Source organism: Rhinatrema bivittatum, chromosome 3 (assembly GCF_901001135.1).
Source record: "Rhinatrema bivittatum chromosome 3, aRhiBiv1.1, whole genome shotgun sequence".
Classification (NCBI taxonomy): Eukaryota; Metazoa; Chordata; class Amphibia; order Gymnophiona; family Rhinatrematidae; genus Rhinatrema; species Rhinatrema bivittatum.
The window spans coordinates 349,142,736-349,214,824 of record NC_042617.1 but is presented as its reverse complement, the minus strand read 5'-3'; the positions used below and the strand labels follow the sequence as shown (position 1 = coordinate 349,214,824).

The following is a 72,089-nucleotide window of genomic DNA, read 5'->3' as shown; positions in this document are numbered from 1 at the left end:
TAGAGGCCAAAGAGCCCCTTAGTAGCAGAGCTTTTGGTAGGACCATTCCCAAGCTCTACCCCCTTGTAGCACTTTAAAAAGTGTTTCTAAAAAAAATCATCTCCCCATCATATACCCCCCCACCGTTGGGTATCCTAACCTATTAACTCCATTATACATGGCAAGGGAGTGAATGGAGTAAGCCAGTCCGCCAATGTCATTTTGAAAATGGTGGTTAGAGGGTAGGAATGAGTGGGCATCATTCCTTCCCCAGGAAGAATACCCCAACTATTGAGTAAGCTTAGGAGGGCTGGAGGTACATATGGGGGAATTGGAGCCAGGTATTGGGGATTAGGATGGATAGGGACCAGTGGCCTACTTGAGAGGGTTTTTAATTTGCAGGGGGCTCTCCCTTCAGGGGCAAAATAAAATAACTATATCCTTCGAGCTGTAGTGTTGTTTTATTTCCCAAAAATGTCCCACAAAGACTTTTTTGCATGTCTGTTTTCACAAATTCCTCCCCCCCCCTTCCCCTTTCCTCCCTATGGGGTAGATTTTAATAAATTACGCCTGAGCGTACTTTTGTTTGCTCACCAGGCGCGAACAAGAGTATGCCAGATTTTAATAGATACGCGCTTAGCTGCGCGTATCTTTTAAAATCCGGGGTCGGCGCGCACAAGGCTGCGCAAAATCAGCAGCCTGCTGCGCCGAGCCTCGCAGCCTGCCTCCGTTCCCTCCGAGGCCACCTCAGAGGGAACTTTCCTTCCACGCCCCCCCCACCTTCCCTCCCTTCCCCTACCTCACCCCCCCCCCTGCCATATGTAACCCCCCCCTACCTTTATTGGCAAAGTTACGCCTGCCCAAGGCAGGCGTAACTTGCATACGCCGAGTTGGCCGCCGGCACGCAATTCCTCGGCCCGGAAGCAGTTTCAGAGGCCTCGGTCACGCCCCCGAAACACCCCCGGGCCGTAACCACACCTGCGGCCCTGCCCCCGGATGACGCACCACCGCGCCACGCCCCCCGACATGGTCCCGACACGCCCCCCCTAGTAACATAGGCGCGCGCAGGGGGAGGTTGGGGCAGGTTTTCGGGGGGTACGCGCGTATCTTATGCGCATACCCCTTTGAAAATCTGCCCCTATATGAATTGCTTTGCATGATTGTGAATCAATGTAGCCCAAAATGTGAGATTTAAATAAACTTTTGTGTATAGTAGATGACATGGAAACATTTAGGGATAGATTTTAAAAGATTGCGCGCACACGTCCATGTGCACGTGCTACCCGACATGAGCACATGAACAGGCGATTTAATAACATGTGTGCGCTGGCGTGCATATGTTATAAAATGCCAGCTTGGCGCATGCAAGGGGGGGGGGAGGATTTTCGCTGTTATGCGCAGCGATAAATTGGGGCCTTCCCCGACTTCCCAACCCCCTAGTCTGATCTCCCTTCCCCTTCCCATATCCTGCCCTCCCCCTATCCCTATCCTAAACCCCCCCAAAATGCGTTGTCTTACCTTTTGTGCCTGCTTTGAGCAAGCTGCGCGTGCCTGCACCCTGCCGGCACACAATCCCCCAGCACAGCATCAAATGGCCGCTGTGCCGGGCGCTTCTAGCCCCGTTCCGGCCCTGGACCGCCCCTTTCACCAACCCCGGGACTTACGTAAGTTTACACGTGTGGCCAGGCCTTTGAAAACTGGCCCGGCACGCGTAAACCTTTTAATATCTACCCCTTACTGTGGAAAAGTGGACTTTTGTTAATTTTCATCTCAGAAGGGGTTTTTGTGAAAAATGTTATGCTTCTAACATTTTTGCACATTGCTTGACATTTTGCAAAATTTTTTAAAGCTGTTTTGCCAAAGAAAAAAAAATAATAATTACATTTTATTAAGTAGGCTTCTTACTGTAGCTTAGTAAGGAGTTTATTTTCTAAACGTTTATCGCGTGCGTTAGGGATGCGAAAAGGCCCTAATACATGCAATAAACCCCTATAGCATGCAAAAAAGGATGCAAATAAACTGGAGGGGAGGAGTCGGGGAGGGGAGGGGGAGGAGTTGGCCGCGGCACTGCTGCCTGCAGTAATGTGAGGGACATTACCACCGGCAGTAGCGCGGCGAATTGCACCACCTTTTACAGTGGCACTATTTGTGCGAATGGCTGCGGCCTTTCGCAGGCCCGCCCCCGCCCCGCCCCCTTTTCATGGGATTCATCATTTTGCGAAGAATGATGAATCCAGCCCCTAAGAGCTTTCTTTTGCTGAATTTTCTGTATGCATTTGAAAATTCTGCTTAATAATGTCTCTGATTTTTAGTATGTGTTTTAATTGCCTGAAATTTTTTTGAAAGCTTATGTAATCTTTATGAGACATTTTGTTCATTATTTGATTTTTTATTTAATCTTTTATAGAAAAGTACAGCTTTTATTAAAATAGACTAACCATAGCTAATGTTTATCTAGTTACTCTCATCCTGAAAGTGCTTTTTAATTAAAATAAATATATAATGAGCTCTACAACCAAGAAGTTAGGAGTAATAGATTCCTGAAAACTTAGATCTCTATAATTTGAATAATTAATTGTATGTTCCAAATTTAAAATATAATACTACTTTCACATTTGAATACCTATACCTTTTGACTATTAAAATGTAAGTAAATGTAACTAGGGAAGGTCCATATTCAAAGCCATTTAGACGGATAATTCAAAAGTTATCTGTTTAAATGGAAAAATTGGTGTACTACTTATCAACTAAAATATAGCTAGATAAATAGTTATCCAGCTATAGTTTTGCTGGATAAAAAGGTACGTTCTGGGGACTTTCCAGGGAGGAGCAGGCCTAAAGTTATCTGGCCTTGTGAAAAATTGTGATCAGCATTAAATCAACAATACAATCAAAATAAGTTAAACACAGTACAAACAGATTTCTTCCCAAATTCTACAAATACTTCCATAAACACTGAGTTAGCACCAAAAACTGATTAAATCAACAAGGTTTTTAAGTGTTTCTGTTATTTCAGAAGATCTTTTTCTTCAACTCACACAAAAGATATCTGTATAACTACAACTAGCGCTCTTTACTAAAATAAATAAAATCAAATTGCGGGCTTCATGGAACTCTTGGCCTGATTGCCCCCACCCCTAGTATCACCCACCCACTGACCCAGACCCCTCTCCCAGCCCCTTCATAGGATTTAAAATAAAAAGTAAATCGCAGCACCAGGCCCAGTCGATCCCCTTCCCTTCCTCCCTCCTTCCTAATTATAGAAGAAAACCTCATCTACTGCACCTGCAATCCACCCCCTCCATGCTGGCACCTGAAGCCCTTCCAGTCACCCACCCAATACCTTAATTGGGGCCATTTCTTATTCCGGGATAGTAAAGCGATGCAATCCCGGCCGCTTACAGCATTACTCTTACAGCAACACTGGAAGTGTACTCTACAGCGTAAATGTACACTTCCAACATTATTACCAGACTAATGATGAAAGCAGAATATAAATCAAAATAAATAAATGTGTTCCTTGGCACAAAATTAACACTGAAAGCTGCAGCTAGCCTCATTAGTGATGTCAGCCTTCTTACATTTCAGAATGGTTAGACAGCTGACATCTTTGGTGATCTTTGGAGATCTGCTGTAACGTCCTCAGGAATGGTGGACCCTTGGTTTTGTGGCACTGTAGGCACAGCCTAGTGAACAAGACCGTTATGCCCACACTGAGAGCTGTTACATGAGCCCTGTGGCGGGACCAGCTGGAACTTTATTTACCAGCTGCCGCCCCTGCAGGTTGGGAGGCACCTTGGGTTCTGGTGGCCAACAGGTCTTAGGTAGGTTCCTAGAGTGATCCAATGAGCAAGAGTCCAAAACCATTTGAAGCTTAGAGTGAATAGCAGAAGTAAGAAGACAAGCTAGAGGTCAGGGCAGATAGCAGACAGTGGATATGAGCAGATAAGTCAGAGGTTGTGGCGGGCAGCAGACCAATCAAGTTCAGTCCAAAGCAGAGGTCAGGTCCAGACAGGAAACGATGATAGTCAAAATCTAGAAACAAACTCAGAATCCAGCAAGTCAGTGCAAAGGAAGACAAAACAGAAAAAGGCAATGACAGGGCTGCGTGGAACAAGGAGGACCAGGAAAGGCAAGGCGGGTACTCAGGAGCAAGGCAGGAAGCAGGAATAAGGTTGGAATGAAGGAAGACAGGAACACTAGTGCAAGCAGGAACACAGGAACAAGGCAACACATACAGATGAGAAAGGCACATCAGGAGACCTGTTGCTGAGATGTCGGTGAAGTGTCCAGGCCAGCCTAAAATAAGAAGAGACAGCTGATGTCATCAAGGGGGGGGGGGGGTGCCGCAGCTAGGTTCCTCTCATGAGACCTTTAAAAGAGACTATGTCGGGTGGCGTGCACCTAAGGAGCAGCTTGGGAGAAAGGGCATGATGGCAGATGCTAGCAATTGCTGGCATTGTTAGGGGTGAGTGAGGTGGCTCACAGGATAGTCCCATAAGCTGTGAAGTGTAACATCTGCACACAGTAATCCAAACTCTTGTACTGAGCAAACAACTACAGTTATGACTTCTATGTGGGGTTGTCTAAGGTATTCCTCCGTGTCTTACAGTTGGTACAGAATGGAGTGGCATGTGTTTTGACTAGGGTGGGATATGATGACTATATTATGCCCGCACTTGAATAGCTGCATTCGTTACCTGTTTTAGATAGAATTAGTTTTAAGATCTTGAATTTATGTCATGCATCTGTTAATAGTGATGGCTACCCACTGCCCAATTTAATTCAGCAATATCAATATGCCAGAGATTTATGTTCTACTGAAGAAAAATTATTGAGCATGCCTAACTTTAAAGATTTTTCATGTGCAGGAGATAGATAACAGAGCATTCTCAGTTGTGGAACTTCCATCTGGAATGCTTTGAACAGTCAATTGAGAGAAGAGGAATAATATTGTCTTTTTAGGAAAAAGTTGAATGCTGATATTTTTAAGTTAATTTATATGAAATGAGCATTGTTTTATGATTGTTACTGTTTGTTTATTGCTAATTGTATATGTCGATTGTACTCTGCACTGATCATATATTTGGAGGTAGTGGATTATTAATAGATAAAAAAATATTAAAATAAATATGCGGGACTGCACAAAAGCTTTGCTGGAATCCAAGTAAATCACATGAAATGTTCTTCCTTGATCCAGTTCTCTAGTCACCCAATCTAAAAAATGAATCTGATTTGTCAGACAGGTCCTTTGCCTAGTGAGTCCATGCTGCCTCGGGTCCAGCAACCCACCGGGTCATAGATAGTTAACTTTCTTTCTTTCTGCAGAGTCTCCATTAATTTTCCCACCACTGAGATGAGGCTAACCGGCCTGTAGATTTCAGTCTTCTCTCTGCTGCCACTCTTGTGAAGCAGTATCACAACTGTTCTTCTCCAGTCATGTGGCACCACTCCCGTTTCCATGCATCTATTTAACAGTTTTTCAGTGGACCCACAAGCATGTCTCTGAGCTCCTTCAGTATTCTGAGATGTCCCTCATCCAGTTCCATGATCTTGTCCACTTTAAGGTTTCCTAGCTCTTCCCATACATTCTTTTTTGTAAATGGGGTTGCATCTACCCTACTCCCATCCAAGGCCTTGTCAACCAGCAATGGTCCTTTTCCAGGGTTTTCTTTAGTGAACACTGACCTGAAGTATTTGTTTAAAATTTCTGCTATTTCTTTGACTTTCTCCACACTTTGCTCCTTGTCATTTTTCATTTTTACTATGAGATATAGGACTTCCTGTTTTCTCTGAAATATCTGAAAAAATGTTTTATTTCCTTACTTTACCTGTTTAGCATTCTTTTATTCTACTTTACCTTTTGCTTTCCTGATTTCTTTCCTCATTTACCTCAGCTTCACCAGGAATTCTTCCCTGTGTTCCTCTGTTTTCGATCCTTTATACTTGAATGCTGTTCTTTTTGCCTTTATTTTTTCAGCCACTTCCTTAGAGAACCAGTTTGGTTTCTTTATCTTCTTACTTTTGTTTACTTTTCTAATATATACATTTGTTGCTTTTGTAATAGCGCCTTTAGATTTAGACACTATTGTTCCACCTCACCCATTTTCTCCCTGCTTTCTAGTTCTTCCTCCAGGTATATCTCCATTTTGACAAATTCTATAATTTTGGTTCTTCGTGTCACTTCTCTCTGTCCTGGCTGTGATATCGAACCATACTCTCTGATGATTGCTGGTGCTCAGGTGAGCAGCTGCCCAGATATTAGAAACATTATCCCCATTTGTGAGCACTAGGTTGCGTGTCACACTCTCTCTCTTGGATTCCATTACCATTTGCTTGAGCAGAGCCCCTTGAAGAACATCCACTCTTTCTCTACTTCTTGCTGATTCTGCAGTAGGAATACTCCAATCCACATCTGGCAGATTAAAATCTCCAATAAACAGCACTTATCCTTTCTTTCCCACCTTTTGGATGTATTTGATCAGATCTCTTTCCTGTTCTTCTGTTTGAGTCAGAGACCTGTAGACCACTTCTTTTTTAAGACAGCTCATATTGCTTATTCCTTACTCCATGTCCCCTGCATTTCAATTCTTGGATATTGTTTTTGACATAAAGAGCTACTCCTCCTCCTTGTTACGCTTGCCATCCATGGCAGACCCTCAGTGCGGCCCCCTCACCTTCTTACATGGACTCCAGCTACTGGTTCCTCCTCGCTAGCAGCGGTGGGCCGCCAGCTCCGACCTCGGCCACCCCCGGTGCCTCTGGCTCTGTCATGGTCCCCAGTGTTGCCAGTCAAGATACCAGTGTTCATCGGGCCTCTCTGCGTGGTCTGCGGAGAGACACCATCACCAGCGCTGCGGCCCTCCCTAGGCTCACGCATTGCTAATCCTTTGAAGGGCCCGCGGCGGGAACTTGGCCGTGGCCCCGGATGATGACGTCAGACACTCCAGTGTATTTAAGCTCAGGCCTCGCTCCATAGCATTGCCTTTGCAACAGGTCTCCTCATACTCCGAGAACTCATTGCTGATAGAGAATCCTCTCTATTCCGTGTTCCTGACCTTCGTTGTTCCTGGTTCCTGTCTTCATCATTCCTGCATTGTCTATGTGTTGGACTGACTACGGATATCGACTTTGCTTTGTTTGACTATGCTTCAGCCTATCTCCAGACCCGGACCTCCGCTACGCCTGACTACTCTTCTGCCTATCTCCAGACCCAGACCTCCACTATGCCTGACTACTCTTCTTATCTCCAGACCCGGAGATAGGCAGTGCCATCTATATTTGTGTACATTCTGTGCTTTTAACTTACATTCATGATGTTATGTTCACTTCTGGCATGCCGTTTATCTGTCAGATGGCATATCTGAATTGCTTTGTGTTATATAAATATTAAAGGGACCAATTACCTATCTCCATTTCAGAACGAGGCTGTGGGTAGTTCTATATTGTCCAGATGGACCTAACTCTACAGGTAGTTTTCCACCACATCCTCAATTCCCTGCTCATACTATTATTTTTTTTAAATAAACCAAAAATAGACTTATCACTTGCTTTTTTTTTCATATTTCTTTCAAATATGCACATCCCTATTATCTACCAGTAGGCAAAAACTAGTTAACATCAAAAACAACCAGAGAACTGGGGGAAGATGCAGAACTGCATCAGGAAATTGTTGGGAGAGGGTCACAGCCAGGGTGGTAGAAAGAAATTTGGGGAATCTGAAACATTAAAAATAAGAACAAAACAAGTGTCATGCTGGGTCAGACTGATAGTGGCCACTGGCCAGTAGAGATGTGCAGTCCCAATATTTTCATTTTGGTTCATTTATTTCATTTTGGATTCAGGTTGTTTAAAGGGGTTTTTTGGTTTGGTGCATTTGTCGAGCCAAACCCCCCATTAAACAAGAAGAGAAACCCTGAAACAAAAAAAATAAACTGCTAATAAGACAAACCTGTCTAAGTCATTAAAGGCTAAAAAACATCCGTGCCCAGACTAGGCCTGGCATTGAGGCCTGGTTCCAGTGCTGAGGTCTAAGCTAGGTGTTGGGATCCAAGTCTGATACCTTGTTCCAAATCTGGGGCACGCAGCTGAGGTTGGGTACAAGTGCCAAAGTTTAGGCCTAAGCTGAGCCCGGTTCCTAGGCTTGATGCCAAGCCTGACCCTGAGTTCTGGACCTGATGCTGCAGCTTAGGCACTTGAAAAGTGCCCTAGTGCTGGATAAATGATGGCATTTACCCAGAGGACAATGCTTGAAGATGTACAGCCATACATTTCTACTGCCAAACATCAAAATGGAAAAACTGTAATAATAATTATCCCAAAGATAGCAGGAAAAACTTGAATCAATATTAATAGAAAAAATTCCGCTATATAATAAAGGCTCTTATTCTATATAAAGAGTGACCATCATATAGCGCCCTTGCAACTGGTGGCTTATGCTGAGTAAGCTTTTATGAGTGCTGGGGCTTTATAATCATAGGTCACTTCTTGTATATTCATAGAAAAAATTCTATGATAATAATATATTCCCCCTTGCTTTGGTTATTGGGGGCTATATAAAGGTGCACTTATCTTGCAACGAGATGTCAAAATTGCAGCTGTACTGAAATCTTCTGCACTTGTTCCATGGAATCACGGATCAATAGTGCTGTGAAATTGAATTCTTCCTTTGTGTCTACCGACACAATGTTGTGTCTACCGACAATGTTTCAAAGTGCACTTCGAAACATTGCAGTGTCGGTAGACACAAAGGAAGAATTCAAAAAGAAATAGTATAATCACATCATGAAAATCCCATTACATGATTAACAAGTAATTTTTATAAGATGAAATATTAACAATTTTAACATTAACATTTAACATTTAACATTTAACATTTCGAACATCATTCAAGCTTATATATAAATATATATATAAATATATATTGAAATATTCCATTACTGTAATTAATTTCTCAGACTAAGGATAAAAAATGAGACTTTCAGTTGAGTACTTTGGTATTAAATACATGGAGATAATATTTGTAAATAATCCAATGAAATGAAAACGCTTAACACAGATCACCTGCTGGTATACACTACATATATGCTTCAATAGCCTACTCACTTAAAGGAATAACACTAGTAGATGGTTCTACAATTATGGAAGACATTCCATTAACAGGCAATGGCAAAGAAACCTTAGTCTGCTGTGCAGCGATAAATTGCTGCATTTGCTCTATCTGATAGAAAACATAAGTGTGTTCTCCTTTTTTAAGTTCACACTTACAAGGATAGCATAGCAAAAACATATAACCTAAAGCGGTAACTTGAGATCTTAACGCTAAAAATTCTCTATGCTTCGTTCTTGTGACTAATGCTAAGTCAGGATATATTTTGACCACTTGCCCATAAAAATTAGTTGGAAACTTCTGAAAATATCGCTTCATTACTTTGTTAATATCCTGAGTCATTATAAAAGATACAACCAATGTATTTCTATAGATAACTTCTTGGTTAGAATCCTCTAGAAAATCAGTGAGATTTGTAGGAATTGGAGATTTTTTAATTAAAAAATAACAAGTATTTATGGAGGTGATTTCTTCTTCTTGATACAATAATATTTCTCTGAAATATCTCTTTAAGGAAATATAAGGAAGTTCCCCCTATATTTGTGGAAAATTTATTATCCTAATATTTAAATGACGTATATGATTTTCTAGAGCTTCTAGCTTACACAAACTGGCTATTTGGTCTTTAATCACACATACATTAACTTTTTGTAGTGAATGAATATTTTCCTCATTTTCTTTAACTTTCTGGGACATCAAATTACTTTGAAATTGAACAGCAGCCAGTTTTGTTTGAAAATCTAATGATACTGTATCCATCTTTTGTTCAAGTCTAGACATCGCTAAACTTAAACCCGAAACCGCTTCCCATATTGTCTCCAATGTTACCTTCTCCGGCCTGATTAAACTTTGGTGTTGACCCTCCAAATTCTGGGAACCTGGGCCCTCTTGCTTCAATGCCAATCCCGTCACCGTGGTTGACGTCTGAGCTTCTCCATTTTGCACACTATGTTGGGCTGGTGGGAGCCTGCTATCCGGGCTCAGGGATACTTCGTCTTGGGAGACAGACACTTCTCCACCTTGTATCGCTCCAACAGATTCCTTAGCTTCCTGACTTTCCAGCTGTGTCAGGAATCTATTTATTTCCAATTTAGTCAGAGAAGAAACTGTGGGTATTGAGGGAAATACCCTTAACTTCCCTTTCCTTTTTGGTGGCATAATTCTTATAGATTAGATCCTGAACTCTATGTTGCTTATAGAACTCAATTTCAGCATGAGTGAAGAGAAAAAAATAAAAAGAGTATTTATTCCAACAATTCAAACAATTTGAACTAAGTCAAACAAAGTCACGCGTGCCCCTTGGGGCGCGCGGCTTCGGTGACGCGGCATGGCGGCGGTGCACCATGGGGGCACGTTTTTATGTGTTCTTCTGGTGCCTCCTCCCCAGCTTCCGGTCTGGTCTCCTTCACTGACACAGTCTCTTTAGCAGGAAATACCTTGTCCTTGTAGCCAGAGGTAGGAAAACAAACTCACTTCACCAGTCTCAGGGAAGGTCCGTGGGGGCGCGTTTTTATGTGTTCTTCCGGCGCCTCCCCCCGGCTTCTGGTCCAGTCTCCTTCACTGACACAGTCTCTTTAGCAGGAAAATACCTTGTACTTGTAGCCAGAGGTAGGAAAATGAACTCACTTCATCAGTCTCCAGTATTTATTTATTTATTTATTTATTTATTTGTTGAGTTTTATATACCGTCATTCGGTGAAGCCATCATAACGGTTTACAAAGTTTAAATTGTAACTCTCTTAACAATTGTGCAAAAGTATAACAGGGTGCATCTTAAACAGAGGGTAAACATTTCTAGTCCAGAAGGTATCATTATGAAGGAGGAGGAGGGTTTGTTTGGTTCTGGTTGGAGACAAGTTATTTTGAGGTTTTTGGATGAGAGTTTGATTGGGAGTTAGGATGTTCAGAAGTATGAATGTCAATGTAGAATTTGCGAAACAGCCATGTTTTTAGGTCTTTCTTGAAAGTTTTGAGATTGGGTTGGGTTCTCAGATCTTTTGGTAGGGAGTTATAAATTTTAGGGGAGGCGATAGAAAAGACTCTTTCTCTGGTTGTTGTCAAATGCGCATCTCAGATGGGGGGTATATTTAAGCATTCCTGAGTTGTTTGAACATAGGTTTCTTTGAGGATTCTGGGGGGTTATGTTTAAGCCATTTAGTCCTTGATGATCATTGTTAGGGATGTGCATCCGTTTTCCACGGATTTGTAATCCGCAACTTATTTTTTGCTATCTGTTAAATACGTGGGGAGGCAAACGCATCGCGACCCCCCACGTGTAAAACAGATATCCGTTTTATTCGGCCTCCTAAATAAACATTTAAACCCCCCACCCTCCTGACCCCCCCAAGACTTACCAAAGCTCCCTGTGGTCCAGCGGGGAGTCAGGAAGCCATCCCTGCACTCGTTTGCGGTTTCCTCACGGCGCCGATAGCCTGTGTCACAGGGACTGCTGGTGCCATTGGTCAGCCCCTGTCACATGGTCACCGGCGCCATCTTGTGCTCCTACCACGTGACAGGTAGGTCATGTGGCAGGAGGTCACTCCGGGACCCTCGTTGGACCCAACCGGAACTTTTGGCCAGCTTGGGGGGGCCTCCTGACCCCCACAAGACTTGCCATGTGATGCCGGCGTCACTCCGCTCCGGCGTCACGTGCTCCTCTGCGCCTCCGCTCCCGGACCCCCGCTGGACTTTTGGCAAGTCTTGTGGGGGTCAGGAGGCCCCCCCAAGCTGGCCAAAAGTTCCGGTTGGGTCCAACGGGGGTCCGGGAGCGGAGACGCGGAGGAGCACGTGATGCCGGCGTCACTCCGCTCCGGCGTCACGTGCTCCTCCGCTCCGGCGTCACGTGCTCCTCCGCGCCTCCGCTCCCGGACCCTCGCTGGACTTTTGGCAAGTCTTGTGGGGGTCAGGAGGCCCCCCCAAGCTGGCCAAAAGTTCCGGTTGGGTCCAACGAGGGTCCCGGAGCGACCTCCTGCCACATGACCTACCTGTCACGTGGTAGGAGCACAAGATGGCGCCAGTGACCATGTGACAGGGGCTGACCAATGGCACCGGCAGCCCCTGTGACACAGGCTATCGGCGCCATGAGGAAATCGCAAACGAATGCAGGGATGGCTTCCTGACTCCCCGCTGGACCACCAGGGAGTTTTGGTAAGTCTTTGGGGGGGGGGGGGGTTACATTTTAATTTAGGGAACCGGGAAACGTATTGATGGATCGGCAACTTATGGAATTTTCCATACTTCCGCATGAAACGGAATCGGCCATCCACGAATACGTATCCCGAATGCGACGAAAACTTTTGGCCTGCACATCCCTAATCATTGTTTAGAATTTTATGTATGATGGTTATTGATTTGTGTTTGATGCGTGCTTTAATTGGGAACCAATGAAGTTAAATCAATATGGGCGTAATGTGTTCATTTGTCTTTGTTCCTGTCAGAACTCTGGCTGCTGAGTTCTGCAGAATCTGCAGAATCTGCAGTAGCCCCATGCTAAACCTGTAGTCTTTAGAAAAGTGACTTATTAACATCATTCTGCATCATTTGACTGAGTGACCTATAACTCTCTGAAAGAGAAGTATTGTACATTACTTGGTGGTCATTGCAAAGTTTAACTGGAGGAATATTGTACTTGTTGAATGTCTCATTGGTCTTTATGTCCTACACTTGAGAATTGAAAGTGAATCAATTCTAAAAAAAACAGAGCATCTCTGAGGCTACTTAAAGTAGTGTGGAACAAAATAAGTAATTTGTTGCTCTTAATTGATACTGTGAAATTAGAGAAACTAGAGAAAAATTAATAACAAACAAAAGAAAGCAGCAAAGGGTAAATGTGAGAGTGAAGGTTTTATGGTAAACAATACATAGAGACACTCTTACACATCTGCTCAATTTATTTCAAGTCCCACCTTTGTAGTTCTCTTATCGCATATCACACATTTGTCTCACAAATCTCACGTCTTAGAGTCACAGTCATAATTAGGGTTTTATAGTCTCAAATCTCAGCTCACATCTCTCAGCTCTTATTCACTATGCTATTAGAAGGAGTAACTATAATTATCCTTTGATTTTCATTAGCTAGTGTATAATTATAATAAGCCGGTGAGACATACACCTAGATTACACTTAGCTGGCACAAGATTTTCCGATGGAGGAAGATGGTCTCTCTTTTTAATTTGATTAAAGGTAGTATAGCAGGAGGAGACCTGTTGAAAGTCTTCCTAGAACCTGGATGAACAACAAGGTCAAGGGATAGAGGGTTCCTGTCTTCACTATCAAGCTGCAGATGCTAGCTTCATTCTCTATCCACCAAAGCTTCTCATCATCTTTGGATAACAAACGTGTCACTTTCAAAGAATACTTGTTAACTCTGTACACAATCTGCTTAGGAGTGGGAATCTGAGATAATTTATACACAGAGGCATTCAAAGAGCCTCAAAAAGAAAGAAGAGTTTATTTAAAATAGACACAGAGACAGAATAGAAAAAAAAAAGATGTATTTAGTATAGAAACACACCAGAAGTGTAGTAAAATTCTTTAGAAACTTTACCTTCAGAGAGCTTGAGTTTCTAGATGTTTCTCTATGTATCTGAAAAATAGAATACATAAAGAATAGATTCTTAAAACAAAAATAAGACTATAGTAATAATTAAAGCAAAAGGATAGAAGGGTAACAACATTTTTTCTTAGGTTATTCTGGAATTCATACAGGGAGCCAATTCTAAAGTAATATACAAAGTAATATATGATATAAAATCATGATTCTTGATACAAAGTGCTAACAGAGGGGGTCCTTTATCAAATCACATTAGGGCCTTATTGCAGGTGTTAGGGTCTTAACACCCACAATAGCACCATAATGTATGAGATAAATGCATCACGAGATGCAAATTCTAAAAATTAAGTCAAAAGGGAGGAGTTTGGGTGGAGTTTATGAAAATTAGGTTGTTTAATGTTGCGTGCGATAGTGTAACAAACAATATTACAGGTTTTAATGCTGGAAATAACTACACCTTTTTTCTTGATGATGTGTTGTGCGATATGCCTGAACTGGGATTTGCGCTAAATATCACAAATCCTGTTTTAGGTAGGAAAGAGAGGGAGGGAGGGAGGGCGAGAGAGAGCGAGCCTCTGGGCAGATGCACCTATTAGACAACTTTTTATACCACTTTAGGTGGGTCAACCAGTAACTCAAGGTCAGGTTTTGGTGGTGGTCTAGGGTCTGGGGGACAGTTTTACTTGCAGTCAGTGGTATGAGCAGCACAGCACACATCAGTGAAGATTTGATGTGATTTGGAGTGAGGAAAGGTACACAAAGATGAGATTTGTACATTATACACTCTTCCAAGAAAACTTATCTTGAAGAAAATCCTCCAACTGTGTTGAGTCAAAAATACATACTTGTGTAGCCTCTTTTTCATGGATTCACACTGTTCCAAGGGCACACAAAAGAATTTTGGCCCAATTTTAAAAGGGCCACGCTCATAAAGAATGGATGTTATGCATGTGGCCGGGCCTTGCATGAGCCATGTGCATTTTTGGAAGGGACCAACCATGCACGTAACCCCTGTTATGCGCCAAAGGGCCGGGCCTCTCCAAAGGGGTGGGGCTGGAAGGGGCGGGGGCGGGATGGGATAGCACCATTTGACGCTGTCAGCATGTGTACATTTCTGATCTTTTAGTTAAAATTTGTAACCTATCATTAAAATCATCCATTGTACCTGAAGACTGGAGGGTGGCCAGTGTAACTCCAATATTTAAAAAAGGCTCCAGGGGCGATCCGGGTAACTATAGACCAGTGAACCTGACTTCAGTGCCGGGAAAAATAGTGGAAACTATTCTCAAGATCAAAATCGTAGAGCATATAGAAAGACATGGTTTAATGGAACACAGTCAACATGGATTTACCCAAGGGAAGTCTTGCCTAACAAATCTACTTCATTTTCTTGAAGGGGTGGATAAAGGTGAACCGGTAGATGTAGTATATTTGGATTTTCAGAAGGCATTTGACAAAGTCCCTCATGAGAGGCTTCTAAGAAAACTAAAATGTCATGGGGTAGGAGGTGATGTCCTTTCGTGGATTACAAACTGGTTAAAAGATAGGAAACAGAGAGTAGGATTAAATGGTCAATTTTCTCAGTGGAAAAGGGTAAACATTGGAGTGCCTCAGGGATCTGTACTCGGACCGGTGCTTTTCAATATATATATAAATGATCTGGAAAGTAATACAACGAGTGAGGTTATCAAATTTGTGGATGATTCAAAATTATTCAGAGTAGTTAAATCACAAGTGGATTGTGATACAGTACAGGAGGACCTTGCAAGACTGGAAGATTGGGCATCCAAATGACAGATGAAATTTAATGTGGACAAGTGCAAGGTGTTGCATATAGGGAAAAATAACCCTTGCTGTAGTTCCACGATGTTAGGTTCCAAATTAGGAGCTACCACCCAGGAAAAAGATCTAGGCATCATAGTGGATAATACTTTAAAATCATCGGCTCAGTGTGCTGTAACAGTCAAAAAAGCAAACAGAATGTTAGGAATTATTAGGAAGGGAATGGTTAATAAAACAGAAAATGTCATAATGCCTGTATATCGCTCCATGGTGAGACCACATCTTGAATACTGTGTACAATTCATGTCGCCACATCTCAAAAAAGATATACTTGCGATGGAAAAGGTACAGAGAAGGTCAACCAAAATTATAAAAGGGATGGAACAGCTCCCCTATGAGGAAAGGCTAAAGAGGTTAGGGCTGTTCAGTTTGGAGAAGAAATGGCTGAGGGGGTATATGATAGAGGTCTTTAAGATCATGAGAGGTCTTGAACAAGTAGATGCGAATCGGTTATTTACACTTTCAAATAATAGAAGGACTAGTGGCATTCCATGAAGTTAGCAAGTAGCACATTTAAGACTAATCAGAGAAAATTCTTTTTCACTCAACGCACAATAAAGCTCTGGAATTTGTTACCAGAGGATGTGGTTAGTGCAGTTAGTATAGCTGGTTCAAAAAAAGTTTGGATGGGTTCTTGGAGAAGAAGTCCATTAACAGCTATTAATCAAGTTTACTTAGGGAATAGCCACTGCTATTAATTGCATCAGTAGCATGGGATCGTCTTGGTGTTTGGGTACTTGCCAGGTTCTTGTGGCCTGGATTGGCCACTGTTGGAAACAGGATGCTGGGCTTGATGGACCCTTCGTCTGACCCAGTATGGCAATTTATTATGTTCTTATGACCATCACAGCAGGTAAGTTACAGAACAAAAAAACATAGGGTAGGTAAGTAGGGGGTTAGGGGTCGGGGTGGAGAGGGGAAAGGGGAGGAAGGTTAGGTAGGGGGTTAGCGAAGTTCCTCCCAGTCTGCTCCTTAATTAGACGCATGGCATGCGGCACGTGCCGGCATGTGCATGTTATAAAATTGGCCCCTTAATTTCTGGGCTGTGTCCACAACACTCTAGCTCCTCTTCACTATCCCCAAGGTGTGGGTTCTTTCTGTGGAGGTGAAGGCAGTTCGTCTTGATCCAGATGATGGTATGCTTTTCCCTTACTTGTGTGATAATCTCAATGTCTTTATAAATGTGATATCCTGGGACAAACAGGCTGGATACTGCACTCAGGGCGGATTTTAAAGCCTACATGCGTGGCCTACATTTGTGCGTGCTACCCGGCACACACAAATGTACGCCCAATTTTATAACATGTGCACGCAGCCACGCGCATGTTATCAAATCCGGGGTAGGTGCTCATAAGGGGGTGCACACTAGTGCACCTTGCACGTGCCAAGCCTAGGGGAACCCCGATGGATTTCCCTGTTCCCTCCGAACAGGGAGGGAACAGGGAACTTTCCTTCGGCCACCCCCACCTTCCTCTCCCTTCCCCTATGTAATCTGCCCTCCAGCCCTAACTAAATCCCCCCCTATCTTTATTTTGTAAGTTATGCCTGCCGACCAGCTGCTGGCGTGCAATCCCTCAGCACAGCAGCAAATGGCCGCTGTGCTGGAGGCCTCGGTCCCGCCCCGCCCCTTTTTTCAAGCCCCGGGACATACGCGCATCCTGGGGCTTTATGCGCTCAGCTGGGCCTTTTGAAAATAGGCACGGCGCACGTAACCCCCCTACAGTAGTTATTGTTCCACCTTCACGGAGCGGAAGGATGGAGGGCTGCTATCTCCAAAAAAAAATTAAAAAAACAAACAAAAAATAATAACAGGGGTGGGTAAGAGTATGGGGCAAGGGTGTGGCCTGCTTGTTACAGAAGTTGCTACCCCTAATTGAGCTGGATGTCACTTGGATGCAGATACGGCGCTGCTCTCTAAATTGGTGGTGGGGTAGAGGGGAATTAGGGCTGGAGGGTACTGGAAGCCAATAGTAACAGGTGGGAGAGAGAAAAAGGGAAATAAAAATGGATAAAGTGCGTAGCTTGCTGCGCAGACTGGATGGGCCGTTTGATCTTCTTCTGCCGTCATTTCTATGTTTCTATGTTTCTATGTTACATGCATAACGCTTTTAAAATCTGCCCCAGAGTGTTCAAATTAAAATGTACTGATCCTTTTAAATGTTCAAATCAATATCCAATCAGAAGATAATGGTGTATATTTACAAGGGGGTATCTTACAAAGGTCTCGCTTCATCTGAGTATGTCCCCTGTCTCTCACATTCCTGGGATTGAGCTTATCACTTCTTCTCAGGAATGGTAACTTTCAAACCCGTGTGTGGGTGTCCATGTGCGCGTGGTTACGGACTCACACACATGGATGCGGCGATTTTATAATATGCGTGTGTCAATGTGTTCATGTTATAAAATCCACTACAGCCACCAACAAGCGTGCACAATTTTATATTGGTGTGCGTATGTGCACGCTAGTGCCGAATCACGCGCATAAGTCGGGGGGATTTTACAACCTGCCCGCGGTGATGCAATCAACCTTATTCCCTGTTCCCTCCCAATCCTCCCAGGCATCCCTTTTCTCCACTAGCCACGACCCCTAAAATCCCAATGCCTAACCTAGGTTTTTTGTTTTAAAACTTACCTGTTTTCTGAAGCAGCAGCAACTTGCATGGGCTGGTCGGCTCTCGGCACGTGCTTCAGTGGCCATGCCCCACTCAGACCCCACCTCGCTCCTGCCTCTAGCCCCCTCCTTTTTCACAAACCCTTTCTTCTGTGTGTACAGGCAGATATGCACGTGTTTGCGGGTATTTTAAAATCCCCGCGGTGTGCGTCCCATCCATGCACATATCTGCCCATTTTCGCATGTGTAGGCCTTTTAAAATTTGATCTTTAGTGCATAAACTTTCTCAGTAGGTCAAGGAAATCCTATGGCTGATAGGATCCCCTTAGTCCTGGAAAAATCCTACTTGAGTCCAAATGTTCAGTCTTTTTCACGCAATCTGTGCCCTGGTCCCTTACAGGTGAATTTTCAAAAGGATTTATATGTGTAAATATAACTATTTTAGCAATTTTTGAAAGCCATATATGCGTGTAAAGTGCACTTACACAAGCAAATCCTATGAACAATTCAATGGCATATATTGTAGCAATTTTCAAAAGCCTACTTACTCAAGCAAAGTGTAAATGCTTTTTAAAATCACTCTTAGGGGTAGATTTTATAAAACTACGCCCTCGCATACTTTTGTTCACGCACCAGGGACAAACAAAAGTATGCTGGATTTTATAAGATATGCCCCCAAAACGCCCCTGGGCCGGAACCATGCCCGCAGCCACGCCCCTGGAACGCCCCCGAAAGATGCACCGCTGCAACATGTCCCCAACACGCCCCCGGCATGCCCCATAGAAAAGCCCCGGGACTTACGAAGGTCCCGGGGCTTGTGCGCGCCGCCGAGCCTATGCAAAATAGGCTCGGCACGCACAGGGGGGTTTTGAAAGGGTAACACACCTAACTTATGCACGTAACTCTTTTAAAATCTACCCCTTAGTGTGGAGATCCTGTTGAGGGTCTTCTGATCTTCCAAAACCTCCAATTGATATGACTTCTCTGAAGGAAAAATCTGATGTCTGCACACAAACACAGGCTCCTGCAGGTCTGGTCCCCACATGAGAAGAGGTGGATCAAAACTCTTCCTCACAATCAGGAAGTAAAAAAATCTCTTAGCCTCTCACACTGGGTAATCCCATCAATGACCTTCCTTCCTCTAGGGAGAAGATGGTTAGTTCATGGGTCTTTAGCACCTAGCTTCTGGATCTGGATCTCCTCTAATATCCAGAGATCCTCAGTTAAAAAACAAATTCTAAATATCCAAAAATCTTCATAGTCTTTTTCCCAAATGAAAGGCAGACCCGCTCAGGCAAAGAGAGCACTGATAAGGAATCTCCTCAAAAAGAACACAGCAAGTTAGAGAAGTAGGCCTAACTCAGCAAGGTAAACACAAAATAGCTCTTCACTCTATGAAAGCCAACTAAAAATGACCACATGTGCTTCTAACCTAGCCCCCCCCCCCCCCCCCCCCCCCCAGTAGACTGAGACTACCAATCACAACCTCAAGAGAATGGGCTGCATAAGAATGGGGTCCTTTCCTAAGTTGTTTATTCCTAACAGGTAGTGATAAGAACATAAGACATAAGAACATGCCATACTGGGTCAGACCAAGGGTCCATCAAGCCCAGCATCCTGTTTCCAACAGTGGCCAATCCAGGCCATAAGAACCTGGCAAATACCCAAAAACTAAGTCAACTTAATTAATAGCAGGTAATGGACTTCTCCTCCAAGAACTTATCCAATCCTTTTTTAAACACAGCTATACTAACTGCACTAACCACATCCTCTGGCAACAAATTCCAGAGTTTAATTGTGTGTTGAGTGAAAAATAACTTTCTCCGATTAGTTTTAAATGTGTCACATGCTAACTTTATGGATTGCCCCCTAGTCTTTCTATTATCCGAAAGAGTAAAACACCGATTTACATCTACCCGTTCTAGACCTCTCATGATTTTAAACACCTCTATCATATCCCCTCTCAGCCGTCTCTTCTCCAAGCTGAAAAGTCCTAACCTCTTTAGTCTTTCCTCATAGGGGAGCTGTTCCATTCCCCATATCATTTTGGTAGCCATTCTATGTACCTTCTCCATTGCAATTATATCTTTTTTGAGATGCGGCGACCAGAATAGTACACAGTATTCAAGATGCGGTCTCACCATGGAGCGATATAGAGGCATTATGACATTTTCCGTTTTATTCACCATTCCCTTTCTAATAATTCCCAACATTCTATTTGCTTTTTTGACTACCACAGCACACTGAATCGACAATTTCAATGTGTTATTATCCACTATGATGCCTAGATCTCTTTCTTGGGTAGTAGCACCTAATATCAACCTTAAGTATTACATTTTCAGAAATTTAATATGAAGTCCTCCTTTAAGATGAATTAATACTATTTTTGTTACTTTCCTTTTTTACATCTTTCCCTTCTCCCCCTCTTTCACCCCACCACCCCCCTCTACCTATCATTTCACTATTGTTATTGTTTTCTTCTATTGCAACTATGTATAATTTATCTGATTGTTGTTTTGATTCTGTAAACCGTTGTGATGGCTAAACTGAATGACGGTATATAAAAATGAATAAATAAATAAAAATAAATAAAATAATATGGAACCTAACATTGTGTAACTATAGCATGGGTTATTTTTCCCTATATGCATCACCTTGCGCTTGTCCACATTAAATTTCATCTGCCATTTGGATGCCCAATTTTCCAGCCTCACAATGTCTTCCTGCAATTTATCACAATCTGCTTGTCATTTAACTACTCTGAACAATTTTCTATCATCTGCAAATTTGATTACCTCACTTGTCGTATTTCTTTCCAGATCATTTATAAATATATTGAAAAGTAAGGGTCCCAATACAGATCCTTGAGGCACTCCACTGCCCACTCCCTTCCACTGAGAAAATTGTCCATTTAATCCTACACTCTGTTTCCTGTCTTTTAGCCAGTTTGTAATCCACGAAAGGACATCACCACCTATCCTATGACTTTTTATTTTTCCTAGAAGCCTCTCATGAGGAACTTTGTCAAATGCCTTCTGAAAATCCAAGTATACTACATCTACCGGTTCACCTTTATCCACATGTTTATTAACTCCTTCAAAGAAGTAAAGACGATTTGTGAGGCAAGACTTGCTTCACAAATGGGTAAAGCCATGCTGACTTTATTCCATTAAACCATGTCTTTCTATATGTTCTGTGATTTGATGTTTAGAACACTTTCCACTATTTTTCCTGGCACTGAAGTCAGGCTAACCGGTCTGTAGTTTCCCGGACCGCACTGGAGCCCTTTTTAAATATGGGGGTTACATTAGCTATCTTCCAGTCTTCAGGTACAATGGATGATTTTAATGATAGGTTACAAATTTTTACTAATAGGTCTGAAATTTCATTTTTTCATTCCTTCAGAACTCTGGGGTGTATACCATCCGGTCCAGGTGATTTACTACTCTTAAGTTTGTCGATCAGGTCTACCACATCTTCTAGGTTCACCGTGATTTGGTTCAGTCCATCTGAACCCATGAAAACCTTCTCCAGTACAGGTACCTCCCCAACATCCTCTTCAGTAAACACCGAAGCAAAAAATCATTTAATCTTTCCACGATGGCCTTATCTTCTCTAAGTGCCCCTTTAACCCCTCGATCATCTAACAGTCCAACTGACTCCCTCACAGGCTTTCTGCTTCGGATATATTTTAAAAAGGTTTTACTGTGAGTTTTTGCCTCTACGGCCAACTTCTTTTCAAATTCTCTCTTAGCCTGTCTTATCAGTGTCTTACATTTAACTTGCCAACATTTATGCATTATCCTGTTTTCTTCTTTTTGATCTTTCTTCCAATTTTTGAATTAAGATCTTTTGGCTAAAATAGCTTCTTTCACCTCCCCTTTTAACCATGCCGGTTTTGTCTTCTTTCCACCTTTCTTAGTGTGTGGAATACATCTGGATTGTGCTTCTAGGATGGTATTTTTTAACAATGACCATGCCTCTTGAACATTTTTTACTTTTATAGCTGCTCCTTTCAGTTTTTTTCTAACAATTTTTCTCATTTTATCAATGTTTCCCTTTTGAAAGTTTAGCACGGGAGCCGTGGATTTGCTTACTGTCCCCCTTCCAGTCATTAAATCAAATTTGATCATATTTTGATCACTATTGCCAAGCGGCCCCGCCAACGTTACCTCTCTCACCAAATCCTGTTCTCCTCTGATAATTAGATCTAAAATTGCTTCCTCTCTCATCGGTTCCTGAACCAATTGCTCCATAAAGCTATCATTTATTCCATCCAGGAACTTTATCTCTCTAGCATGTCCCGATGATACATTTACCCAGTCAGTATTGGGGTAATTGAAGTCTCCCATTATTACCGCACTACAAATTTGTTTAACTTCCCTAATTTCTCTTAGCAGTTCACTGTCAGTCTCACCATCTTGACCAGGTGGACGGTAGTTTACTCCTATCACTATAGTCTTCCCCGACACACAATGGATTTCTACCCATAAAGATTCAATTGTGCATTTAGTCTCGTGCAGGATGATTATCCTGTTGGACTCTATGCCATCCCGGACATAAAGCACCACACCGCCTCCCGGGTGCTCCTCTCTGTCATTGGGATATAATTTGTACCCCGGTATAGCACTGTCCCATTGGTTGTCCTCCTTCCACCATGTCTCTGAGATGCCAATTAAGTCTATGTCATCATTCACTGCTATACATTCTAATTCTCCCATCTTACTTCTTAGACGTCTGGCATTAGCATACAAACATTTCAAAGTTTGTTTTTTGTTTGTATTTTCATTCTGCTTTTTAATCGATAGGGATAAGTTAGAATTTTTTAGCTCAGGTGAGTTTTTAATTACAGGCACTTGGACTACTTTTCTTATTATTGGAACCTCACTGTCGGGATGCCCTAATTCTAATGCATCATTAGTATCCTTTGAAGATACCGCTCTCCGAACCATGCACTGCTGACTGACTGTTGGCTTTTCCCTTTGTTCTAGTTTAAAAGTTGCTCTATCTCCTTTTTAAAGGTTAGCTCCAGCAGTCTGGTTCCACCCTGGTTAAGGTGGAGCCCATCCCTTCAGAAGAGACTCCCCCTTCCCCAAAAGGTTCCCCAGTTCCTAACAAAACTGAATCCCTCTTCCTTGCACCATCGTCTTATCCACGCATTGATACTCCAGAGCTCTGCCTGCCTCTGGTGACTTGCGCATGGAACAGGGAGCATTTCAGAGAAAGCTACCCTGGAGGTTCTGGATTTTAGTTTTCTACCTAAGAGCCTAAATTTGGCTTCCAGAACCTCCCTCCCACATTTTCTTATGTCGTTGGTGCCAACATGTACCATGACAGCCGGCTCCTTCCCAGCTCTGTCTAAAATCCTATCTAGGTGATGCGTGAGGTCCGCCACCTTCGCACCAGGTAGGCATGTTACCATGTGATCCTCACACCCACCAGCCACCCAGCTGTCTACATTCCTAATAATCGAATCACCAACTATGACGGCCAAACTAATCCTTCCCTCCTGGGCAGTAGGCCTTGGGGAAATATCCTTGGTACAAAAGGACAGTGAATCACCTGGAGAGCAGGTCCTTGCTACAAGATCCTTTCCTGCTACACCAGGTTGATGCTCTCCAATCATGAGACCTTCTTCCTCCAAGGCAGCACCAGGGCTGCCAGTCTGAAGTTGGAACGGCTACTATGTCCCTGAAGGTCTCATCTATATACCTCTCTGTCTGCCTCAGCTCCTCCAGGTCTGCCACTCTAGCCTCCAGAAATCGGACTCATTCTCTGAGAGCCAGGAGCTCTTTGCATTGCATGCACATGTACAACTTCTCACCGGTAGGTAAAAAAATCATACATGTGACACTCGATGCAAAAGACTGGGAAGCCCCCCACTTGCTGCTGGACTGCTGCCTTCATCTCAATCTTGATCAGTTCCTAGTTAAGTTTTAGGTTGGTATGGGAGTAGGAATGTGTCTAATTATCGTCCTTTAAGTTATTAGTGAATTCACTATATGGGTCTGATCAAACTCTCAATAAAGTTTTTGTTGTTGGTTTTTTGGGTTTTTTTTGTTTTGTTTTGTGAAAGTGGCACCTGCCTATAAATTAAAGGATGAGCTAGGGGTGGGTGGGCTGGGAAATACAAACAGTCTAACTTCAGTTAGTCAGCCAGAGTGACTCACTGCTCTCTAGGGATGTGCAGCCAAAAAGTTTTCATTGCATTCGTGATACGTATTCGTGGGGGGGTCAATTCCGTTTCATGCGGAAGTATGGAGAATTCCATAAGTTGTCGATCTGTCAATACGTTACTACGGTGAGTTAAATTCCTGTCCCAGCTAAAATTAAAATTAACTACAACCTCCCACCCTTCTGACCCCCCCAAAACTTACCAAAACTCCCTGGTGGTCCAGCGGGGGGTCCGGGAACTCACTCACACCCTTGGTGCTGGTTTTTCATCATGGCGCCGATAGCCTTTGTCACAGGGGCTAGCGGTGCCATTGGTCAGCCCCTGTCACATGGTCACCGGCGCCATCTTGTGCTCCTACCATGTGACAGGGGCTGACCAATGGCACCAGTAGCCCCTGTGACATAGTATGGGCAAAGGCTATTGGCGCCATTTTGAGTCCTGGCATCGGACGGCAGGTCGCTCCGGGACCCACGTTGGACCCACAGGGACTTTTGGCCAGCTTGGGGGAGCCTCCTGACCCCCACAAGACTTGCCAAAAGTCCAGTGGGGGTCCGGGAGCAACCTCATGCACGCCGGCTGTCAGATGCCAATACTCAAAATCGCCATCCGATGCCAATACTCAAAATGGCGCCGATCGCCTTTGCCCTCACTATGTCACACAAAGTGAGGGCAAAGGCGATCGGCGCCATTTTGAGTATTGGCATCGGACGGCCGGCATGCACGAGGTCGCTCCCGGACCCCCACTAGACTTTTGGCAAGTCTTGTGGGGGTCAGGAGGCCCCCCCCAAGCTGGCCAAAAGTCCCTGTGGGTCCAACGGGGGTCCCGGAGCGACCTGCCATCCAAAGCCAGGACTCAAAATGGCGCCGATAGCCTTTGCCCATACTATGTCACAGGGGCTACCGGTGCCATTGGCCAGCCCCTGTCACATGGTAGGAGCACAAGATGGCGCCGGTGACCATGTGACAGGGACTGACCAATGTCACCGGTAGCCCCTGTGACACAGGCTATCGGCGTCATGATGAAACCGGCAAACGTGTGTGTGAGAATGCAGGGATGGCTTTTAGACTCGCCGCTGGACCACCAGGGAGTTTTGGTAAGTCTTGGGGGGGTCAGGAGGGTGGGGGGTTTAAATTTTTATTTAGGAGGCCGAATAAAACAGAAATCTGTTTAATACGTGGGGAGTCGCGATGCGTTTCACCTCCCCACGTATTTAACAGATAGGACAAAATAAGTTGCAGATTACAAATACATGGAAAACGGATGCACACCTCTACTGCTCTCTTGATTAACAAATGTTGGTACCTATTCAAACCAATCACACTACCTCAACACCTTTCCAAGGTGAGTAACTGAACTGAACTTTTCAACCTTTTTACTTAGGTATACACTGCTCCTAGCTTATTTCTAGCTTCTGGCTACTTTTTTTTTTTTTAAATATAAACACTCAGTTCTGCTTACTAGCTGCCTTACAGTCTTTTAAAAATAAACACACTAGTACCTACTGCTTACTAGCTGCCTTATTGAAGGACTATTTAAAAATGCAGTCTAACTTGTTTATTCAGTGCCTTACTATTAAAAGCACAAACACACTAAATAATATTCCCAAATAGTTAACTTTGCACCAATACTTTAAAAACAGACAATGTCCCAAGCAAAAACTTACTGATTCCTTTCAGCCACCAGCAAGGTGATCCTCTCCTCTCAATGCTCCCACTGGAATGTGTCTATCACCATCTATCACCATCTGTCACCATCTATCGGCCGACCAGAGTGTCATCACACTTGTTTCCCAGATATTTCATCAGACATTTACATGGGAATTTTAAGATGAAGTCAGCACCAATGTCTAAGAATTCCTGCTTTATCTTAAGAAAAGATGTACTTTTAAATTGGGGAAACAGGGGACAAATTAGGAAAAACTTTGATTTTTTTCTGACCTAAAAAGGAGAGTTCTCATTTCTAAGAAACAGTTTAAGCACTAAGTCCTGATCATGTTCATGAGATAGAGTTTCCAACAAAATGACTCATCAGAGCACCTTGTTCTGAGAAGTTTCTAGTAGGGAAAACAAATCCAGGCTTTCTGTAGTTGGAATAACATCCAGTCCTCCCTCCTAAGACTGTTTACTCTCATTTATGAGCAAATAGTAATTCCTGGAGATTGCTTGCAATGTTTCCAAAGAGAACTTCAAGTTATCGCAAACCTTTTGAATTAGTCATGAGACGATGACAGCCTCATGTTGGGAAAATGTAGAAGGTGTAGATTCTGGCTTCTATTATCAGTTTCTAATTGCTAAAGTTATTATGCAGCCCAATATTGTGTTTGAGGAATGCCATATTGGATTATTGCAAAGTAGAAACTAGACACCCCCCCCCTCCCACGTGCCCTATAATTGCAAGGTTGTTGTCTTGTTCGCCTATTCAAACTTGTGTTGTTTCCTTATCAAAAGTGCAAATTTGTGGGATAAAATGACACAAAATACCTTCTGTTCCTGTCATCACCCACTAGATCTACTCCAAGGTGTCACTCTTTAGTATTATAGTTAAATTCACTCCTAATCTGAAGTAACTGCACTCAATGAAGGCATAGCAATAGGCCCAGGCATCTGACTCATCACATGTGATTCAAGTGCACCGAGATTTGGAACTGTCTTGACACACTTTAATTCGACAGGGAATCGCTTTTCCTTCCTCACCATCATAACCCTTCTCTCTATGGTCAAATAAACACTGGCTCCATAGGGATCTTCTCTCAGAGCCATCTCCCCACATCCAATAGTGCATGGTATCAGGCTACTCTAGGTCTCCTCCAGCAACGGGCTTTCACATCCAATTAAGCACAAGAAGGTACTCACATACCTGCACTCCCTGAATGCTTATATTGCCCTGATTCAAGAGACTCATCTTTCCCCCTCTGCATTGCTAAAGTTGAAACAAGCATGAGCGGGCAAAGTTTATTATAGCCCAACTCTGTACAAGAAGAGAGGCATAGCCATCTTATTTAACAAGAAGCTGAGAGCACAGATTTCATATCACATCTCAGACCCTGAAGGTCGTTGGGTCTCTGTACAGCTTCCATTAATAATGAATTGTTTATTTTTTTTAACCTTTATTTCCTCAATTCAGATGACCCTGATTTTTTTCATGCTGTATTTGCATATATTTTGGGCATGGGCCCTGTGAACCTAATCATTGGAGGTGACTTTAATCAACCTCTGGATCCTCTTTTGGATAAACAGTTTACAGCCATGATTTTACCAAATCTTTCAAAGTCCTATATGATTTTATTGACTCTTTTGGATTGACCGAGCCCTGGCATATATTACATCCCACAGATAAAGACTATACTTATTTTTACCCTCCGCACTCATCTTGCTCACAAATTGATTAATTGTTGGTAACTCGATCAATGATGCCTCGTGTGCACTCTGCTATCATCCCTCCCAACATTACTCCTGATGTTTCCTTTCCCCCAATATGGGCTGCTTTTAAAGCCAGCCTACAGGGCTAGATCATCAGCTTCAGCATTAGACAAAAGAAGAAACAAAAGGCAGTTCTTGAGTTTCTGAAATCTGAGGTAGCCACTCTAGAGAAATCTCATAGCTCATCACTGTCACCTGTCACCTTGAATCAATTATTAAAATCTCACTTTGCTTATAACAAGCTTTTACATTCTCAAGTAGGCCTCAGTCTTCTTACCCAACATGCTCACTATTATGCTGAAAACAACAAATATGGTCATCTACTTGTTGCGCCGGAGGTGGACCCTTGGGCTGAGGTGGGGTTGGAGCAACCCGTAGGAAGGGTCCTATGGGTCCCCACCATCAGCAGGCGAAGTGGGCTGATGGATGGAGGCTGGCTTGTGCTTCACCAATACCATCCCTCGTGCCCCATGGGCTGAGCCTTTGGGTACCGGGGCCTGCGGGACTTAGGTGGGCCTCTGTATGTCATTGTCGATGGGAGGATCGAGGTCAGCCCAGAAACAGCAACAGAGGAATGGTACAGCCTGTACTGGATGAGGTAGAGTCCAGGAGATCTGGGCGCCAAAGGAACAATGTCAGACAGGGAACGCCCAAGAAAGAGCAGGCCAAAGCCTGAATAGGCCAAGTCCAGAACGTAGACTGAAGAGGCATCGTAAGGCAAGCTTGAGTCAGGGCTGGCGGCAATCTGGAAGCAGTGGCAAGTAAGGCGGAGGTCTGAGCAAGGAGATAGTCAAATGTAGCCAGGCAATGCAGAGGTCTGGGTCTGGAGAGAGGAAACGGAGTAGTCACGCAGTGCAGAGGTCTGGGTCTGGAGAGAGGTAACGGATTAGTCACGCAGTGCAGAGGTCTGGGTCTGGAGAGAGGTAACAGAGTAGTCAGGCAATGCAGAAGTCTGGGTCTGGAGAGAGGCAATGGAGTAGTCAGGTGATGCAGAGGTCCGGGCTTGGAGAGAGTCAATGGCGTGGTCAGGCAAAGCAGGGGTCAAGATCCAAGAAGGCAATCTGAGGGTAGGTTGGAAAACAGGAACACAGGAATGAGGAAACCAGGAAATCAGCAAGGATCAGGAACACAGGAATGAGGAGAATCCCACAGGAGGCAATGAGTACTCAACCAGCAAGGAGATCTGTTGCAAAGGCAAAGCTAGGAAGTGAAGCTCGGGCTTATAGAGCTCCGCTGACATAATCATCTGGGGCTGCAGCTCGATTTCCACCGCGGGCCCTACTTAAGTCACAGCAATGCGTGCGGTGCTGAGTAGCAGCGCCTCTCCGCGGGCCATGCGGAGAGGCCCGAAGCGGAGCACCAGGAGCTGTAGCTGAACCGGAGGTACCAAGGTCTGTAGCTGAGCCAGAGGCACCAGGGGTGGCCCGAGGTCGGATCCGGCAGCCTACTGCCACCAGAGACAAGGGACCAGGTGCTGGATTCACTTGAGAGAGGTAAGGGGGCTGAGCCGCGGGTCTGCAGTGGCTGGCACACATAACAGTAACCCCCCCCCCCTTTATGTCACCCCCTTGGAGGTCTGGGTTCACCCAGATGGGCATGATGAAATTGTAGGAGGAGGGTTTTATCCAGGATGTTTTGAGCTGGTTCCCACAAATTTTCTTTGGGGTCATAACCCTCCCAGGAAAGGAGGTATTCCCACCAGCAGCCCCTATGGCGAACATCAAGGACTTTGTGAACCTTGTAGGTGGTGTCAGTCTCAGCAACCAATGGAGATGGTTCAGGAGCTTTTCGTGAAGGCCAGGATAGGACCACTGGCTTCAAAAGAGATACATGAAATGTATTGTGAATTCCCAATGTAGGTGGCAGCCGAATCTGGTATGTAACTGGTCCGACACAATGAATGATTGGGAAAGGTCCAAAGTCCCTTAGTGCAAACCTTTGAGAAGGTATCTTGAGCCGGATATACCGAGTGCTCAACCAGATTTTCTGGCCAGAATGAAATTCAGGAGCCGAGCATCAGTGGCTGTCAGAGATTTCTTGGTCCAGGATGCAACTTGGCATAAGCAAAGGTTTGTTTGTTCCCCATAGTGCCTTGAGGACATCAGCAGTGGCCTGTGCAGCAGGAGAAGGTACTGATAATGGTATGGGCAATGGTGGTCGTGGTTGCTTCCCATAGACAATGGAAAAGAGTGACATACCTGTAGCAGTGGCAATATGGGAGTTGTGGGAAAACTCCTCCCAAGGAAGGAGTTCGGACCAATTGTCTTGACGATCGTTGATATAGACGTGGAGAAAAAACTTCAAGGAGCGATTCATATGCTCAGCTTGTCCATTGGCTTGAGGATGGTAGGCTGTTGTTAGACTGATGTTGATGCCAAATTTACGTCAAAGGACGCGCCAGTATCAGGCAACAAATTGTGGACCCTGTCGGAGACAATGTCCTTGGGCAAGCCATGCAATCGTAAGATGTGATGAAAGAACAGGCTTGCCAACTCAAGAGCAGATGGTAGGCCCGGTAGGGAGATGAAATGTGCCATTTTAGAGAATCGACCTATCGTAACCCATATGACCATGTGACCCTTAGATGGTGGCAAGTCCACGATGAAATCCGAGGAAAGGTGTGTCCACGGTTCTTTGGGAGCTGGAAGCGGCTGAAGCAGACCCCAGGGTCGACTGACCAGGGGTTTTTGTTGAGCTCAAGTGTTGCAGGAATCGAATTATGCTTTAGTGTCAGAGACCATAGTGGGCCACCAGAAGAACCACTGGAGCAGCGCCAAGGTTGGCGCTCGTCCTGGGTGACCGGCAAACTTAGTCATGTGCCCATGGAGGACTCTTTCTCAGACTTGATGGAACACAACAGTCTTCCCAGTGGGGACTGGGTGAGTCACAGACAGGCAAATATAAGCTGGGTCTATTATGTAGACCTGGTTCTTCCGGAGTACCTTCTGGCTCAAAAGAGCGTGATAAGGCATCCGCCCGGAAGTTTTTCGCGGCTGGGCAGTAGTGAAGTTCAAAGTTGAACCTAGAAAAGAATAAAGCCCATCGGGCCTGATGGGCATTAAGATGCTGGGCATGGCTTATATGTTCCAGATTCTTGTGTTATGTGAATATGACAAACTTGTGTTGCGCACCCTCTAACCACGGGCACCATTCTTCTAGAGCCAGTTTAATGGCGAGTAACTCGTGATCTCCGTTACTATAATTTTGTTCCACTGAAAAAAACTTGCGAGAATAGAATGAGCATGGGACTATGGATCCAGAAGCGGAGCGTTGGCTCAGGACTGCCCCAGCCCCAATCGCTGAGGCATCAACCTCAACCAGGAAGGGATGTTTTGGGTCTGGATGATGGAGACAGGAAAAAGCTAGGAAGGCTTCTTTAAGGCGATGAAAGGCTGAAATCGCTTCCAGAGTCCAGTTTCGAGTATTTTGACCCTTATGAGTCAACGCAGTAAGGGGAGCTGCCAGAGTTGAATAATGTGGGATAAAATGACGGTAATAATTTGAGAATCCTAAGAATCGCTGTAGTGCTTTAAGGCCCCCAGGCTGTGGCCAGTCTTGGATTCCTTTGAGTAGAATACAGGTTCCTGTTTGAAACGCTCCACTGGTTTGGTTTTTGACCTATCTTTTTCTCGGGTGTACAGTTTCTCTATGGCTCCCCATCTGCCTTTCTTTATATTAACAATCATGCTACCCCCTTCGTTTTCTTTATATAGAGGCACTCGTCAAGGTTGCACTCTCTCTCCCCTCCTATTAAAAGCATGGCTTTGGAATCCTTGTTATAAGCTATCAGACAAGATTCTAATATAGAAGGTGTCACTATTGGGGCTGAACTATATAAATTGTCTGCCTATGCTGATGATGTATTGTTATTTTTGGTGAATCCCAATACCTCACTCCCCCACCTATTCGATCTCATTTTGTCCTACTCTGCTCTTTCTGGTTATAAAGTCCATTGGCATAAAACTGAGATGCTTGCTTTGTACTCCCTTGGTGCCTTGACTGATTTATCTCACTATCCAATTTAAAAGGTGTTCCAAGGTCTTAAATATCTGGGCATCCGTTTTTATGATAACATCCTCACTACAGTAACTCACTGTGAGTCTTTCCTTCTGCAAATGTTGTGCAGTGCTCTTTCACAGAAGTCCCCCCTTCACCTGGCTTGGTGGGGGAGGCTTGACACCATAAAGATGGTCCTCACCCCATGGTTAAATTTTGTACTCTCTATGATACCTACCTATCTTTTTTTAGAAATATTTTACCAACAGGTGGACTGCTTGTATTGCTTTATCCATACTAAAGGCAGAAAAAGGTAGAGGGCGTGTTAATTTTCCAGACTTTTACTCTTACCATCAAGCCTTCATACTGCAGTAGGGCTACCATTGGTTCTCCCATTCCCTCTCATTCTCGGATAGCCCTCGCTGGCTGTCAGTTGAAAAGACACTTTATTCCCTTTTCCCCTAAAAGGGTTTCCTCTCCTTATTCTCACACTTCTCACCCAATATTGAGCTCCCTTCATCGAGACTTTTTGGAATTTGAATGTGTGTATGTATCTACTGCCCCTCCGTGGAAAATTCCCCATTTTGCCAATCTATGGCACAATCCCTCTATATCTGTGGGTGGCCACTTGCTTAACTGGTGGATTTGGCAGCGTAAAGGACTTTGGTTCCTTTCCTCCATACTGCGTAATGGCGCCCTTTTTCAATTTTCAGATTTAGAAGAGGAATTCTCTTTACCGTGCTCTAAGTTTTATGCCTGGCTACAACTTCGCAGCATGTTGCATGCTTCACACCTCTCTCATTTTTGCATAGCTGACTTCCCTTCTCTGTATTCCATCTATCAGGAATTTGGCTCTTTAGGACATCTGGCCTCCAGGATTTACAAACTCCTAAAGTCTTCCCTGTTTCAGCCATTGGTGGGATTACATGCTTTATGGCTATCCACGGTTGATTCCTCTTCAGAGAGGGTTCACTGGGAGTTTTGGAGACTCTCTCTCTACGCATCTCACTATCTTCCAGTTTAACTCAATCATCCTTTTTTTGTGTTATCTTGGGCAGTATGGATCCCTTGGAGGCTTTTTCATGCTGGCTTAATACTAGAGATGTGAATCGTGTGATCGATCGTCTTAACAATCGATTTTGGCTGGGGGGGGGGGGAGGGAATCGGATCGTCGTGTTTTTGTTTTTTTAAATATCGTGTAAATCGTAAATCGGGGGAGGGCGGGAAAACCGGCACACTAAAACATCCCTAAAACCCACCCCAACCCTTTAAAATAAATCCCCCACCCCCCCAAAATGTCTTAAATTACCTGGGGTCCAGTGGGGGGGGTCCCGTTGTGATCTTCCACTCTCGGGCCACTGGTGCGTTGATAGAAATGGCGCTACCTTTGCCCTGTCATATGACCTCCTGCACTCGAATCGTGTTGCTGTAATGGAAAATAGTGCCGGCCGTATGGCCGGCGCCATTTTGAAGTACGGCAATATGGCCATATGGCCGGCGCCATTTTTCATTACGGCAACACGATTCGAGTGCAGGAGGTCGTTCCCGGACCCCCGCTGGACTTTTGGCAAGTCTTGTGGGGGTCAGGAGGCCCCCCCAAGCTGGCCAAAAGTCCCTGGGGGTCCAGTGGGGGTCCAGGAGCGATCTTCTACGCTCATGACGTTGGGGACAGGAACCAAAATGGCGCCGGTGCTACCTTTGCCCTGTCATATGACAGGGCAAAGGTAGCGCTGGCGCCATTTTCTATCAACGCACTCGTGGCCGAGAGTGGAAGATCACAACGGGACCCCCCCCACTGGACCCCAGGTAATTTAAGACATTTTAGGGGGGGGGGGTCGGGAGGGGGGGGATTTATTTTAAAGGGTCGGGGTGGGTTTTAGGGATGTTTTAGTGTGCCGGTTTTCCCGCCCTCCCCCGATTTACGATTTACACGATATTTTAAAAAACAAAACCGCGACAATCCGATTCCCTCCCCCCCCAGCCGAAATCGATCGTTAAGACGATCGATCACACGATACACATCTCTATGGAACCCTTGGAAGCTTTTTCATGCTGGCTTATAACCCTCCCATAATTGTTGGTTGTGTGCTGCATCTAAAGCCACATTATCACATATGTTGAATTACTGCCCAATGGCGTTGTCCTTTTGGCAGTAAGTTTGGAGCTCGATTTCAAAACTTTTGCATTTATTTTGCCCACTTACTGCATTGTTATATTTCGAGGGGCTGCTCTGTCTTTTCATCTCCCCCCGCCCCCCATACCACAAACTGCTAGATTTTTTTCTGGCAGTAGCTGTGCATTTAGTACTAACCAATTGGACGCATAGTGATTTGCTATCAGCACAATTCTGGTGGAACTCTGTATGTCTGTTTAGTAAATATGAAAAAGTTATGGCTGTTAAATATAACAGAGTAACTCAATGGGCACAAGTGTGGAAGCCTTTAGATGAGTATATTGAGTCCCTGTCATCCCATTGCATATATGCACATTGGTGGATTTGTTTTTCCTTTCCATTCCCCTTGGTATCTTATGGTATTGCTTAGCTCATGTTGCATTTCCTAGTTATACTTAGTTTTCTTCCTTAGTTTTCTTTTTTCTCCTTTTGATCTGATTATGTTTTATCTCATTGTTTACCTATGGGAATTAATTTGATTTCTACTCCTTTCCTCTCTATTGTGCACATGCATGGACTCTGTTTTTGTATGTTCTGTTCTGTCGTTTATTTATTTATTTAAAAACTTTTCTATACCGTCGCTAAGTTATATACCATCGCAACGGTTTACAAATAGGCACATAGACTAAGGTTAGTAAATCTAGGATATCGTACATTCTAACAGGTGCCAATAAAGTTCGGTTACAATTTCATAAATAAAATCATTATTTGAGTAATGTTGGTCAAGTCCAGGTATATTATTGAGTTACTATCTCTTTGAGATATTACTTCTTAAATGTAGGATTGAGTAAACTTCAATAAAAAGATATGAATACAAAAAAAAAAACAACTTGTCTATCTCTACCTTGACTTGAGGCTTGAAGATAGGTTGGATGGATAGGATATATCCTCATTACATAGATAGAATAACTTAAATGTTTCTGATTTTTACAGATTTCCATCTTTGGAAAAACAGTGCTAGAATCTACTAATATGTCTGTACATTATAGGGACTTGTGTGCCAAAAAAAATATCACCCTTGTAATTTTCTTCTTAAAACCTGTCAGTGGAAAATAATTGCGCATGCCATGTCAGAAGAAATCCTACAAAGGACAGCTTTCCAAGATAAATAAACAAATAATATAGAGCTACAAAAAAAGAGGCTGCATGGATTCCAAACCAAAATAATAATAATAATAATAATAATAAAGGTTGCAAAACTACCTGATCGAATACATGAAGAATATTAGTAAGCACTGAAACAATTTAGAAAAAAAAAATATTTTTTCTCCCAAGTTCTATTTTTAAGTTCATTTGATACAAAGTGGCACAAAGTCAAGAGAAAATTTGAAACTAGCTTTGCATTAATATTTGAAAAAAAAAAAAAAGGGCACCCACTAACTTTGATGTAGCGCCCTTCATGCAAATTGCATGGTATGAGAGAAGTCCCAGTTGGAAATCTGCCTCTTTCTTCTTCTTAGCAATATCTCTTTTTTTTTTTTTCTGGTTGCAATAATGAACTTTTCACACTGCCTTTGCAAGCCCCCTGAGCTATGCAGAAATAAAGTTATTACTCACTAGGTTCCATCTAGTTTGGCAGGATATAAGTTTCTATTCTTTTTCTTTCTTTCTTTTTTTTTTTTGGCTTCTTTTATATAGATATTTGATTGAAAGAGAGAAAGAAGTACAGTGTTCATTAACAGCTAACTTTCACTTAATTTTTTTGAGGAAAGTGAGGCCAAATCTTGGGGTTAGGGAAGAGAAAAACGCCACCAGTAAAAGAGTCTTGGACACTTCCAACCAACTTGACTTCTATTTTGCAAAACCTTTACTTGAATTCTAGAGAGGTCATCTATCCACTTTTATATGCAGTTTTCTCTGAGTAAAATGTTATCAAAGCGAAAATGCTTTTGTCAGGTTTACAAGGGGAAATTGTGCACATTTGTGTGTGTGTGTGTGTGTGTGGGGGGGGTTTGTAATTGTAATTTTTGGGGTTGGAAAAGTTGGTTTCCTTGATGTGTTTGGAGGGGACCATCAATTTCCTTCCTTTATTTCCTGAGAAAGAATAAAAAGTCATAGAAAACTGAAAAGATCTCTGTCATAGTTTTCTACAAAGCAAGCTTCCTCTTGTGTATCTCTGTACTTTTTCTCTTGGCATGTCTCCTTTCTTGTATGAATTGCGATCTAGTGATGTTATCTAGGTGCACAATTACACAGATTTTTGTGACTGAAAGAAGACAAGAGATTCTCTGAATGCCATTTATGGCTCTTTTGGGGGTCGATGTGCTAACGTGCAATAAAGATGTTCAGCACATGGTAATGCTGATTACCAGGTGATTAATACACCTTAGGTACTAGTTACTGAATCTAGCAAGCTGAGATAAATGGGGTTAAGAGGGGGCTTCAACAGCATTTCTAGCAATCGCCAATGTAATTATGATAATTGAGATGCTAATGAAGAATAATGAGCTGATTAAGCTTTATAATTTAGAGGATATGATAGATAGGGGATGGGGGGATAATCGAGCCATTCAAATGCCACAAAGGTAAAAATCAGTCATGAGAAGCAAACCTTTTTTGGGGAGGAAAGAATGCACTAGGTCAGTGTTGCTCAAACTGGTCCTTCCCTCCCCCTATCCCATTTAAGCTCAGTTTTCAGGATATTTCTAATGAATATGCATGCAAAAAAATGTGCATTCATTGCAAAATATATAGATCTATCTCACGCATATTTATTTGTGATAACCTGAAAATCCAACGGAAGGAACATGTGTCTTTTGGGGAGGGAGACAGGAGCAGGTTGAGCATCATAGTTGTAGAATAAGAGATCACAGTATGAGGCTCCATGGGGAGTGGGGAGGGGGCAGGTGACTGTTAAAAGAAGGAGAACTATCAGAAAATGTTTCTTCATGGAAAACGTGTGGGATACCTGGCACAGTCACTCACCAGCTGCAGTGGAGACAGAGTAACAGAATTCAAGAAAACTTGGGATACGCATAGAGAATCTCTAATTGCTGCTAGGAGTTGATGAGAAAGAAATCGGCTGGCCTCTACAGTATTTGTCACATTTTTGTGATGATATCACCACATAATCTTTAATATTATGCAATCTTGTATAATCTGAATGAAGTGGTTTTTGGAACACTTGATTTAATTGGAGAATACCCCAATGTTTTCAAATATCAGAGGCTACAAAAGTAGATTAAGTGGTATGTTTCAATGCACTAATCAATCAATCATCCATCTTTTTTTTTTTTTAACTCTGCTCTAATAGAAAATCCTGATTTGTATATAGTCCTCTCAGGTAAGTATTCCTTACAGCAGAAAATATATCTCTGCATGATATGAAGAATCTGTTTGCCATCATTCTGGTCTGCTTTTTATGTAACTGCAAATATATATATATATATATATATATATATATATATATATATATATATATATATATTTATTTATTTATTTAAGATTTTTATATACCGGCATTCAAGACATCAGTCACATCATGCTTGTTCACATAAAAACAGGGGTGCAAAGTAAACATAACTATAACAATGGTGCTGAAAAGGCAGTTACATATAACAAGGTGATAAGAACTTGGCTTAGAAGGAAGAGAAAGGACAGGTTATTAATTCACACAAGTAAAACGATAGAAGATAAGGTCAACCATAGTGTAGATGGAGATTAGGGGTGGCTTGGAAGTATTAGATCAATTGGCGTCTGGGAAGGCTTGTATATATATATATATATATATATATATATATATATATATATATATATGTATATATATATGTATGTATATATATATGTATATGTATATATATATATATATATATATATATATATATATATATATATATATATATATATATATAAATACAGCGGATATGCAGTAACAACTAGTAAAACTTGGAGTTTTCATCAGTAGTAATAGACTGCTCTACTGTTAACTGGAACCTATGAGATTGCTTCTAAAATAGCAGGTACTAGGATTGTACTTATAATAACAGCATGAAAATCAGCAGTGGTAAGAATGACAATATGGCAAACTCTGCTGATTTTGTTTTAACGAATAGGATCACCTATGTATAATTAAAATGCAAATTATACTCTATTTAATTGGCAGTGCCTAAAAAATTATATGTTTTAGTTGACCAATGTTTTTGCAGCAGTTTGTAAGCATGGGAATAAACAGCTATTTTTGAGTTGTCTAATGGGAAGGCTTTCTCAAAGGGTTGAGTAATTTGGGGAAACAAGTTTCCAAAAATGTTGATTTCAAAAATTGCAGATTAAACAAAAGGATGGTGGACCATGTGTTATGATTTGTGGGTATGTGGGCCCTTGGCCCAAGGTGCAAGTTGTTACTGCCTGTGGGGAGGAGCCCCACAGGTCTGCACCGTCAGGAGGCGAAGTAAGAGACAGCAGAGAGCTCTGGGTGAGGCAATGGAGAGGTCCCATGGTACCAGGAGATGACCCCAGTGAGAGTAGACTGGAGGCAGTATCTGGACAGAGACTCCAAGGGGAGGAATGCCAGACAGACCGCAGAGAGGGGGGGTGGGTGGGGCGTGAGGCTTGAGCACTCAAGAGGAGCTGTAGGAAGGCCAGGGAGAGCCACAGAATGCGCCATCTTAGAGAAGCGATCGACAGTGACCCATTATAGTGTTCTTTCCACTTGAGACGGGCAGGTCCACTATAAAATCAGTGGCAATATGGGTCCAAGGTTTGCTCAGAACAGGGAGTGACTGCAAGAGCTCCCAGGGCTTTCCAGCTAGAGATTTATGGCAAGCGCATGTAGGACATTCTTCAACGTAGGCTTGGGTGTCCTTATGACTAGTGGGCCACCAATAGTAGTGTAGAAGAGTGGAAAGAGCCCTGGCCTGACCTGGATGTCCAGATGTCAGAGAGTCGTGGGCCCACTGCAGGACCCTTTGTCGTTGCGGGTGAGGAACCACAGTCTTCCCAGGAGGCACGGGATAGGTGGCTGACAGAATGTGTCGTGGTAAATCTGGTACATCCTCGGGGAGAAATGACTGTGAAAGGGCATCAGTGTGACCATTTTTGTTACCAGGATGGTAACATAATATGAAATTGAATCATGTGAAGAAGAGGGACCAGCTGGCCTGGTGGTGGTTTAGACACTGGGCCTGGTGCAGATACTCCAAATTTTTATGATCCATGTATACAGTAATCTGATGCTGTGCCCATTCAAGCCAGGGTCACTGTTCTTCAAACGCCAACTTGATGGCTAGCAGTTCTTTGTTCCCGATGATGTAATTGCGTTCTGCTGGTGAAAATCATCGGGAAAAGAAAGAACAGGGGTGCAGCATGTGGGTAGTGGAGTACTGACTTAATACGGCTCCAACGCTGACGTCGGAGGCTTCGACCTCAACCACAAACAGGCATGTAGGATCCGGATGACGGAGGCAGGTTCCTTAAGAAAGGCAGCCTTGAGATCCTGAAAAGCTGTCAAAACTTCGGGTGTCCATTGAGAGGGGTTGGTCCCCTTACGTGTCATGGCTCTAAATGGTGCGTTCAAAGTGGAGCATCAGATAAATGAGTGATAGTAATTGGCGAAGCCAAGGAATCTCTGGAGGGCCTTAAGGCCTGTAGGTTGAGTCCAATCATGGATGCTCTTCAATTTTTTGAGAGTCTATACGAAACTTCTTGCTAGATACCACATAGCCCAGGAAAGGGACAATCTTCTGTTTGAATGAACACTTTTCAAGCTTGGCGAATAGCTGATTCTCCTGCAGCCACTGTAGGACTCGAGAAACGTCCTGACGATGACTTTCAAGGTCCTGTGAAAACACTAGTATATCATCAAGATTTACGCCCATGCACTGATATAGCATATCTCTGAAAACCTCGTTCATCGGGTTTTGAAATACCGCAGGGGCATTACATAACCCAAATGGCATTACGAGGTATTCGAAGTGTCCATTGCGGGTGTTAAAGTCAGTTTTCCACTCATCACCTTTGTGGATCCAGACCAAGTTGTAGGCCCTGCGGAGATCCAACTTTGAGAAGATCTTAGCTCCTTGAAGCCTATCGAAAAGTTCTGAGATAAGCGGCAGTGGGTAGCAATCCTTGAGGGTTGTTTCATTTAAGGCATGGTAGTCTATGCCGGGGTGCAGGGAACCATCTTTTTTCCCTATGAAGAAGAATCCTGCACCTGCAGGAGTCTTGGAAGGCTGAATGAATCCCTTGGCTAGGTTTTCTCAAATGTATTCTGACATGGCTTGGGTCTCTGCCTGAGAGAGAGGGTAAACTCTGCCCCGTGGGGGCTCCAAATTCGGTAATAAGTTGATTGCACAGTCATATGAGCAATGTGGAGGTAATGTATCCATGGCCTTCTTAGAAAATACATCAGAGAAGGATGCACATTGCGGTGGAAGGCCGGAAGGAATGGTTGTGGTCACCATACAGGGCAATGGTGAAACGGGTTCCAGGCAGTTCTTGTGACAAGCAGATCCCCAGTGAGAGAGCTGTAAGGTGGCCCAGTCAAAATGTGGGGTATGCTGATGTAGCCAAGGTAAACCCAATACTACAGGGTGGATGGCCTTGTCTAAGATGTGGAATGAGATGGTCTCCACGTGCAAGGTTCTGGTGCATAGTTGAATGGGAGCTGTGGTGTGGGTAAGTTCACAAGGAAGAGGTTCCCCATGAATCGAGGACAGCAGTAAGGGTACTGGAGAGCGGAGAGTCGGGATCTATAGATGCTCCGTAAGCTGCTTTAGAATGAACTTCCCACAGGCCCCGGAGTCCACCAGTGCCAAGGTGTGGAATTCTTGATTGTCCATCTTTATTGATACAGGAACAGTCAGTGGAGGAGACAGTGAGGTTAGGCCTAGGAGGAGTCCTCCATCAGATCCTTGGCCCGAAAGTTTCCAGGACAAACCAGACATGAGGCAATGGCATGGCCTGGCTGGCCACAGTACAGACAAAGGCCAGACTGTTGTCGATGACAACATTCTTTAGGTGAGAGTCTACTTCTGCCCATCTGCATGGGTTCTTCCTCTGCTGAGTTCAGTGGAGGATTTGGTCTAGGAGAAGATGAGCGTCTGACTCAGGATAACCCAGGTGTGGCCTTCCGGGATGCTCTGGACTCCAGAGAGCATTCTTGCAATCGACGGTCGATGCGCCCAGTAAGATCAATCAAAGAGTCCAAAGAAGAGGGCAATTCATGGGCCGCCAGCTCGTCCTTAATCTGGGGACTCAGCACTTCAAGGAATATGGAACGTAAGCAGTTGGTGTCCCCCTGTAATTCTGATGTAAAGGTGCGGAATTCAATGATGTAGTCCGTTAAAGGGCGAGAGCCTTGTTGAAGATGCAGAAGGGATGAACCAGGGTCTTCCAAGATGGATCGAAACAGGGCTAGAAACCCTGGAAGTTACCGGAGGACTGGGTCTGCTCGCTCCCAGAGAGATGAGGCCCAGGCCAAGGCCTTACCATCCAAAAGGGTCAGGATGTATGTGGTCTTGGTGATCACATTTGGGAAGTAGGCAGGTTGCAGACATAAAAGCATATTGCATTGGTTTAGGAACCCCAGGCAGAGGAGAGAGTTCCCAGAAAAGTGCGGTGGTGCCGGCCATCCAGTGCTCCTACCATGTGACAGGGGCTGGCCAATGGCACGGATACCCTGTCACATGGTAAGGGCAAAGGGCCATTGGTGCCATCTTTATGAGTGGCAGCCAATAGCCCGAGAGCGGGAGATTGCTCCCGTGCCCCCGCTGGCCCACCAGGTAATTTTAAAAGGTTTTGGGGGGGTCGGGAGGGTGGGGGAGGCTAAGGGGGTCATTTTAAAGGGTCGGGTGGGTTGTTTTTTTTATCGGGCTATCGGCGCCATTTATATTAGTGGCAACCAAAATGGTGCCGATGGCCTGAGAGCGGGAGATCATGCCGGGACCCCCCCCCCCCCCCACTGGACCACCAGGTAATTTAAAACATTTTGGGGGGGTTCAGGAGGGTGGGGGATTTGTTTTAAAGGGTCGGGGTGGGTTTAGGGGCTGTTTTGGTGTGCCGGTTTTCCCTCCCTCCACCCCTCCCCCGATTTACGATTTTTCACGATAAATCGGGGGAATTTCTATTGTATCGTGACTCTGATTTTTAACGATTTAAAAATTATCTGATGATTTTTTTTAAATCGTCAAAAAACGATTCATATCCCTAGAGAGGACCCCCATGAGAGTAGACTGGAGGCAGTACCTGGGCAGAGACCCTGAGGGAAGGAATGCCAGACAGACTGCAGAGTGGGGGGTGTGAGGCTTGAGCACTCAGGAGGAGCTCCAGAGGGCAACCCCAAGGGGAAGAGCTGCACAGCATAGGATGATGAGGAAATGCCATAGGCCAGCCCACAGGACAAAGAAGTCCAAACTGAGCCTCGAGTGATGATATAGCACCACCCTGAGGAGTGGGGGAGTGTAGGCAGTCCCAATGTAGTCTGTGGACACGACTCCGAGGAGCGGGGAGGCTCGCAGGTCTGGATAGAGCCGGAGGAAGCAACCCCGAGGAGCGGGGAGGCTCCGGTACACAGTGTAACACAAGAAGCACAGTCTTGAGGAGTGGGAGATGCGACCAGTCCTTGTTCAGAAGGTGGGCACAACCCTGAGGAGCGGGGAAGTCCCTAGTAGAACTCACAAGTAGTTGTGGTGCCCCAGAGGTAGTCCAGAAGAATAGGAATCAATACTGGTTGCAACCCAAGAGACACAGAGCCAGCCCATGGAGCAGGGTAGGCATGGGGAGCGAGACCCCAGGACGTACACTGGCCCCCGAGGAGTGGGTACCAGACAGGGTTCAAGTCCAGAGCAAACGTAGATCCAGGAACACGTAGTAGTAGTAGTAGTAGTAGTAGTAGTAATAGTCGAAGATGTACAGAACTTGTTGCCAAGTCAGCTAGCTGAGGAAGAAGGTGGTGATTACATACACCGGTCTGATATTGTGATCAACCGGAGACGCCCCCAAGGTTCCTGCCAAGGAAGCTTGAAGAGAGGGTCTGGTGCATTGCGCGTGCACCTAGGAAGGCCCGAAGAGGAAAAAGATGGCGGCGGAATCCGGGCCTCCATGAGGAGTCCCAGGGAACGCAGTGGTGAAAACTGGCCCGAGGTGCGAGCCACCCTGGGGAGGGCAGGAGAGCAGTGCAGGAAGAAAGTACATGTGGTCACAGCCATCTGCGACAGACGGTCATAACACCATGAGAGTTACCATGTATGTTGAGTTTGTAACTTAAATATTTCTGAAGCAGAATAAATGTTTGAAACACAAGACCTGTGTTGGGCTACATCAAGATAAGTTTATCGGTATTCTCTCAAAAATATTTTTGATGCATATGAGCTATATTTATTTTTTTATTTATTTGTTTATTTGTTTAACAGTTTTTTTATACAGACATTAAAATACACATCATATCGGTTTACATTGTAACAGCAGGTGGAAAACACATTGAACAGGGGAGGGGTGTGGTTTCTTTCCATCTTCCCTCAAAAAAACCTCCATACTTCCAATTTTAAAAAATAAATCAAAGGATGATTTTGATCTTAACAATATGGTATTGCTTTGAAGTCTTAGACTTACACACGTAACCCCAAAAAAGTGCCCCCCCACGAGCACCGAGCCTATTTTGCCATAGGCTCGGCAACGCACGCAAGTCCCGGGACGCGTGTAAGTCCTGGGGCCTGAAAAAAGGGGCAGGGTGGGGGTTGGATGGGGGCGGGATGGGGCAAGGCGGGACCGAGGCCTCCGGCACAGTGGCCTTGCTGGGGGTTCGTGCGCCAGCACTTGTCTGGCGTGCGCAACCTATGCCTCCCAGAGGCAGGCGTAAATCATAAAATAAAGGTAGGAGGCATTTCAGTGAAGAAAGCAAAATGTGTTTCCAAGGACAGCCTGGAGCTACTCACATTCACATCCTCTCTTTGTGGCCATCTTGGCTCCTTCCTCATCTGGCCTTTATTTTTAATAGCCTCTTTCATCTGACATTTGATGCAATAAATCATCAATTGTAGTTATTATGATTAAAGGGGTTTGGTTTTGCAGGTCGTGTTTTACAATGGTTTGAATCCTTGTTGATCATTGCTTTCAGGTAAAAAGCAAGTCATCAAACCTCTCAATGGTTTCTAAGTTTTACTGCTTTCTGTTCTTCTATTCAACATATATCTCCAGCCTGTTTATAGCCTAAAGGTGATATTGATGATAATCAGTTTTTTGTCCTGGTTACATCTTCTGTTGGTAATGCACTTGACTATGTATGTAAGCCATTGTTTAAAATCAATTTGCGACAAATTTTACATTGTTCAGTAGAGTTCCTTCCAATGGCTTTCCTACTGTTTTCCAGTTTGAAGATTGGTCTATTAATATTTCCCCTGTAATAAGAAATCTTGGGGGTTCGATTAGATGTGACTCGGTTATTTACCCTTTCGAATAATAGGAGGACTAGGGGGCATTCCATTAAGTTAGCAAGTAGCACATTTAAGACTAATCGGAGAAAATTCTTTTTCACTCAACGCACAATAAAGCTCTGGAATTTGTTGCCAGAGGATGTGGTTAGTGCAGTTAGTGTAGCTGGGTTCAAAAAAGGTTTGGAAAATTGGAGGAGAAGTCCATTAACAGCTATTAATCAAGTTCACTTAGGGAATAGCCACTGTTATTAATTGCATCAGTAGCATGGGATCTTCTTAGTGTTTGGATAATTGCCAGGTTCTTGTGGCCTGGTTTGGCCTCTGTTGGAAAAAAGATGCTGGGCTTGATGGACCCTTGGTCTGACCCAGCATGGCAATTTCTTATGTTATGTTTTTATGTAGAAATCTAAGGAATTACAACTGCAGGTTAACTCATTAGCAGTTAAAGTATCGGGTCTGGAGGAAAAGGAGAAAAATACCCAAGATTTCAAAGCAGCAACAATAAAAGATCGGGATGTTCTTGCCAGGCATATAGAACATTTGGAAAACAAGGCTAGATACTTAAATCTACGTCTTGCTAACTTTCCAAGAGTGGTGGGAGAAATCCCTTATATAACATTGAAGAAGTTCCTGCATGAAAAATTGGGCTTTACCGATGAAAATTTACCTTCCATAAATACGTGTTTCTTTCTCCCAAAATCCAGATCCTTGAGAACGGTTGCCAGTGCCCCTTTTCAAAATGATTTATCTAATTTCCTGGAAAATTCAGCTATGGAAGTAATAGATAGAGGGACACTATTGGTATCCTTTATTTCTACTAATGATTTGAATCTGGTTATGAAAAATTACTTCAGAAAATATCCAATCACTTTCTTTGATTATCCTATAAAACCTTTTTCCGAATTTAGCTTCTACCACCCAAATCCGACATCGAGGGTTTTTAGCCCTTCAACAAGATGTTGTGGTGCTGGGATTTTCTTTCATGCTCCATTTTCGTTGTAAATGTCTTATTAGGAGAGGAGAGGAGTGTTTTATTTTTTTCATCCCAGAACAGCTAAAAGAATGTGTGGATGTCAGGAAGCCTAACACTTGTTCCCCATTGAGCATATGAAGAGATAGGGCTGGATAACTGTGCATGGCCTTTTTCCTTTTAAGTTTGTTTAACCTTGGGTGGAAGCTCCCTAGTTGTTTCATCTACTTCCCCTATTTCCAATGTATTATGCTGGGAAGTATAAATGTACTTTTGTTTATTTTGTTCTATACGGAATGAGTAAATTGTTTACTTGTTTTCCTGCAAAGATTTCTAATTTAATTTATTGAATATTGATAATGATTGTGTAAACCCATGTTTTCTCTAACTATAAAACAAACATTGTTGTTTGTAATAGTTAAAATTTCATAAATAAAGAGTTAAAAAAAAAACCCAAAAGGCCATATTTCAAAAACTGGAAAGTAGATCCAAATGAAGAAAATAGGGAAAGGAAAAGCACTGTCAAGTTAAATGTAAAGCATCAATAAAGAAGGCCAAAAAATAATTTGAAAAGAAGCTTGCCTGAGAATCAAAAGCTCAAAACCCAAAACTTTTTCAAGTATTTTTGAGGCAAGAATCCTGTGAGATAGTCAGTTGGTCAGTAAGATGAGTGAGGGGATAAAAGGGGCATTCAGGAAAGAAAAGGTCATAGGAGAAAAACAAAATGAATTCTTTGCTTCTGTCTTTACTGATGAGAATATTGGGCAGATATCTATAATGGACACATTCTTTGAGGGTGATGATTCAGGGGAAATGAAGCAAATCATGTTGAACTGGGAAGATGTAATAGGGTATGGGGATAATATTCATTCACTGGCTTAATTGCAAAATTAGCTAGATAAACTTATCTTAAAGATAGCTCTATAAATTTATCCAGCTATCTTTAGGGTTACACTATAGCATGACCAGAATTAGCTGGACAAATTATCCGGATAAATATGAATATCTGGGTTAGCCAGATAACTTGGAGAGTCATTTTTCAAATTGCGTTCAGAGCTTATCATGGGCGTTAAGACCCTAACACTCGCGATAATGCCATAATGGATGTGATAAATAACTCATCGGGAGATGCGTAAGCAAATATTTAAAATTTAGTCAAGTGGGAGGAATTTAGGTGGAGTTTATGAAAATGTGGGGCAGTTAACATTGCATGTGATAGCATAATGTTTGCTGTCATGAGATTTAATGGCCAAAACAGGATTTGTGTTATTTATTACAAATCCCATTTTAGGCAGGGAGATGGAAGAGGGGAGAGGAGGAGAGAGAGAGAGAGTGAAAGTGAGAGCGAGAAAGAGTGCCTCTGGAGAGCACACATATTTGTCAACTTTTTATACTACTGTAAGAGAGGCCATTCTGAACTCGGGTGAGGTTTTGTTGGTGGGCTAGGTTTTGGGTGGCAGTTTCACATGCACAGAGGTACAAACAGCACAGTAGACATCAGTGAACATTTGATGTGATTTGGAGTGATGAAAGGTATACAAAGATAAGATTTGTACAGTGTACTCTCAAACTATCTTGATGCACTCTCTACCTAGCTGCTTGCTATCAAGCTAGGTTGAGAGTACAATGTACAAATCTCATCTTTGTGTACCTTTCATCACTCCAAATCACATAAAATTTTCACTGATGTCTACTATGCTGTTCATATATCTGACTGTGTATGTAAAACTGCCCCCAAAACTTAGCCCACCATCAAAACCTCACCCCGAGTTACTAGTTGCCCCTCTTACAGTTGTATAATTTACTTATATGAGAGCCTTTTAAAGAATCTCTCTCTCTCTCTCTCTCTCTCTCTCTCTCTCTCTCTCTCTCTCTCTCTCTCTCTCTCTCTCTCTCTCTCTCTCTCTCTCTCTCTCTCTCTCTCTCTCTCTCTCTCTCTCTCTCTCTCTCTCTCTCTCTCTCTCTCTCTCTCTCTCTCTCTCTCTCTTTCCAGCAGCCTAAAATGCATAGCAATGTGGTATCAGGAAAATTACCCCTTTTTTTATCACAGGCATTATTTTTCACAATTTTATAGGAAAATAATGATTCTAGGCCTTAGCTGACTAACTTAACTTCACCTATGAATGCCCCCAAGCAATCTGGCTAAATTTTAGATGGATAATAAGTTATTCAGCTGAATGTTAGCCCTTTAAGTGAGGGAAATATTGAAGTCAATATTTAGTGGGATAACTCAGAGTTAACCTGCTAAATTCCACTGAATATTGACCCTCAAATTGATAAACTAAAAAGTAACAAATTATCAGGACCGAAGTTATGAAAGAATTAAAAAAATGACATTTCAGGCTTATTACTATAATATGTTTTGTTCAGTTTTAATTTTATTGTAAATGTTGAATTGTAAGCCATCTTGAGCTGTTGTTTTAGGCAGCATAGAAATGTTTTAAATAAATATTCAAATCAGTTACGGTATCTGTGGGTTGGAGGATAGTTAATGTAATGTCAGTTTTTAATAAAGGTTCAGGGTGAACCAGGGAACTAAAGACTGGAAAGCTTGATATCAGTATTGGATAACATGGTGGAAGCTATTTTGAAGAACAAAATTACTGACAACAACAAAGAATGGGTCATATGAAAGAGATTTTGAATCTGCTGGTATCATAAAAAGTACAGACAGATAAATGAATTTGGAGAGTGCATTTGAATTTTAATCATGTACCATACTAGTGCTCCATTATTTTTTCTTTATTATATAAATGTTCTTATTGTAGTTAAAATCAATGTGGTAACTCTCACTGCTTTACAATGTCCATAGACAGCTCTCCCAGTTCAATTGTTGTGCTGACAGAAAAATAGTTAATACCTCCTGAGATATATGATCCCTTTAATACCTTATTATATCTTAAAATGAGAAGAGCAATACTTAGCTTGATGTTCTCTGGAGCTTTCACCATCGCACAATCTCCAGAGGCCATGTGTTTCAACAACAAATCTTGTCTGCTTCCGGGGCCTGCAAAGTTATTTCACAGTTTCACGCTACAGAACATGGCTGCTATGGCAAAAGTGAAGGCAGTCATGGAGCACGTCTGGCTCATGCTTAAAGTAAAGGTGAACTCACTGAATTCAACTGAATGCCCATATGCTTTATGAAACCAGCAGGTCCAACATCTCTTTATTATGACCTATTTTTTGTTATTGACTTTACCTCATCAATCTATCTGGGTAACTTGGCTTTTTTGATATTGTAGTGACCAAAATTACTGTCCATCTGGTTCGACATAGATAAATGGAGCAAATTCAATATGGATTTAGAAAAGGGAAGTCTTGTCTTACAAATCTGTTAGATTTGTTTTTAAAGAGGTTAATAAACATGTGGATAAGGGTAAGTCAGTTGATGTTGTGTATCAGGATTTTTAAAAGGGATCCCTTTAATACCTTGGAGAGGGACCTACAGATCCCTCTCCAACTACATAACTCATCAAGACCGACAAGAGATGCATACAAAGGATCGCTACAGGTACCACCGCCCAAATCCACCAGACACATCACGCTAAGAGATCGGGCATTCTCTACAGCCATTCCACCGTTATGGAACTCTATCCCCTCTAACATCAGACTGGAAACATGCATCTCAACCTTCAAAAAAAGACTAAAGACATGGATATTCATACAAGCATTCCCGGACTCAAACTGATCTATCTCATCCTTGCCAATCCTTTTCTCCAACTACACCATGATTAACCATCTCCACTATTGTTTACATGTTTGAATTAATAACCTGTCCTTTCTCTTCTCTCTCCGCCAAGTTCCAATCACCCTGTTATATGTAACTGCTTTTTCCGCACCATTGTTTTTAGTTTATGTTTACGATGCACCCCTGTTTTATGTGAACCAGCATGATGGGACTGCGTTCTCGAATGCCGGTATATAAAAACCCAAAATAAATAAATAAATAAATAAAAGGCAGTTAAAGTCCTACATGAGGGCTCATCTGATATTTAAAGAGTCATGGGATAGGGGAAATAGGAGCTGACTAAAAATTGTTTTATAAATCTGTTAGATTTTTTTGGTTACTAAACATGTGGACAAGGGTGAATCAGTTGATACAGTATATCTTGATTGTCAAAAGGCATTTGAAAAAAGTACCTCATGAGACTTTCATCAAAAAAATAAAGTGTCATGGGATAGGAGACAATGTCCTATTGTGGATTGGTAACTTGCTAAATGATAGGAAATATAGAAGTAGGACTGAATGGTAATTTCTTTCAATAAAGAAAGGTAAATGGTGGAGTGCCTCAGGGACATGCACTAGGGTAGTGCTTTTAATATATTTATAAATAATCTGGAAAGGGGAATGATGAGTGAGGTTGTCATAGTTCTAGATGACACAAAATTATTCAAAGAAGTTAAATAAAGAGCCAATTATGAGTAATTACATGAATACCTTGTGAGACTGGGTTGTTTCGTCATCTAAATGGCAGTTAAAATTTAATATGGGCAAGTTCAAAATGATGCATACAGTGAAGAATAATCCAAACTATAGTTACATGATGCTGGATTCTGCATTAGTCATCAACATACAAGAAAATGATTTTGGTGTTATTGTGGGCATTACTGTAACATCCTTCACACAGTGTACAGTGGCTGTCAAAAAAAGGAAATAGAATGTTATGCATTATAAAGAAAAAATGAAAAATAAAACAGAGTATATCATATTGCATCTATATCGGTCCATGGTGTGACCACACATTGAGCACTTTCTGCAATTCTGGTCAAACCATCTCAAAAAGTATATAGTGGAGCTAGGAAAGGTAGAGAGAAGTATTATCCAAATGATGATGAGGAAGGAATGGTTCCTCTATGAGGAAAGATGAGCTGGTTATGGCTCTTCAGCCTGGAAAATAGTCAGCCTAGAGGATTTATAAAGAGGTCTATAAAATCATGAGTGGAACAAATAAATAGGGTATGGTTATTTACATTTTCCAATAATACTAGGATTAGTGACAATCCATGAAGCTAATAGGCACTTATAACACAAACTGAAGAAAGTATTTTTTTCACTCAATGCATAATTAAACCGCAAAATTTGTTGGCAAAGGATGTTGTGACAGCAGTTAGCGTAGTTCGTTTTAAAAGGTGCCTAGACAATTTCCGTAAAAAACTATTAGCCATATAAATCTGGGAAAGCCACTGCTTATCCCTGGTTGTGAGCAGGAAGGATTGGACCTATTCTTTGGATTCATCTTGGGTATTTATGGTCTGCATGGGCCACTGTAATAGGAGTCAGGATGCTGGGCTTGGTGGACCTTTGGTCTGACCCCTATGCTTTTCATACCACTGATCACTATCTACTTTTGACACATGGTACTCAATTAGATTTCAGGACTTTTGGGAGACCAAGATGACTGCCAGTTAAGCTGCATGCTTGGAAACTCTCTTCGCGATTTTCTTGAAAGTTTCTTCTTTCAACTTTCATCATGCTGCATACCAAAAGGAAAGCAAAATTAAGGGAAACTTTGACTTTGTCTCCTTTACCTGACCAGTGACAGTTGCAAATTAAACTGTTCTTCGCATCCTCCCTGCAACAGCACCGGAGGAGAGAGCTGCTTTGGAATTCAGTGGAGAGCGAACGCCAATTACACAGGCTGAGGAAAAATCTTTAAGCCCCGGTGCACCGATGACACCCTTGCCACAGTCAGTACAAATAACATGGAACAAACTTAGGCCTAGATTTATCAAAATGCACTAAATATTAGAGATGTGAATCGGAACCGGAATCGGTTCCGATTCACATCATGCATTTTTTTTCATGTGGCCCGATCAGGTTTTTTTTTTTTATCGGCTGCGCCCGAGCCGATAAACAAAAAACCCACCCCAACACTTCAAAACAGCTCCCTTAGCTTCCCCCGACCCCCCCCCCCCTCAAAAAATGTTTTAAATTACCTGGTGGTCCAGTGGTGGTCCCGTGAGCGATCTCCTGCTCTCGGGCTGTCAGCTGCCATTAATAAAAATGGTGCCGATGGCCCTTTGCCCTTACCATGTGACAGGGTATCCGTGCCATTGGCTGGCCCCTGTCACATGGTAGGAGCACTAGATGGCCTGCACCATTTTTAAAGATGACGTCGGCCATCCATTACTCTTACCATGTGACAGGGGCCGGCCAATGGCACAGATACCCTGTCACATGGTAAGGGCAAATGGCCATCGGCGCCATTTTTATTAGTGGCAGCTGACGGCCCGAGAGCGGGAGATCGCTCCCGGGACCCCCACTGGACCACCAGGTACCTGTAAAAAGTTTTTTTGGGGGGGTCGGGAGGGTGGGGGAAGATAAGGGATTAATTTTAAAGGGTCAGGTGGGTTTTTTGTTTATCGGCTCGGGCGCAGCCGATAAACAAAAAATCAGAACCGATTCCGGTTCCAATTCACATCTCTATTCTGGATATATGTGCAGCTGCAATGAGCAATGGCAACCTTACAGAACGAGGAGTGCGGGATTCCAAGGTATGCTCATTACTAAAACTTCCTTTGGTTAAATCACCGGTTATAACTTTAGATTCCATATGGAATGCCTTGACCTCATTGGAGAAAGCTATTGCTTCTCTATCATATGTTCTGATGGAAACTAATACCAAGGTACAGCCAATGGAATCTGAAATTTCCTCTTTAGATGTAAAATTGAGAGATTTGGATACACGTTTAATGTCTGCTAAAGTGGTTCAGAACAAATTGGTTCATTCAGATATCTATTCCAAGAAGGTGGAAAATTTGGAAAATTCTTTGAGAATTCTGAACTTGAGGGTTTTGAACTTTGCCTATTTTAAATTGATTCCCCCCCCCCCCCCCCGGGATATATTTAGAAATTACCTAATTCAGATTCTTAAATTTCTGTCTGAAGCAGTTCTTGCAATAACAAAAATGTCTTATTTACCTTCATCTATTGGGATGACCCTTGGAGATTTGCCACAAGATACCTCTTTAAATTTATCGGACATTTTGGAACTTTCTCAAGAGACTGTCATCCATATGAAGAAAACATTCTTTGTAACCTTTGCTTTTTCATTCCAGACAAACTCAGTTTTGAGATTCTTTTTTTGCAATAGATCACAGCTTTTCCATAGACAGAAAGCTGGATTTATCCAGATATTACAAGAATTACCCAAGAACGACAAAATACATTTCTTTCTATGAGAACAGAAGTGGTATCACTGGGTACTAGTTTTAGTTTATGGTATCCCTGTAAATGTTTGGTTAAATTTTAGAATTCTGAATATTTGTTCTTTGAGCCATCTCAGCTATGAGTTTTCCTGGATTCTCACTCCTAAACTTTTTCTGTGGGGGTCTCACCATTTATTTTTCAATTAATGTTGGTTTAGTAACCAATTTCTTTTTTTTTTAATTTTCTTTTAATTGCTCTGTAAATCTCTTGCCCCCCCCCCCCCCCCCATTACTTTTTCATAATGAGATACTTGTAAAAATGTTCTTTGTTATATATGATGTAATTATACCTTGTCAAGTATCTCAATTTCTGGTACAAGTTAAATCTTGGGTTTATTTTGAAAATTCAATACAAATAAAATAAAATAAAATATTTCAGGACTTTTCCCTAGCCTTTTCCCTTCTTTGCTCTCCTATTATACTTTTACTCTATTCTATGGTGGTCCTTCCTCCACAACTATTATGGTTACCTGAGTCAAATTACCTCTAGGCTCTGTTCTGAACTCTGTAGTCTTTTTATCTTTGCACTTCTACACCACCTTTCCACATCACTTAAAGCAGATAAGTAAATTTTATTAATGGTACAAAAGATTGCTATAATAAACTTATTCTCTCAGTGCTCTGGTTTCCTCCCATGGATTTTAATAACTGCTTCTATGCTGATGACTCCTAGATCTACCCCACTACCTCAGAAATTTCACTGAGAATCCAGTCCCAATTCTCCACATGCTTGCCTGACATTGTCACCTGATTTTCCATCACCACCTTAAATTTAACATGACCAAGAAGGAAGTTTTTGTCTCTCCCCCCCAATATCATCTTCCCTTTTTCCTTCTTTTTCTATCTTTGTGGATGATGATCTCATTCTTCCAGTTTCCTCATCTCTGATGCCTCTCTCCTTTTCTACACATCCAAAACACTGCTAAGTGAATAGCTGTTTCCTCTATAGTGTTGCTATATTACCCTTTCTTTCTGATCATGCTACCAAAATACTCCTCTAGACTATTACGCTTCTCACTTAAACTACTGCAACTTGATCTTCATAGGCCTCCTGCTAAACTACCTTTCTCCATTATAGTCTAGTCAAAATTTGTCTCCATGGCTTGTCTCTCTTCTGTGTCACTATGATCATGCAATCCCTCTTCTCAAGTCACTGTATTGACTCTCTGATAACTTCTGTATATTATTCAAGCTTCTCTTACTTGCCTACAAGTGCATTCATTCTGCAGCTCCTCATTGTCTATCTTTACTTCTCCCTACACCCTTCCACATAAATCACATTCATCTGGAAATTGATCTTATCTATTTTCTTCTCCTCCACTGCTACTTCCCAACTCCGTGCTTTCTACCTTGTGGTGCTATAAGCCTTTAATAGCCTTCCTAGGTCAGTGCATTATGCTCCCTCTTTGGTGACTTTCAAATCCAGTCTAAAAACTCAACTTTTCAAGGCTGTTTTTAATACCTAACTATTTATCTAAAATAAATATATTTCCTATTGATTCTTATCATATTTTTCTTGACTAGATTGTAAGCTCCATGGAGCATGGACTGTGTATGTACAGTGCTGTCCATGTCTTGCAGTGCTTTAGAAATGATAAATAGTAATAATAGTAATAGTGGGGCAGGTTTTGTTTCCCAGACTCTGTATCAGGTTATGAGGTATTTTTAGGGAGTTAGCATTCCACGCACTTTCAAGAGATATTTTTGTCTAGCAGCAGATAAATAAATTTGATGTTTTATTCTCTCTCATCATAAGGCTGTCTGAACATTCCGCTATGCAGTGATTGTGTAGTACTTGTGATTCTAACCACAATAATATAGGCTCCTATTTCTTGATGCTGAGAACACTAGTCTAAAATGCCATCTTCACAGAAAAGGGCAAAGTGCAATCACTTTGGCTAGACCGAGTTGATTGCAAGATGTTGCTAGAGATTTTAAAAGTGTACACAGGATCAGATCTACTTTCCGGCCTTTTATTTTCCTCAAAGTTCCCTTTTCTTAGTCACTTGAATAAATAGCATCCAGTTAAAGTGACTCAAAGTGTACTTGATTCACCCAAAATTGAGACCTGCAAAAATTTCCAACAGAAAGATGTTAAGTTCAGTGAAAATAAAATAGCATCCATTGCTCTGAAAAAGTAACTCCATGGGGGCAATTGTGAACCCACATTATCTCCAATTTATCTTGCTAAACACATTGGGGTAGATTTTCAAAAAATGCGAATAGGCGTACTTTTGCTGGCGCATCAGGCGCCAGCAAAAGTAAGCTGGATTTTAGTAGATACGCGCGGAGCCGCGCGTATCCGCTAAAATCCTGGATCAGCGCGCGCAAGGCTATGAATTCTGTATAGCCGGCGCGCGCCGAGCCGCGCAGCCTACCCCCATTCCCTCCAAGGCCGCTCCGAAATCGGGCCGCCCCGGGCCGTAACCACGCCCCCGGGCCCGCCCCCGAAACGCTCCCGGCATGCCCCCTAAACGCCGCGACGACCGGGTCCACCCCCAGACAAGCCCCCGACACGCCCCCCTTGGAGAACCCCGGGGCTTACGCGAGTCCCGGGGTCTGCGCGCGCCGGTGAGCCTATGTAAAATAGGCTCACCGGCGCGCAGGGCCCTGCTCGCCTAAATCCGCCCGGATTTGGGCGGATTTAGGCGAGCAGGCTCACCGGCGCGCAGGGCCCTGCTCGCCTAAATCCGCCCGGATTTGGGCGGATTTAGGCGAGCAGGGCTCTTAAAATCCACCCCATTATTTTTAGGTATTTTCATTTTCTTGGTTTTCTTAACATCTACAATTAATGCTTGATATTTGCAATTAACATGTTAATTTGAAGCATAAGGAATAAAATGTAATGGGAGAGTGAGGGAAGACTACTTAAATATTTTTCATGTAAAATATTAGTATAAATGCATAACTTTTAACTGTGTATGTGGAAAGGGGAAGGGTGCATTGTGCAAGGGTATAAGATTCACCTAGGGCCCTTGATACCCTTGCAACAGTCATGGATTCAAAGGCGGGGGTGAATATCTGGGGTTTGGGGGAGGTGCCAGTTTATAAAGTTTGTATTGCTGGAGGGAGCTGGGCTTATTTTTGGTCAGCCTGGACAGAGAATGAATGAAGGGGGTGGGGACAGGGCAACATAGTACTCGTTTGCACAGGGCATCAAAAAGCTAGCATTGGCTCTGTGTAAAAGTATTTGGAAAACCAAGTTACCTGTGTTCTTTTATGAATGCTGAACTCTGGTCATTTTATAATAGTCATTTATGGACATAAAACTATCTTTTAAGCATGTAAATGTATTTGAAAATTAAGACATTAAAGACCCAAACAAACCCAATAGAGTGACAAAATCAAAAGAACCCTATATACTGTATATATATTGTTGCACATCCCATCCGCACTAGGCCCATGCCCAGGCCTGCTCACCTTGCTCCTGCGCTAGCGGGTCCCGGGCCGTCCTCTCCCGCTGCTGCTGCCAGTACCGCCCATTCGCGGCGTCCTGCGGCGGCATCTCCTAGGCCCTCCACATCAGGCCTAGCTCCATGCTGGGGTGCAGCATCCTCTCTGGTACCGGCCCCGCCCCTAGGCACGCACACGCGGGCCAGCCAGTTCTTTAAAGGGCCAAGGGCAGGAACCAGCTCTGTGGTGCAGGCCGATGACATCACCTAACCTTGGTATATAAGTGAGGCCCTGTCCCCCAGGACCTCGCCTTGGCAAACGGGTCTACACCTCGGTGTCTTTAGTTTGCTGCGTTCCTGTGCTCTTGCTTGTCTTTGTATTCCTGCTTGTTCCTGTGTTCCAGTCTGTTCCAGTGTTCCAGTTTTCCTTCGCCTCCGTGTGTTCCAGTGTTCCTGTGCCCTGTGTTCTTTCCTGTGTCCTTCCCAGGTAGTACCTCCTCGGACTGATCTCTTGGTACTGACCTCAGCCTGCCTGACTACTCTCTTCGTCTGCCGCCTGGAACTGACCACTGCCTGCCTGACTACTCTCTTCATCTGCTGCCTGGAACTGACCCTCGCTTGCCTTGACTATGCTTGGGCTGATCTTGATATTGACCCCTGCTTTGGCTGACCACTTCTGGATGGATACTCTGGCTTTGCCCCTTGCGCTTCACTCGGACACTCTCTTCTGGCCTTCCGGTACTACTTGACTGACCTGCCGGGATTCCATGCATGGCCTTCGTCTGGCTAGACCCGCAGGCACTGCCTGCCTCGCCCAGAGAGCCTTCCTGAACTGTTATATCCCTCAGGGCTCCAGACCATCCAGTTCGAGTCTAGTCAGTCCTCTGTGCATCAGCTGCGCACCCTTGCTTGTGGTAGGCACAACCCTCTGCTACCTTTCCAGGATATCATCAGAGGTCCACCTAAGTCCAGGCGGTCTGGGTACTCAAGGGCTCAACCTGATGAAACCTCGGACTGTTGTTGGCTAACCTCCAGCTAGTCTGTCTCCTCATGTGCTCCGCCTCCTGGTGACCGGCGCTTTCTGGGTCCAACCAGAGGGCCGTACCAATCCTGCAGCAGGCCAAGGGTCCACCTTCAGCGCAACATATATGCCTCGAAGATTAGAGCAATCTTTACTTCATTGGTGCTCAAACTGATCTTCAAACCACTCCTAACTAGTCTGATTTTCAAGATATCCACAATTAATATGCATGAGATTAATTTGTATACATTGGAGACCCAATATATACAAATTTATCTCATGCATCTTTATAGGGATATTCTGAAAAATTGACTTACTGATGTGGTCCAAGGGATGGTTTGAGCACCAATTATGTAAATCTTGCTGAGAATCTGTAAGCATTATGGGATGAATAGTCCATTTCTTTTTTTAAAAAAACCCACCATATTGCTTACGGAAGACATCATAAGTTAAAAAATGGCCATATTTTTGAAATACATTGAATACAGACTGACACACATAAGACAAAGTTACTATCTGAAAATCTTGGATTGAAAGCATTTAGAAAATTGCTTTCATCTCTAGAAAACACTGTGGGGCAGATTTTAAGAGCCCTGCTCGCCTAAATCCGCCCAAATCCGGGCGGATTTAGGCGAGCAGGGCCCTGCGCGCCGGTGAGCCTATTTTACATAGGCCTACCGGCGCGTGCAGAGCCCCGGGACTCGCGTAAGTCCCGGGGTTTTCTGAGGGGGCGTGTCGGGGGCGTGCCCGAACCGCGTGGCGTTTTCGGGGCGTGTCGGGAGCATTCCGGGGGCGGGCCCGGGGGCATGGCTACGGCCCGGGGTGGTCTGGGGGCGTGGCCGAGCCCTCCGGACCCGCTCCCAGGTCGCGTCCTGGCGCGCTAGTGGCCCGCTGGCGCGCGGGGATTTACGTCTCCCTCTGGGAGGCGTAAATCCCCCGACAAAGGTAAGGGGGGGGGGTTTTAGACAGGGCCGGGCGGGTGGGTTAGGTAGGGGAAGGGAGGGGAAGGTGAGGGGAGGGCAAAAGAAAGTTCCCTCCGAGGGCGCTCCGATTTCGGAGCGGCCTCGGAGGGAACGGGGGTAGGCTGCGCGGCTCGGCGCGCGCCAGCTATACGGAATTGATAGCCTTGCGTGCGCCGATCCAGGATTTTAGCGGCTACGCGCGTATCTACTAAAATCCCGCGTACTTTTGCTTGCGCCTGATGCGCCAGCAAAAGTACGCCAAATCGCGCGGTTTGAAAATCTACCCCTGTAGATATTGTATAATTTTAAGACTTGATCTCAGAAAAAGAAAAATGTTTAATAGGAATCTTAATAGTTACAATACCAGCATGCATCCAGATCCTTTCAGATACCTACAGCAAAATGACGTATTGATTTTGCTGTTAAACTGCACCACTATAACCAACACATTAGGCATGGAAGATAAAAACAATGGCTAACAGCACCTTATGTCATCTGTCACACTTGAGGCTCTGTTTTCTTCAGACCTCTGCAGAATTAGCACAGAAAATCAATTAGATAAAGAGCAATACTAATAAAGGGAAAATAATAAAAAGGACTCAACACAAAGTGTCAGTGACGTCACCTGTAGAGATTAGTGAAAAGTGAGCTCTCAAAATAGATCCCCAACAATTCTTTAAGAACTGGTCTCACGCATAGAGGGGTAGATTTTCAAAAAACGCGAATAGGCGTACTTTTGCTGGCGCATCAGGCGCAAGCAAAAGTACGCTGGATTTTAGTAGATACGCGCTGAGCCGCGCGTATCCACTAAAATCCTGGATAGGCGCGCGCAAGGCTATGAATTCTGTATAGCCGGCGCGCGCCGTGCCGCGCAGCCTACCCCCGTTCCCTCCAAGGCCGCGCCGAAATCGGCGCGGCCTTGGAGGGAATCCTCTAACGCCCTCCCCTCACCTTCCCCTCCCTTCCCCTACCTAACCCACCCACCCGGCCCTGTCTAAGCCCCCCCCCTTACCTTTGTTGGGGGATTTACGCCTCCCAGAGGGAGGCGTAAATCCCCGCGCGCCAGCGGGCCGCTAGCGCGCCGGGACGCGACCTGGGGGCGGGTCCGGAGGGCACTGCCACGCCTCCGGGCCGCCCGGGGCCATAACCACGCCCCCGGGCCCGCCCCCGGAACGCTCCCGGCACGCCCCCTAAACGCCGCGACGACTGGGCCCGCCCCCCTCGGAGAACCCCGGGACTTACGCGAGTCCCGGGGTCTGCGCGCGCTGGTAGGCCTATGTAAAATAGGCTCACCAGCGAGCAGGGCTCTTAAAATCCGCCCCAGAATGTGTAATGCCCATATTACTAACTTGTGTTTAAGCTATTATTCAGAAACAAAGAACTGGGATCGGAAAGACAGAAATAGGCAAAGCAATGTGAATATCCAGCTTAATATATTAATAGACTCAATCCCTTAAATGTATTATCCCTAGAACTTTGGACTTCAATTCAGGGCTAAAGACCTCCCCCCATCCCCTCACATAAACTATTGCAGGATATTCACCAGGACTATGTAGGAGATAAGTTTGCACATGTTAACTTCACTCTTATGCCCAATGTATGCAAGGATATCTCCCGGAGATCATGGAAACCAGACCTATTAGGCAAGGTTCCAAGACTGGTTTGGATAATGCAGTGCAATAAAACACTCTCAAGTGTAAAATAAGGAAGATACTATCATGTTTCCAGGTCAATGTAAGGCATTCTCTATTGCCTTGTGCCTCACACAGAGCTAAAAAAAAATTTAGTAAAATAAAGTGGTGTGGTTGCAGTGTTAATCCACTTTAATCCACAGACATAAATGTCAAGAAATAAGCTGTATGTAATGCATCTTCTAGAGCTAAGTTAGGGCTTGATTCACTCCCTGGAGGTCTGAACCTCCACGAAGTGAAAAGCAGCTGAATATTATATTTTCCAGGATATTTTTTCATGTGAAAGGAGCTATTTGACCATGTGTTTGAAATACAAAAAACACATATTCAGAAGGGATCAAAATATTAAGATATTCAGCATGCATCTCTGAATTGGGAGGCCACCTGCATTCTACTGTCTAAAGGACTTGTCTTCACCTCTGGGCTTACGCCCAGCGCAGAAGGATTTTCTACTCACCTAGAGATATGACTTTTATTTGTTTCCCTGATGTTCTTATCCTGAATGGATTAATTCATGCTCAGAGCAGGAATAAAGACAGCTGGCCTCCTTTTTCCCTCTCTTCCTCCTACATTTTCTTTAAATAAAATAAAAACAAAATATATGTATTTTTCTCCAATGGAAAAGCATGACAGCTGGTTTCTGTTAACCTCGTTCCTTTTACTCAGGAGTTAAGAAGAAAATTCAGTTTCAGAGTAATTTATTTCTGTTCTTAAAGAGAATGTAATATGATTGTTGCAGCCCATCATATTATCCTTTTCTTTTCAAAACACATCTCGCTGACCCCATGGCTCTACATTAGTGCTGCACATTAATTAGTATGCGAAGAACCTGAGTTCAATTCCAGGACTTTATCTTTTGCAATCTGGACTAATCAGGGCTGGAGATGCTACAAAGTCAGTGTTCATAACCATGGGGGGGGGGGGGGGGGGGGGCATTCCAATCATCATACAACAGTGATATCTAATGATTAGATTTAGGGACCATGATTTCAGCGTTCAGGAAGGAACCTTGGTGAAAGACCCTCGGCCCAGGATTGTCACTAAGCAAGGTAAGTCAGGAAGAAAACTTCCCAGGCACTTGTGAATTAAGGTTCATGGCATTGGATCCTAGCCCCTATTCCAAATGAGTTGGAGTTCCTGAGGGAGTGCTGATAGCAGAAGCTGCATTTGGTAGTAAGTTGGAATTGTTGAGAAAAAGTGCTTAAATCTTGAAAACAAATTTTGTTGGAGGTTTAAACTGATACTATCTGGTAAACTAGTGGAGTAATTGGTAAACTGGTTAATTTCAATTACACTCACATGTTTTAAAAGATTCCAACTTACACGCATAAATCAAGTTTCATGCAATTAAATCCTACTTTACTTTTGCATGTAAAATATATGCACATATATTTTAAAATAGGTAGGAAAAGTACAAGTGTTCAATGCATTAAAAAACTCACTTTCAATGCATTGCACGTATTCATGCTTAAGTATATATATACGCAGATATTCCAGGATAAAAATACACATAGAGGCCAATATTCAGAAGCCATTTAGATGGAAAACTCACAAGTTATGTAAATGGCTAGCTGGTGATATTCATTGCTGTATGTGCATAATTCATAGGTGGGCAGGAGTTAAGTACTTAACCAATGCGGCTAACTCTGGTCATCCCATAGGGATGTCCTAAACCAGTTAGACATAACTAGCTAAGTTTAAGCTAGTTGAACATTCAGTGGTGCAGCCATGCCACTGAATATCCCCATTATTTAGTCAGATAACTTAACTAGTCACTGCACAGCTGAAAATGGACCTTGTATTTTAGAATACTCATGTATATGATGTGTGCTGATTGTAAAATACTATTATAGATCTATACACAGTCATATATAAGTATATATGCCACTGCAAGTTTTATGAAAGATATTCCCTAACTTTCCAGTTATATGTATGAGGAGAAACAGAGTTTGAATTCTGTATGCTAGTTTTAAAGCATTTAGTTTAAAGTTTATTATTGTGTATGGGGAAAATAGAGAGATCCTGAGTTAATTATATGTTCTAGTTTTAAGCATGTAAACTAGGGCATCTAGGGAAACATCTCCCACCTTTCCCAGTCCTGGGCCCCAATCTATTGGATCCAAAATGAAGAGAAAACAATAAAGGAATCAATAAGGTTTATTATGATATTTTTACCACATTCATTGCTTACCCTGTGTATCTGGCCAGATAACCCAAAAAAAAAAATATAACTAAACCCTAAGATATACATCGCCAGAAATTTAACTGCTTTAGAAGTCATTACCAATTGAAGAAGTTGTTTTAGCAGGTTATGTCTTGGTGCCACCAGTACCCTCTGTAATATCTCTGGTTCTTAACACTTCATGTTGTCCATTGCACTGGTATTTTGTATGCAGCCATCGTAGTCAGAACTTATTTATTTATTTTAAATCTTATATTCTGCAACCTTCCAAAGCAATTTGTTCAAAATATATTACAATGTAACAGCAATAAAATCAACACATACTACATTAAAATAACAAATAGATCACAATTAAAATACACAATATATATTACACACAGGGACAATAACTTTCAAAGTGGTACGTGAACACACATTGGTATGTGTGCATTGGTGTGCTCCCAGGGACATGGAGATTTATAACTTGCATGCACATATGTGCTCATGTTATAAAATAATCTGAGTGAGTGCACATGTGTCACTGGTTTTATGTTGATGTGTACCTATGCACAAAAATCCCATTTATACAGTGTAAGTCTGGGTATTTTTAAATCAGGGCACTAATCATCTACTTCATGATTATTTTAACCAGTTCATCCACCAATTCACCCAGTGGAGAGCTAGGTCCTCCAAATCCCAGTGGTCTAATGCCTGTATTCCCCTTGCTTACCCCAGAACCTTTAAACCCTTCCAAATTGGCTGTTTTTTAAAATTTTACAACCTACACCTCCTCCGTAGCTGGAGTAAACTTATGCATAATGGACCTGTGTGCACACCAGGGTATGTAACTATCTACATGCACATCTCTTGGCCATGCCCTGAAATGCTCCTTGCAGCTCAGTCAATGCCCATTTTTGAAATCAAGTGAGATATGTGAGCAGTGGGAGATATGGTCGCATTTGGGCAGTTTTTATAATTCAGTAGGCATGGGTGCATATCTCCCTATTTTGACATACACTGGGCTATAAAAATCTACCTCTTAAACGACGATTACACAAAGGCATCTTTAAAAGTCATAATACTCTTCCTAAAAACCTTCAAAGCCTGCTCTCCTCTAAGTTCATTTGACAATGCATTACTCAGAACTGGTGATATAAATGAGAATACTATGAACCAGCAAAGCCAGGGTTCAAATTCCATTGCCACTTCTTATAACCTTGGGCAAGTCACTTCACCCTCTGGAGACAGGTAAATACCTACAGTACCTGAATGTAATCCACTTTGAAATGGTTGAAAGGTGAAGTATAAATTAAGATTAAAAAGGACAGAAGACAGTGCAGAACCCAGTGAACTCCAGCAGCCACTTCTTGACATGATGAGCATTGTTCTCTGCTGAATGCACTGTCCTTTGTCCTGTAAAAAATATGTAAACCATCGTATCACAATTTCTGTTATACCAATCATTTGTAACTGGGAAATAAGCTTATCATGACACAATGTGAAATGCCGATGGCATGTCTAGCTAGAACAGGACCCTGATCTACTCTGGTCCAGACTACAAAATAAGGTGACTATTTGAAAGCAGCAGCAACTCTGTACTATCATCTTTTCTGAAGCCAAATTGGTTGGTGTACAAAATGTCATGCTCAAATAGAAACTCATTCCGTTGTTTTTGAACTACTTTTTCCAAAGTTTTGGCAAGTGTGGGCAGATTTGAAATTGATCTATAATTAGTTACTTCAGCTAGGTTCTTCTGAATTGACCTAACTGTAGCTCTCATCAATTGCTCGAGTGCATGACCTTCCACTAATGCTTTATTAACCAAAGTTCATATAATGTCTTAGTGATCATTGTCAGTATCCAGCATAGGAATGGCTGATATCTGGTTCTAGGCCTCTTTCATTGGATAGCTAGCCACTTTGAACTAGTGATTTTCACATGGAATGATGGTATGTAAACATTCAAATAAATAAATAAAACTTTCCTATGGCCAGGCCTAAGGCTTCCAGATACATGATTGGTTCTTTGACTCCAGGGGTCACCTGGCTCCATCAGAATGCATTGATAAGCTTAAATGGGCTCAGTTCAGTGTCAGATCTTATTTGGTCATTATAGCCTTTTTAGCAAAAGTCAACAGTACTTTCCTGAGTTTTACATTTGCAATTAGTAGATTGGACATCTTCCTATGCTGTGCTGAGTTCTGATACAAGTCTCAGGTCCTTGCTTGTCAGCATCTCATGTTGGCAAGTCACACCCTACTATAATATATTTTTGTGTGATATCTAGAACAGTTAAACACAGATCTATCTTCTACACTAATTTCACCCCTTCTTCAGTTTCCTGTTTTGCAGCTAACTTCTGAGATAGCAAATACATCTGTGTTTCTTTCCCATTGGGAGAAATATCTTCAAAATATGAATCAATTAGTGATTTAGAATGGTCCAGCAGTGAGTTGGGGGCTTCCAGTCTTTTGTACTGCCACATGAATGATTATCAGTTCAAGAGAAGTTGTCTGTGTGTACCTGGTGCTCTCAGAGAATGATTCTGACTCCTGAATGCCTGAGATCTCTGGATAGCAGACCTGAAGGAGCTAAGACAAACAGAAAGGTATATAGAGCAGACCTTTAAAGACATGATAGAGCAATCACAACTCCAGTCTAGCAGCTCCTGTACTGATTGGAGGAGCACTGACACTTGGCAGGAGATCATCACCTTGATGTGGCAAGCAGTGATCCTGTAGCTAAGACTTTCCCTTCAGGTGATGCTTTATTTTTTTGCAGCAAGGATGTATCTCCAGGAGTCTGAGCCCAGGAGGTAGGGTTAGGACAGCCATTGTAGTGGGTGATTAATTCATTAGGAAAATAGATAGCTAGGCAGCTGGTGAGCATGAGGATGGCTTAGTAATTCGTTTGTATGATGTTAAGGTGGTGGAGCTCACACATGATCTAGATAATATTTTAAATTTTAGATACCACTGGGGAGGATCCAGCTGCCATGGTATATGTGGGTACTAATGACATAGGAATGTGCAGGCAGGAGGTTCTAGAGGCTAAATGTAGGCTTTTAGGTAGGAAGTTGAAATCCAAAATGTGGAGGGTTGCATTCTAAGAAATGCTTCTTGTCCAACGCACAAGAGCCCAGAAGCAGGCTAAGCTCCAGAGTCTCAATGCAATGGATAAGACAATGTTGCAGGAAACAGAGCTTTGGATTTGTTAGGAACTGGGGAACATTTTGGGAAAGGAGGAGCCTCTTCTGATAGGATGGACTCAACTTTAACAAGAGTGTTAGCCGGCTGTGGGCACTAACATTTAAAAAGGACATAAAGCAGCTTTTAAATTAGTCCATGGGGGAATCCAATAGTTGTTCAGAAGCACATGATTAGGAGGGAGGCATCATCCAATGATGCTTGCAAAACAGGGAATTTAGAATATCCCAGTAGAGAGTTTGTGTTTAACGGTGTTGTAGTTCAGTTGGATGTAGATATAGAGCACACAGATGTGAATGATTCCTCACTGCTTGTATCTGTTGCTAATAATCAGGCTTTGGATACAAATAATAAAAAAACACTAATTAAAAAACATACCCCTAGATTCATCAAAATGTGCTAATAATGCCTACGTTAAGAAAAAGGGATGTCTTTAGGGAAATTTTAGAATTACTGCACTATGTGATAAATTTCTGCTTTGTATTGGTAGCATGGTAAACTTAGCACATGCTGCAATAATCCCTACATGAGAGAGAGATAGATCTACAAGGTCTGCCTAGTAGTGAAGTATTTATATCTCTATAGGAGGGACATCTAATAGGTCGAGGTGAGGTGTTGGTGGTGGTTTCGGGTTTAGGAGCCAGTTTTGTATGTAGAGTAAGATGTACGAACAGCACAGTACATCTTGGTGAAGATTTGACATCACTTGGAGTGAGGAAATGCTCACAAAGATGAAATTTCTTCTATGTTCTCTCACCGTAGCTTGATGGACTCACTCCAAATGATGTCAAATCTTCACCAAGGTGTACTGTGCTGTTCGTACATCTCCCGTTAGCGCGCACTAACAAAAACTAACAAAAAGTAACAAAATCTAATGGTTTTTGTTAGTGCGCGCTAACAGGAGTTAGCGCGCACTAACGGGGAGTTAGCGCGCACTAACTAAAAATCGATTTTTCGTGAAAAAAAAGACCCGAACCGAAAAAAAACGACAATTTCCATGGTGGCCAAAAAACGAAGAACGACACGAACACAAAAAACGATGCACATCTCTACTATTTAGTATAGGCCTCTTGAAAGAGCCATTTTTTTACGATCTTCCAAAACTTCACAATATCAGTTTCTTTTTTTATCACCTCAGGAAGATTATTCCATAGTGTAAATCCTAACACCAAAAATACCCTTTTCCAAGCAATGAAAGGGACAATCAAAAGATTTTCCTCACTGGATTGAAACACTTTCTGAGGCTTATATGGTGTTAATAAATCCATGAAATAACTGGCTTTAAACACTAGAATAATACATTTAAATGTTGCTTTCTGAATAATGGGCAACCAATGTAATTTTAACAAAATTGGTGTAATATGCCTCTTCATTTGTACTCCCTCAATCAACCTAGCAGCTGATTTTTGTATCATCTGCAACATTCTGGCTATATTTTTGGCAATCTATTGTAGATTATGTTACAGTAATCTAATGCTGATAAAACCATGCTTTGCACCACTTTTTTAAAATCATCTTTTGTTTAAAAAAAAAGCACAGATGACAAACTACTCATAATTTAAAACAAGCAGTCCTTATAACTTTTTTTTTACCTGTAGTTTGAAAGATTAATTGAGATCTAGAATGGTCGACAGCTCTTTTAATTCTGTTTGTAGAGGAACCAGCCTTTCATCAATGATAATTTTGAGCACTTCCTCAACTGGAATAGTACGGCTTACCCCATGCATTTCAGTCACAGCCATAGTCAATATCATATGTATAGCATTATGTGAGGATCAGGGCTGGTACAAAGGTAATAGGTGCCCTAAGTGAATCTTCTGCCTTGTGTTCACCCTGGTCGCGCCGTGCTGCCCTCGCCTCCTACTTGCTTTGGTGTGCTTCTCAGGGCCGTGAGCAGCACGAGCTGCTCATGGCCCAACAAATCTGTACTCCTGTTTTCCACAAGAAGAGCGCTCGCATCACCGCATGGCTGCTCTTCAGCGCAGTGCTTCCTACTGGTCGGCACCATAGGTGACCACCTAGTTTTGCATCATGGACATGCCGGCCCTGATGAGGATATAGACAAAGTAGGCATCTCAGAGACATGGTGGAAAGAAGATAACCAGAGGAGCACAGTGATCCCAGGATATAAATTGCACTGATATCACAAGGCAGATCAAATTGGTGGAGGGTTAGTATTATATATAAAGGATGAATGGAATCAAACAAGATAAAAATTCTGCAGGAAATAAAAAGTGCTGTGGAGTACTTATGGATAGAAATTCCATGTGTGACAAGTAAGAGTGTAGCAGAATGTGTATACTACAGTCCAACTAGCTAAGATGAAGAAATTTTAGATTTTTATATTCTGATTTTTCAGCATTTCAAAGCAGATTACATTCAGGTACTCTAGGTATTTCCCTGTCCAGAGATGACTTACAATCTAACTGTTCTTTTAATTTTTTGCTTTCTTTGCCATTTTTTGTGTACACAAACTGCAAATTGCATGCCCAAAATTATTTTGTGAGTTTTCTTTGTATTTTGAGTGCATAATTTGCTAATTACATGCCATAACACTCTCCCCCCCCCCCCCCCCCAACAAAAATAAAACACATTTTGCTGTTTTGGTTTTGCTTTGAAATGGCACAAAACAAAGCAGCTTGGTTTGTTGTGTTTTTTTTCATGTTGTTTCAAAATAAATGCACATCCCAAAAACTAGCCGCAAGAAAAGAAAATAATTCTTCCGTGTATATCACCAAAAGCAGAAAACAATTCAAAAAGAAAAATAATCATGGAGAACTTTATCAGACAAGGACAGTTCAGTTGGAGATCTATATTTTATTTTTAACAAAAAACAAGGATGCAAATATGGAGCAATTTTGCAATATAGTACATTCCTGAAAAAAAAGCACTCTTTCTATTCAATAGCAACCCATGGGCGTGATTTTCAAAAGCATTTACATACGTAAAACTGGGTTTTACATGTGTAGATTCACTTTACTAGTATAAGCGGGCTTTTGAAAATTGCTTCAATATATGCTATTGAATTGTCCATATGATTTACTCATGTGAGTGCACTTTACGTGAGTAAATGGCTTTTGAAACTTGCTACCATAGTAGTTACATTTACATGGGTAAATCCTTTGAAAATTTGTCTGCAGGTGTATAATTTGCTCATTCCTCAGTACTGTTTAAAACTTGATTTAGGATGGCTGGATGATGCTGGCAGCAGGAATCCTCCAGCTGTGTGTGTGGTCAGTGAAATTTCCTAAGAGTGCCAATGAACCATATGTAACCATATGTCAGGCATCTGCTTTCAGGTGAATGTGCAAATTTCAGCAGCACTGCCTTTAAATGTAAACAATCACCTCATTTATGGATTCCACTTATCTGAGCAACAGCTGAAACCAGAGAGGAGTGGAAAAAAAATCTCTCTCTTCTTTTGGCTTAGATGCTCATTTCTACAGATGGGCCAGCGTCAAATTACCTTCTGTTCAAATGTACTAGAGTAGAGTTTCGCAATATCCATGACTTTGTATTCAGCGACCTGACCCTTTGTCTCTACACATGCTGATTCTAAGATTTGTTATCCCAAATTAAAAAGGCAAGAAATTAAAAGAGCGAGTGATACTGAGAAAAAAAAGGGAAACGGATATGTTTCAATTATGGTGCCAGAAAAGATATTAAGTGCAGTGTTGCCAGTTCTGCTCAACTTGCACAGGGAAAACACAGCCTAATTCTGCCAAATCATAAGAGGGAGAAAAACTGGGAGATATTTAAAATTGATTACTTCTTTCAAAATTCTAAAAAGTTCTTCCATTAATTGTTTGTTTTTAGTGACTATTGTAAAATAGGCAGCATGGCCTTCATAAAAACTCTGAATAAGCATTAACTTCCTCCTCCTCCAACCCCTCAACCACAAGGCAATTTATTTCTTTTGTCTGATTTATATTTTACCTTTCAGGCACTTCAGGCACTTCAGTCAAACATTCAAAGATGGCGTTGGTTAATTTGCACACAACTGCTCCTGCACATAAACACTCTCCGTTATGCACGTACTAAACTGCTAGAGAGAACACTTCTCATGACACTACACACCTATCCACAGACTCCTAAAACAGTTAATCTTAGTTAAATCAATTGTTTACCTCTCACCGCGCTCCGAGATAGGATATTTCCCTTTCAGTCCTAACTTTACCCAAGTAAGAGAAATCTAAAGACACCAAGCGATTGATGAAGTACACAGGTTTTTATGCAATATGTTAATCATTACCTGTTTGTCCACAGTAATACCTTGTTCAGTTCGATTGTTTATAAACTGTAATAAGTTGAACAGTTCTAATAAGTTACACGGTTCTACTGTTTATTAACTGTAATAAGTTGTTAACCTGTAAACCGGAGTGAAGGCAGCTAGCTATACTTCGGTATATAAAAGCTATCAAATACATGAATGAATAAATAAATAAATAAATAAATAAATAAATAAATAAAGTGAATAACAGTCAGGTACTGTAGGTATCTCCCTCTCCCCAGAGGGCTTACAATCTAAGGATCTGATTTACTATGGCTTTTCTCCCGTTCTGTGTCTATGGGAAAAATTATTTTTTTCCTGAGCCAACAGAAGGTGAAGGAACTTGTCCACAGAACTGCTCTCAGAATTTTGGTGCAAGTTTGCACAAATCCAAGAAGGCATGTCTCCAAGTGTCTGAATCCCAAGAAAATGTATTTACTCTGGTCCGAAAAAGGGATAAATCCTGATATGGCTGCAGGAGGCACTGAAACCAGGAGGCCAGCAGGTCTCTGGAGTCTCAACATGAGGGTGAGACGATGGTATAGAGATGAGGGCTTTAGGTTTGTTAGGAGGTGGGCAACATTTTGGAGGGAAGGGGACCCTATTCCAAAAGGATGGGGCCCAACATTAAACAGGATGGACCCCAGCTACTGGCACCAACGTTTACAAAGGAGAAAGAGCAGCTTTTTAACTTGAACATGGGGGTAAAGCTGACAGTTGCTATGCAGCACATGGTTTGGAGGAAGGTATCTTCAAAAGATACCAACAAAACAGGGAATTCAGAGCATTCTGATAGAGAGGATCCAATGAAGGCAAAAGTAGCCCAGGTGACCTTAAATAAAGAATACACTGGGCCTGATTTTAAAAAGCATTTACTCGAGTAAAACAGGGTTTTACTAGAGTAAATGCACTTTACTTGAGTAAGTGGGCTTTTGAAAATTGCTATAATATATGCCATTGAATTGTCCATAGGATTTACTTGTGTAAGTGCACTTTACTCCAGTAAATGGCTTTTGGAAATTGCTACAATAGTAGTTACATTTACATGCGTAACTCCTTTTGAAAATTACCCCCACTGAGTTAAAATATTCCAAATTATCCCTTTCAACTGCTAGGAAGATTGCAAATGCAAACAAAAACCATACTTTGAAATGTCTGTCTGTGTAACAAGATATAATCAATAATAATATTAAAAATGACTGCTTGATGGGGGATATCCAACATTCTGGAGATGCCCCAAAGGAGCCCTTGCCCATCATGGAGATGGAGGGGTAGCACTAGCTGGCTGGTTCCTGAAGGGCTGCCATAGTCCCAAGTACAGAGCTGAAAGAGCTGAAAAGGAATTATTGAGGAGTAGTAGGGGCTGCGGATGTAGAGCTCTGTGGGGCTTTCCTTGTTTCCGTATCTTTGCTGCATTCTGGGTTTGACAGAGGGCCAGCGGCAGGAGGAGGAGCAGCAAAAAAATCAGTGGACTGGCTGCAGTGCGAGAGCGCTGCTGCCCTGCCTCCCATCACTGACAGCAGTTCTGAGCTAAAGGCAGTGAGAAAGAGGCAGCAGCAGAGTGAGGGAAGCCTATGCTGCTGCAGATGTGATCTGGAGGGGCAGGATACAGCAGGGGGGGGGGGGGGGAGTCAAACAGCTCCCTGCTGCTAGACTGAGGCAAGGCCAGATCCAGTGATGACATCTGTGAGACATCATGTCCTGGAAAGTGTGCAGGGTAGTGGTGATGCCACTGCCAGGGAAGCAAAATTAAATAAAAAAAAATAATAACATAAAGCATATTGGGGGCCATGGTGACATGGGCAAGCCCCCCCTACACTGCTCCAACACTGGGTCGACTAGGAAGAACTGGCTAGCACTGACACCTAAGGAGGGGGGGAGACAAAATAAAACAAAATTTGTAAAAATAAAATAAAACTGAGGGGCCATGTTAAGCAAAGAGAGGCTATCAGAAGGTCCCTTCCATGCATTTAATGACTCTGGGAGAATGGCAGATGAAATTTAATGTGGATAAGTGCAAGGTGATTCATATAGGGAAAAATAACCCTTGCTGTAGTTACACGATGTTAGGTTCCATATTAAGTGCTACCTTCCAAGAAAGATCTAGGCGTCATAGTGGATAACACATTGAAATAGTCGGTTCAGTGTGCTGCGGCAGTCAAAAAAGCAAACAGAATGTTGGGAATTATTAGGAAGGGGATAGTGAATAAAACGGAAAATGTCATAATGCCTCTGTATCGCTCCATGGTGAGACCCCACCTTGGATACTGTGTACAATTCTGGTCGCCGCATCTCGAAAAATATATAATTGCAATGGAGAAGGTACAGAGAAAGGCGACCAAAATGATAAGGGGAATGGCACAGCTCCCCTATGAGGAAAGACTAAAGAGGTTAGGACTTTTCAGCTTGGAGAAGAGACGGCTGAGGGGGGGATATGATAGAGGTATTTAAAATCATGAGAGGTCTAGAATGGGTAGATGTGAATCGGTTATTTAGTCTTTCAGATAATAGAAAGACTAGGAGGTACTCCATGAAGTTAGCATGTGGCACATTTAAAACTAATTGGAGAAAGTTTTTCTTCACTCAATGCACAATTAAACTCTGGAATTTGTTGCCAGAGGATGTGGTTAGTGCAGTTAGTATAGCTGTGTTTAAAAAAGGATTGGATAATTTCTTGGAGGAGAAGTCCATTACCTGCTATTAATTAAGTTGACTTAGAAAATAGCCACTGCTATTACTAGCAATGGTAACATGAAATAGACTTAGTTTTTGGGTACTTGTCAGGTTCTTATGCCCTGGATTGGCCACTGTTGGAAACAGGATAGAGATGTGAATCGGAATCGGTGCACCCGAGCCGATAAACAAAAAACCCACCCGACCCTTTAAAACGAATTCCTTTGCTTCCCCCACCCTCCTGACCCCCCCAAAAACATTTTACAGGTACCTGGTGGTCCAGTGGGGGTCCCGGGAACGATCTCCCG

The 72,089-nt window shown here is 42.8% G+C and overlaps 1 long non-coding RNA gene across 2 annotated transcripts; it reads right to left on the bottom strand.

Moving 5' to 3' along the window:
* Positions 1 to 13,633: 13,633 nt before the first annotated feature.
* LOC115088788 lies at positions 13,634 to 69,031 on the bottom strand. 2 transcript variants are annotated; one of them, XR_003855879.1, is made up of 3 exons: positions 68,966 to 69,031; positions 59,930 to 60,047; positions 13,634 to 13,673 (listed from the first exon to the last, which is right to left on the bottom strand). It is a non-coding gene; the product is annotated as an uncharacterized LOC115088788 (long non-coding RNA). The 2 variants fall into 2 exon arrangements; XR_003855878.1 differs by lacking the exon at positions 68,966 to 69,031 and adding an exon at positions 61,757 to 61,881.
* Positions 69,032 to 72,089: the final 3,058 nt, after the last annotated feature.